Source organism: Pyrus communis, chromosome 5 (assembly GCF_041283825.1).
Source record: "Pyrus communis isolate YQ-2024b chromosome 5, ASM4128382v1, whole genome shotgun sequence".
Taxonomy (NCBI): Eukaryota; Viridiplantae; Streptophyta; class Magnoliopsida; order Rosales; family Rosaceae; genus Pyrus; species Pyrus communis.
The window spans coordinates 15,481,752-15,553,840 of record NC_142569.1 but is presented as its reverse complement, the minus strand read 5'-3'; the positions used below and the strand labels follow the sequence as shown (position 1 = coordinate 15,553,840).

Below are 72,089 nucleotides of genomic sequence, written 5' to 3'. Positions count from 1 at the left end.
AGATCATGGATATATATGATGAGGCGAAAGGACGAGGTTCTTGACATCTTCCTGGAATGGAAGAACATGGTAGAGAACAAGACTGGAAATAAGATTAAGATACTGAGAAGTGATAATGAAGGGGAATATACCTCTGATCCTTTCTTGAAAGTGTGTAAAAAGAAAGGGATTACTCGGCATTTTAGTGTTAGACATACTCCACAGCAGAATGGGATTGCAGAGATACTGAATAGGACCTTGCTCAAGAAAGTTCGTTGCATGCAATCTCAAGCTAAGCTACCAACGAGATTTTGAGCAGAAGCTTTGAGCTATGCATGTCATGTGCTTAATCAACTACCATCAACAGCATTGGAGGGTAGAACACCTATTAAAGTGTGGTCTAGATAACCAGTTCAAGACTACGATAAGCTACGAGTGTTTGGATGCAATGCCTACTTTCATGTGAAGGAAAACAAACTGGATCCATGAGGCAAGAAAGCTGTCTTTATGGGATTCAATAGTGGTGTGAAAGGCTTCAGACTTTAGTGTCCCGAGTTGAACAAGATTATAGTAAATCGAGATGTGACATTCAATGAAAGTCATATGAAATTGAAGGAAAATGTTCAGATGGTGGAGCTTGGGGAACAAGTAATTGTGAATTCACATCTAAGTAAGGAAGTTGTGGAAGAAGAAAGACAAGGTGATCAACTTGAACATGAAGAGAGTGATCACGAAGAAGAAATACCACCAGAAGAACTAAAGATACAAGATGATTGCATAGCCAAAAGGAAGGGAAAATGAGACATAACCTTACCTGCGATATATAAAGATTGCATGGCCTACATGGTATATGCATTGCCAATAATTAAGGCTGAAATTCCAACTAATTTTGAAGAAGTAGTAAATAGTGAAGAAGAAAGTAAATGGCATGATGCAATGGACGATGAGATGCTCTCCCTTCAAAAGAATAAGACATGGAATTGGTAGAGCTGCCTAGAAGAAGGAGAGCAATTGGTTGCAAATGGGTTTATGCAAAGAAGGATGAAGTGGATGATAAGAGATTGGTAAGATTTAAAGCTAGGCTAGTAGCTATAGGATATGCTCAGAATGAGGGAATTGATTACAATGAGATTTTTTCTCCTATGGTTAAGCACTCCTTCATTTGAATATTGCTTGCCCTAGTTGCACAATTCAACCTTGAATTGGTTAACTAGACATGAAGACTACATTCCTTCATGGTAATTTGGATGAAGAGCTTTATGTGAGACAACCCGAGGGTTATCAAATGAAGGGCAAAGAAAGATTGGTTTGTAAGCTTAGAAAATCTCTTTACGGCTTGAAGCAGTTGCCTATGCAGTGGTATTTAAGATTTGACAAGTTTATGAAGGGTCAAAGACTATACAAAAAGTCACTATGATCACTATGTTTATCATAAGAAGTTGAAAGATGGTTCGTTTGTGCACTTGTTAATCTATGTGGACGACATGCTCATAGCCTCAAGCAATATTTCAGAGATAGAAAAGTTGAAGGAGAAAATGAGAAGGGAGTTCGAAATGAGGGATCTTGGTGAAGCCAAGAAAATATTGGGAATAGAGATCACAAGGGATAGATAAAAAGGTTTGGTTTGTTTGTCTCAAAAGCAATATCTTGAGAAGTTGTTACAAATGTTTGGAGTAACAAAAGACACTAAGCCTGTAGAAACTCCATTAGGTGCTCACTTCAAGTTGAGCGGTCAACAATGTCCCAAAATTGATGAAGAAAAGATGAAGATGAATGGTATTCCATATACTAATTTGGTTGAAGGATTTGTATGCTATGGTGTGTACTCATCCTGATATAACACATGCAACTCGAGTTGTTTGTAGATTCATGCATAATCTTGGAAGCGAGCATTAGAATGCTGTTAAGTGGATACTAAAGGTATTTACATGGTACGAGGGACAAAGGTATTTGTTTTGAAAGATGTGATGAAGGAATTGATAAGTTCTCAGTTTGATATGTAGACTTAGACTTTGCTGGAGACTTATACAAGAGAAGATCAACGACTGGGTATGTGTTTACTATGGCAAAAAGGTCCTATATGCTGGAGATCAATATTACAACCAATGGTGGCACTATTAACCACAGAAGCAGAATACATGGCGATCATTGAAGCTATCAAAGAATCAATGTGGACTCTGGGGTTGTTAGGAGATTTAGGTGTAGAACAATACAAGTTGGATGTATATTGTGACAGCTAAAGTGCCATTTATTTGGCCATATATCAGGTACATCATGCTAGGACTAAGCACATTGTTGTACAATATCATTTTATGAGAGAAGTGGTAGCTGAAGGTGATACTCGTCTAAAAAAGGTTGCTACAGAAGATAATCCAGCTGACATGTTGACAAAGGTGGTTAATACAGCTAAGTTCGAGCACTGCTTGGATTTGGTGCAGTTGAAGCAAGATTGATCTGTGAACACGAAAGTTTCTTTGAAACAAGAAACCAGAATAACGTGTACAAAATAATATTTTTGTGTTTATGATTTTGGGGTTACGATCTCTCTCAAATTTGGTCCTCTGATTCTATCTTCGTAGGGTGTAGGTTTGTGGATGAGTTGTTGATCCAAAGGGCCGTCGGGGGTTGATCTAAGGATGAACAGTTGATGAACGGATCTTCAAGGGGCGTTGGGCTTGATCTTGAAGAATGGGTGTATGGATTTCTTCAAGGGGCTTTTGGGCTTGATCTTGAAGGTTGATGGATGAGCAGATCTTCAAGGGCTTTTGGGCTTAGTCTTGAAGAACGATTGGATGTGTGGATTTGTTTGTGCTGTTGATCCAAGGGGCCGTTGGGGCTTGATCTTAGGATGAACGATGAACACTTTCTTCAAGGGCCGTCGGGGCTTGATCTTGAATAATGGTTGTGTGGATTTCTTCAAGGGCTTTTGGGCTTGATCTTGAAGGTTGATGGATGAGCGGATCTTCAAGGGCTTTTGGGCTTAATCTTGAAGAACGATTGGATGTGTGGATTTGTTTGTGCTGTTGATCCAAGGGGCCGTTGGGGCTTGATCTTAGGATGAACGATGAACACTTTCTTCAAGGGCCGTCGGGGCTTGATCTTGAATAATGGTTGTGTGGATTTCTTCAAGGGGCTTTTGGGCTTGATCTTGAAGGTTGATGGATGAGCGGATCTTCAAGGGCTTTTTGGGCTTAATCTTGAAGAACGATTGGATGTGTGGATTTGTTGAGGTTGTTGATCCAAAGGGCCGTTGGGGGCTTATGCTTAGGATGAACGGATGAACGCTTTCTTCAAGGGCCGTCGGGGCTTGATCTTGAATAATGGTTTAACGAAGAACGAAGAGAGCTTTCTTGATCCTTCGGAATTCTTGGGAATTTGGATGGTTGGAAGCTTTGGAGTTTCAAAGCTTCAAGGATTTGGGGAATTCTCTTCTAATTTTGGAGTAGAGAAATGTATTTGTGAATTCCCTTATGCTTGATACCTTGATGGAGAAGCCTATTTATAGGCTTTGAGAATGAATCACCACCACAAAATATTTTTTTCCTTTCCAAGCACCATTGCCTAATTTTCCCACTTAATGCAATATTGAAATTGAAGTGGTGTAACTTATGGCCTAATTTCCCACTTAATACCATTTTAAACTTGAAGTGGTCTAACTTATGGCCTAATTTCCCACTTAATACCATTTTAAACTTGAAGTGGTCTAACTTATGGCCTAATTTCCCACTTAACACCATTTTAAACTTGAAATGTGTATGCTTTGTCGTTGCCCAAATGAGAAAAACTTGCTTTGATCCGTAATGGATTGAAGTGTGCTTGCCTTGTCATTGCCCAACATGAGAAGAAAAACTTGTTTTGATCCTCAATGGATTGAAATGTACTTGCCTTGTCATTGCCCAAAATGAGAAGAAAAACTTGTTTAATCCTTCAAGGGTATTTCTTCCTATTTTGTTGAGTCACATGCCATGTGTACAATTTGTACAACACGTGGCGTATGCCATGTATGCCTTGACACGTCAAAACTTTAATGCATTGGTGAACATTTGTTTTACTGAAATTTCGATGTCTACAAATACCCCCACTTCAAGGCGCGTCGTAGACATGTGCTTGTCACGTGTAGAAGATGCGTTTTGAAGTCCCTTAATGTAGATGTCAACCCAAGGGCCGTCGAGGCTTGATCTTGAATTGGGCTGGAAATTTCTTCAAGGGCCATTGAGGCTTGATCTTGAGTTCGACTGGAAGATTTTCTGGTTTCCTCCAATCGTTGATTGTCCACAGGCTTAGTCTTGAACTAGGCTGGAGGATTCTTTTGGTCTCCCCCGAAGGTCTGAACTTACTCCTTTTATCTGGAGTTGAATTTGATTCAAGGGTGGTGAACACTTGATTTTGAATCGGACTTGTGATTTCTTCAAGGGCCATTGAGGCTTGATCTTGAACTGGGCTGGAGGATTCTTCTAGTTTCCTCCGCTCGTTGATTTTCCTTTGTGCTACTCTTGAACTGGGCAGCAGGATTCTTTTGGTCTCCCCCCGAAGGTCTACGAGCGGTTTCAGGATATGGCAGGCAAGTACGAGGTGGAGTTGTTGACCTGTTTCTTTGTTCAATCTTTCCAATTCGTATTGAATACGAATTGGAAAGATTGAAGTTTCCTTGTCCCTTCTCTGGCAGTGTATCAACCGTTGAAGATGACTACTCGAGCAACGCTAGGTAAGCAACCAGGCAAAGGTTCCAGGTAGTCGGTTCCAGATCGGAAGACTGACTCCAAGTGTCGGCTGATTGCTCTCTTTCACTTTGCCATGCGAGTAATAACAAAGACAAAGGAAAAGACAGGGAAAAAGCATGATATGAAATACCTTTGCTTTCGAAGAAGCAGCGAATGAATCAGCACATATATTTGTTGTGCTTGTCTCCACATGCTTCGATGTATCATTTTCACTTGCCTTACTTGCTCCCTTTGCAGAAGTGGTATTTCCTTATGCAGGTTTAGCATCTTCTCTTGTAGTATTTGTCCTCTGATGCAGGAGTTGAATGCAAACCTTGCATTTGAATGGACCCTCACTTCTTGGTGGCAGGGCAAGTTTGAGTGGAGGTTCCGACATATTGCTTTCTCTGTCCTTGCCTTGGCAGGTGAGAACAAGGGCAAAGGAAAAGACAGGGAAAAAGTATGATATGAGATACCTTTGCTTTCGCCCTTGATGATATGAGATACTTTTGCTTTTGAAGAAGCAGCGAATGAATCAACACATATATTTGTTGTGCTTGTCTCCACATGCTTCGATTTACCGTTTCCTCCTGCCTCATCTGTATTCCAGGCGTCTGGTATCTTCTTTGGGGAAGAAGAAAAAAATTGAGTATTTCGAGATGCTTTGCTGGGAGTGCGCCCTCAGAGGTGAGGAAGAGTTGGGCATTTTTTTTTTCAGGTCTGCCTTGCCATAAAAGATGAAGGTCGACATATAGGGATTTCCCAATAGCAAGTGGTGGTTATGTTCTTTTACCCTTGTCGATAAACGTCTCTTCGATTTTTTAACAAGTGTCTCTTCGATTTCTGAGCGAGCGCCTCTTCGAAAAAGTAGTCACGGGTGCGGCTCTGTCACCACGCTTGTTGGCAAAGACGCGTAGTTGGGATGATAACCTTCATGTGTTTTCAACTTTGTCAGAGATCTTTTGACAAAGTTGAACGCGTTATCTGAAAAGCCGCGAAAGCGTCGCCGAACTTCACGCAGGAAAATCCGATTTTTTGAATCGGTGGTCGTGTCGCCTTGGCTTTTTATAGAGGTATCGATCACCTCCAACATGCACAATTTGAAGATCGCCCGTTTGTGAAAATCGTCTTCGGCCCTTTCTGATTTTACTCCATCCACCTTTCTCTTTTAACCTTTTGACAATGGCTAACCCGTCTAACATTTGCTTAGATTTGAGTCTCAGCAGTGATCCGAGTGCGCCGCGTCAGGTAAATGTATGGTGCCCTTCTTTCTTATCTTCTATTGGCCCTTTGACAGGTGAAGATTCTGTGATGAAGGACGCAACAACAACTACGATAGTAGCTAGGAACTTCCTCACTCCAAAAGATAGTAGGCTGCTTTTAGAACGGTCCGATGAGTTGGCCGTTCAAGAGTCCCTAACTCTCAGTGTTCAGTGCGCAGACTCTGTATCCAACATGGGCCAACGCCTACTTGCTCGATCCCGCCAAGTGGAATCATTGATGGCGGAGGTGGAAACTCTTAAGCAAGAGATCAAACAGCTTAAGCACGAGAATAGAAGTTTGCATGTGCTTGCAAATAACTATTCGACGGGCATGAAGAGGAAGCTTGATGAGCTGCAAGAATCCAGTGGTCGAATTCAAAGTGACCGTCAAAGGCTTGCTGCTTTCTTCCAGATGCATCTTTTTCCTGGCTCATCTAGCGTTCCACCAAGTATTAAGGCCTCTTCTTTGATGCCTCCCGCTTCTGTAGTTTTCCCAAGTAGTGGGGCTTCACGTGAACAACCTTTATGAAAGCTCCATCTCTTTTTTTTTTTTTTTTTTTTTTTTTTTTTTTTGTACGCACTTGTAATTTCTCGGAGATCAATGAACATGCTTTATTTTATTTTGTGTATTGTGCTAAATACAGATAAAACATATACATCACCAAGATGTGTTATTTCCTTTTTTTTTTTTTTTTTTTTTTTTGATGATGTGACTGTACTTGAAGTTTTGAAGTTTCAAGTTGCCTACATACCCTTGGTTGAGGAGGGATCAAGTCATGACGTAGTTCAAATGAGTGATGGTTTTTTTTTTTTTTTTTTTTTTTTTTTTTTTTTTTTTTTTTTGATGATTTTGCCGTACACAGTTTATGCTCTTGCGGGCCAGGAGCGTGGTGCGTTTGCTTTAGGGGTAGTAGCGCTTCAAAAATCTGCCGTTGATGGGGCCGATCTTCAACCCGTCTTCTGCCATGATTAAGTAAGCGCCATTGGTGTAGATCTCTTGTATTACGTAGGGTCCATCCCACTTTGATGTGAACTTGCTTTTTGTCTTATGAGTTGTAATGATAGGCCTACGCAATGCCAGCACGAGATCTCCGGCTTGGAAAGACCTTGGGCGGACTTTCTTGTTGAATGCCTTGGATAACCGTGCTTGGTAGCATTCCAAGTGTTGTTGAGCTTCGAGCCTTCTCTCATCCAGCGCTTCCAACTCCTGATGGCGCAACTTCACATTTTCTTCATCAGTCAAGCCTTCTTGTATAGCCATCCTTAGTGAGGGAATTTGACTTTTGAGCGGTAGAACAGCTTCTACGCCATATACGAGAGAATAAGGTGTAGCTTGGGTAGGAGTCCTATGTGTAGTCCTATATGCCCAAAGTGCTTCACTTATTCTTTCATGCCAATCTCTTTTTGTTCGGCCGATTACCTTTTTCAGGAGGTTGCACAGCGTCTTGTTGAATGCTTCCGCGAGGCCGTTGGCCGGAGCATGATACATGGAAGACTTGTGCTGCTTGAACTTGTATTTGTTGCAAAGCTCGTCCACGAGTCGGTTGGAGAACTGCTTTCCGTTGTCAGTGATAATGTAGCGAGGCACCCCATATCGGTGGATGATATGCTCCTTGATGAAACGAACAACAGTTTCCTTTTTTACTTCCCTTAAAGGGATGGCTTCAGCCCACTTGGAGAAGTAATCTGTTGCAGCTAGGATGTAAGCTTCCCCTGCAGATGACTTTGGCGTAATTGGTCCTACAACGTCTAATCCCCATGCGTCGAACGGCCATGAAGCAACTGTAGGGTGTAATGGTTCAGGCGGTTGATGTATGAAGTTGGCGTGGAATTGGCAGGCTTGGCACCTTTTGGCGTGTTCCAGGCAGTCCTTCACCATGCTCGGCCAGTAGTAACCCATTCTTTTAAGCCGGAAATGTAGCTTTGGTCCAGACTGATGTGCCCCACACACACCTGAATGTGCTTCTTCCATGGCTAGATTAACTTCTTCCTCACCTAGGCATCTCAGGAGCACTCCTTCAAAAGAGCGTCGATAGAGTGTTCCTTTGTAGTAAAGGAAGCGAGGTGCTCGTCGACGTATTTCGGAACGGTGTCTGAGATCATCTGGAAGCTTTCCGTGCTCTAAGTAGTCGATCAGCGGATGTCTCCACTCTTCAGCATCGATTGGAAGTACTGAGATGACATTTGTATCATCTAGTGACATTTCATTAACGAGCGGAATCACCCATCTTTGGCAAACTGGCACGTCTGCAACTTCATCTTTTCCTAGTGTCATACTCGAGGCTAGATTGACGAGAGCGTCTGCCATTTGATTTTCCTTTCTTGGCACATGTTCTAGTGTCACAACTTCTAACTTTTGTAGCAGTTGGGTCGCTAGCCGGAAGTATGGGACGAGATCATCTTTCCTCACCTCATATTCAGTTAAGAGTTGATTGATTATGAGCTTGGAATCGCCATATACCTCAAGAGCTGTGATTTCCATGTTGATCGCCATTTGGAGCCCGATGATCAATGCTTGGTACTCAGCAACATTGTTGGAGCATAGCTCATTCAGTTGGAAGGAGTAAGGTAGTATTTGCCTTTGTGGCGACATGAATACTACTCCTGCCCCCGCTCCGTCTGCTCGTGTGGATCCGTCGAAGAACATCGTCCATGTTGGGAAAATGTCGATGTAGAACACCTCCTCGTCAGGCAAGTAGTGTTTGGTGCTGTTTGCAGTTTCAGCTCGTGCAGGCAAGGAGCGTTTGGTGCCGTTTGCAGTTTCAGCTCGTGCAGGCAAAGAGCGTTTTGGTGCCGTTTGCAGTTTCAGCTCGTGCAGGCAAAGAGCGTTTTGGTGCCGTTTGCAGTTTCAGCTCGTGCAGGCAAGGAGCGTTTGGTGTCACCTTTTAGGCTCGTGCGAACGAGGAGTTTGTGGTGTCGTTTGCAGTTTCAACTCGTGCAGACAAGGAGCTTGTGGTGTCGTTTGCAGTTTCAACTCGTGCAGACAAGGAGCTTGTGGACAAGATGGTTGCTGCTTGTCCAATTTCTTCGAAGCGATCTTCGAAAAGCATTCCTCACAATCTTCATAGCAAGGAGCCTTGATCGAGAAATTGAATAAGTCTTCGATGAAGAAGAGATCGCGCATGAACGATCTTTGTGTTGAAATTTTCTTATCTTCAACATTTTCACATTGCTTTGGAGGTTGGCGAAAGCTGCTTTCCCTCCTTTCTGATTGGTGCACTTGTGGAGAATACATATGTTTTTCGTGCAGTTTCTTCGGAGTGACATGAGTCCATCCTTCAATTTCACTTGACTTGGAGCATGCCCCCAACAGTCGAGGTGAAGACTTTGAGTCGAAAGAGCCAGAAGTGACATCTTTCTTAGGGATTTCATCTTCAGTGCCGTCCTCTTGGGTTTGTTGGCATGAAGATTTGCCAGTGTGGACGATGATGCGCCTCCTTACTTTCAGTGGTCCTTTTGTGTCGACTTCTAGGATTGCTTGGCGCTTCATCCTTGAAAGAATCAAGCTTCGAACGTCGCCTTTTTCTGCTAACCCATCGAACTTTTCTTCCTTTGGTGTTGTCTTCCTCTTTCCAAAAGGCTTCTCATTATCTTCAAATCTTTCCGAAGCTGATCGTCGCAGAGGAGAGATAGCTGTGTTGCTTTGTTTCTTAGGCTTTAACAACCTTTCAAAAACAGAGCTTTGGGATGTTGGCGCGTTAAGCCTCTTGAAGACAGAGGTTCGACCTTGACTACCAATGCGATTAAGCACTGAAATTCTGGAGCTTGAATGGCTCATCCTATCGAAGACCGACGTCCGAAGGGCGGGTTTAGGCTCTTTTTGGTCTTGTTCAATGCTCACGCTGATGTGTTGAGCGCTAGCTTTCTTCACTTTGCTTGAAATCTTCACGGGTGTATTTGGTGTGAAGCCAAGTCCAGCTTTGTTGTTGTCAACTCCGTAATCATGCTCCTTCAACTTCTTTTGAGTCTCGGTGAGGTCACGATCTTTGTCATTGACGGTGTTTGAAACCTTCTTTCCAAGATTTGAAGAGGAAGCAAAGTCATGCCTAGCTTTTGACATGAGTTCGTAGGCATTTGGGTTAAAGCCTTCTTCGGTCTTCTTAGTTGGAAGAGAGCTTGGTTTCATTTTGAGGCCATGTTGTGCCTCCAGACGGTTGATGAGTCCGGCGGTTTGCAAGTTTTTCTCCTCTGCAGTTCGTGTGAGCTTTGCGATTGCTTCATTCATCTGAGCTAGCTGCTCCTTGATTGAAGTTACTCCAGTGGTCATGACTTGCATGGTTGTACTGCCGCTCGAATCAGCGTCGGAGAGTAGGGACTCTGAGTATTTCCTCAGGCTTTCCCCTCTTGATGCCCTTAGCGAGGCTAGGGTGATCACAGGCTCGTGCCTCAGGTGCTCTTGTTCCTTTGACAGAGTTAATGCAGGGGCGGAAGCCGCGGCAAAAAGAGCTCTTGCCTTACTTCGGGTTATGGTGCCCGAAATATCACCACTTGCGCGCGATGATGTTCTTATTCTTTGCTTTGATTGCAGGAACAGCTTGATCCTTTCTTGATGCCATTTGCGTTTTTCGATGATTTGAGGATAGAGATGAGAGGTAGAGATGTCCCACTGGGCGTGCCAAATTTGTGAACACGAAAGTTTCTTTGAAACAAGAAACCAGAATAACGTGTACAAAATAATATTTTTGTGTTTATGATTTTGGGGTTACGATCTCTCTCAAATTTGGTCCTCTGATTCTATCTTCGTAGGGTGTAGGTTTGTGGATGAGTTGTTGATCCAAAGGGCCGTCGGGGGTTGATCTAAGGATGAACAGTTGATGAACGGATCTTCAAGGGGCGTTGGGCTTGATCTTGAAGAATGGGTGTATGGATTTCTTCAAGGGGCTTTTGGGCTTGATCTTGAAGGTTGATGGATGAGCAGATCTTCAAGGGCTTTTGGGCTTAGTCTTGAAGAACGATTGGATGTGTGGATTTGTTTGTGCTGTTGATCCAAGGGGCCGTTGGGGCTTGATCTTAGGATGAACGATGAACACTTTCTTCAAGGGCCGTCGGGGCTTGATCTTGAATAATGGTTGTGTGGATTTCTTCAAGGGCTTTTGGGCTTGATCTTGAAGGTTGATGGATGAGCGGATCTTCAAGGGCTTTTGGGCTTAATCTTGAAGAACGATTGGATGTGTGGATTTGTTTGTGCTGTTGATCCAAGGGGCCGTTGGGGCTTGATCTTAGGATGAACGATGAACACTTTCTTCAAGGGCCGTCGGGGCTTGATCTTGAATAATGGTTGTGTGGATTTCTTCAAGGGGCTTTTGGGCTTGATCTTGAAGGTTGATGGATGAGCGGATCTTCAAGGGCTTTTTGGGCTTAATCTTGAAGAACGATTGGATGTGTGGATTTGTTGAGGTTGTTGATCCAAAGGGCCGTTGGGGGCTTATGCTTAGGATGAACGGATGAACGCTTTCTTCAAGGGTCGTCGGGGCTTGATCTCGAATAATGGTTTAACGAAGAACGAAGAGAGCTTTCTTGATCCTTCGGAATTCTTGGGAATTTGGATGGTTGGAAGCTTTGGAGTTTCAAAGCTTCAAGGATTTGGGGAATTCTCTTCTAATTTTGGAGTAGAGAAATGTATTTGTGAATTCCTTTATGCTTGATACCTTGATGGAGAAGCCTATTTATAGGCTTTGAGAATGAATCACCACCACAAAATATTTTTTTCCTTTCCAAGCACCATTGCCTAATTTTCCCACTTAATGAAATATTGAAATTGAAGTGGTGTAACTTATGGCCTAATTTCCCACTTAATACCATTTTAAACTTGAAGTGGTCTAACTTATGGCCTAATTTCCCACTTAACACCATTTTAAACTTGAAATGTGTATGCTTTGTCATTGCCCAAATGAGAAAAACTTGCTTTGATCCGTAATGGATTGAAGTGTGCTTGCCTTGTCATTGCCCAACATGAGAAGAAAAACTTGTTTTGATCCTCAATGGATTGAAATGTACTTGCCTTGTCATTGCCCAAAATGAGAAGAAAAACTTGTTTAATCCTTCAAGGGTATTTCTTCCTATTTTGTTGAGTCACACGCCATGTGTACAATTTGTACAACACGTGGCGTATGCCATGTATGCCTTGACACGTCAAAACTTTAATGCATTGGTGAACATTTGTTTTACTGAAATTTCGATGTCTACATGATCTTGCGATATGGTGGAGCAATGGAAGTTGTTTGATGCCTCGTTATGGATTTCATGCCAAGGTGGAGGTTGTTGGATATGGCATTAAATCAACATGCCTAAACTAAAATAACAATCAAACAAGGATTAGGATATATTGGATGCAAGACATTTAGATTTGTATTTCCTAGTTGGTTTGGGATTTGGTTTTAGTATAGGATTTGGTTTCCTATATTCTAGGGACTTTGTGTAAACCTATGACATCTATTAGCATAAATAGATGGATGTGGAATAGAGTTTTGTGTAGGAGAGTTTTTGAGAGGCATAAGTTTGTATACTTGAGAACACTTTGTGTTTGTGAGTTCTCTTTTATTTGTTGGTAATCAATAAAGCTTCCATTGTTAGAGGGCTACTCCTATATTGGACGAACTCTGAAATCGTTGGGTTTTGTTTATTGCTTGATTGGTTTTTGGTCTAGTTTACAACACATCTATGATCATCCTGCAGCACGAGGCAATGAAGTCATCATCACACTTGAGCATGTCGTAGTCCCCAATCTTTCTGTATTTCAGGATGAACCGTGCTTGCATATATAAATGTACCGTAACTGTATATGTATAATTGTATACGCTTATAACACTACGAAAAATATGTCTCGCACCTCATGCTAGGAAAAATGGAAAATAAATTCAGATTATGCACTTACCCTTATATAGTAGTCTTACATCAGGCGATTCTATTGCAGTGCCTTAAAACTGGAACTGATTCAAATCCTACTGGCATCTTCGTTACGGTAACGTTGTACAGCGTTGCCTCATTGAACTTATTCCGGAATTAATTTCATACATTCTTCTTCCTTCTCCAAAAGTAGAGCTCAACAAGCAATCCTGTCACATGCGCTGTTTGGGAATTGGAAGTTTTGTAGTTTCCAGCTGCATACTAGTTTCCATCCAAATTAAAGTATGACAATCTAAAAACAATAAGCATCCGTACAGCCAAGATTTCAGAGAGTTTATCCCAGCTGCACCAACAAAACGACCAAATGAAGATCCACAACAAAAGTACACTTTAACTCAGAATAAGTTAATAACTACATAATAATTAGTCATAAAAACAACATTACCAGTTAAAAGATATTGTGTGATTCACATATGAATTATAAACATCTTTTGATCAAGACAGATATAAGGAATGATAGAAAAACGAAAAAGGCTCTCCTCAAATTTCAATGAATAGTAAGAATCTTGGATAACTAAAACATAATCATCAGGAACTAAATCTGCGTCTCACAAAATGATACGCTGCCTGAGAAAATTATCAAGGGGAAAAACAAAACAAAATACAAACCAACATCGTCAAGTTATGTGTGTAATACATTGCCCACCAAATAAAAGTAATATGTAGCTAGAGATGTGGGCTGTTTCGTGAGATTGTTCACATGTGTGTGAAAAGCACAACGAATATAGATAAACCTCTAAGCATACGGTTTACTAAAACAAGTATGATAAGGGTTTACAGGTATAGTGCATCAGTGATTCAGTTAGTGTCCGTCCTTTGCCATATTATTGTGCTGCTGCTCTCGCAGACTTGCAGTCTCTGGTCGTCATCATCATCTGTCGTTTGCCAAAAACCTGAGTAGGATTCTCTCTCCTTCTATTCTCATCACATTCTCTCCACTTCCCTCCCATTCTCTCACACTTTGTTTTTTATTTTATTGTCTCTATAAAAAAAATCAATAAAAGACGTTGACCTGACTTAACCGTAACCGTTCAAGTACGAGGGAGAGAGATTAGGAGGGGAGAGAATCCTCCTCCAAGCCAAAGGCAGCAATGATGTCTGCAAATAATGATGCTTGCTCTTGTAAACACTTTTGACGTCTCAAGGCAGTCTGGAGAATATAGTACAGATGATATTCAACCGTAGCTAACGGCAACGGCAGGTGGTGGCTCTAACAGAAGGGCTCGCGGCGGGACCATTTCTGCTATTCACCACCAATATTAAGCATTGTGATTTTCATGTACTTGCAGATTACATGAATAAAAATGCAATATTACATTATTAACAATGCATGTGTACCTCGGTTTTGTCAATAACTGTTTGATTTTTCATAAAGTAGCAGATCACAGAGTCATACAATCAACGTGCGGCACAATATAGCCTGCTTCCCGAGTCCATGGTCGATAGTTTCGGTTTTTAACTATAACTAGAGAAGTTTATATGTTTCTACATGATGTGGTGCCCAACCTAGCATGCACACATCACTTACGACATCATGATTTAACTAACATTATTGTTTACATATATAGGATTAGTATTAGCTCTAAAAGTGAACTGTGAAAAGTAATTGAAAAATCGGCTTAAATGATTAATTTGACAATCCTAGTTGATGAAAATAATCAATTTTCAGTTTCATCGATATGTTATTATTAATTCATGAAAATGTCAACTTCTTTAAATTTGATCAGTTCAATAATTCGATTTATAAATAGAATGATTTCAGGCAAATTCCTTTCATAAGCAAGGGCCTGGGCCCTCTGCTCACTTGAAGGCTTCTTTATCGGGCTTGGACTTTAGGCCGATATACACACGCAGGCAACTTTTACTAATCAAGGTTGCTCTGGACCACTCTCATGAAAATGGCACTTACCAATTTCCATTACATGCCAAAGCAATTGGCCCTAAAGTTTCATTTTCTTTCCTTTTATTCAATTTTAAAAGGTCTTATGCGATGCCAGAAAATATTCCTGCTTCCCAATATCTCATTTAATTAATGATAAATCAAACCGAATGGTGTAACAAGATAAACAGTACTTTTTATGTATATTTGAATTTGGCCTAATTAAGTATTTATAGTCGGATTTTCATCATGAAAACTTGAAAAGAATACAATTCATGACTAGTAGATTGCGATGGTGCAATTAGTCCAACCGCATTTACGCCGGTACAATAGCTTCTACGTGTCAACATTTTGATGCAAGTGTGCTGCATTTTAACATCACAAATATCTTCAATATGTGATTTGGGACTTGACGCGTTTCAGTTAACATGACAACATCCCATTTTAAACTTGACTTAATCCCAAACCCAGGACTTCTCTGTGGGGTGGGGATGCTACTTTTTGGGGTCCTTGAAGCTGACATGCATAACTGATAGATCTAAGAGCAAATCCATCCCTTACACAAATGCAACAGCACTCAACGCATTTATCTACTCAGTGAACAGTAATAGACCCCAATAAACAGTAATAGACCAAATGCATATTCACCATTAGCAAAAAATAGCCTAGTCAATTTTATTAAAATATTATTTTTTTAATTATAAAATAATTAAAGATAATAATTTTATTTTTAATTTCTGACTTTATAAAAAAATATTATTAATTGTTTACTTTCTTAATTTCTTTGCATTTGCCCTTTTCTTTCTAACCCCCCACAATTTACAGGACCCTAGCGCTAGGGTTGGGTTCGGTTCAAAACGGTTCGGTTTTTTGCCAAAACCGAAACCGAACCGAAATTTTGATTCGGTTTGGTTCGGTTCATTTTTTTTCGGTTCGGTTTTTTTCTGTTTCTGTTTTTTTCGGTTCGATTTTGGTTTTTTTTCGGTTTTTTATTTTTATTTTTAAATGATGTAAATGGAAGGAACCTACCTATCAACCTCCCAGTTCTCATATATCAGAGAATTGAGAGCCTCAAAATCCTGAATATATTCAAGTAATTCAACTACTTGTGATCAAGCAAAACGAATTCAAATTTTCAAAAGTTAAGCAAATACATAAACATATATTCTTCAAGGAAATGTACATCGCCAGGATTCAAAATTCAAAAACTTTAAAGTTTACAAAATCATGAAATAACTCAACAAATTAACTGATCGATGCAAATTGAAAAAAACAAAAGCAATTGGGTTCTTCTAAATACCATAATCGGACTTCAATAGCGCATGCCTAGTGCCCACATTCAAATTCATAGTCAAGTCCACAATAGATCTAGAAAATTCCAAAACATATGTAGAGAAAAATACAAACTTTTTCACCTTAAATTACATAAATTTCAAATGGGTAACCATACAATTAAAAACCTATGAACTGACAAATAAATAAAACCACGACCTTTGTTGCAGCGATATCACCATGATCGTCGTAAGCTCTTTCAATTCCTCTTTTCGTCGGATCTCGAAAAGGGCGAGGGAAAATCATGGTTTGGAAGAAGGAATCCGCGAGGAGGACAGGAGAAGACTGGAGATAGAGTGATTTGGAGGAAGAGAGGAAGGAGAGGAAGAGGGAGGGAGGGAGAGAGAGAGAGAGAGAGGAAGCAAAGGCAAAGAGGAAGCAGCGGATGGAACAGAGAGGTGTTTGAGATCTGAAATGAAATGGGAGTGAGATGGCTAGGGTTTGTAAAGTTAAGAAATTTTATAAAGCATTAAACATAAGAAACCTATAAATAAATTACTGGTACAATTATAACAACACAAAGCCTACAGTCAAGTTGGCTTGCAACAACCAACCCCAACCCGCAGGGAAAGGGTTCAAACCCTGACGGCAACATGTATTTTTTAGTATTTATATATAATTTTTTTTTCGGTTCGGTTCAGTCCGGTTCGGTTTCCAAACCTCAAAAACCGAAATTAAACCAGCCAAATTCGGTTCGGTTCGGTTTTTTTTTGTTCGGGTTTTTCGACCTCGATTCGGTTTGGCTTTCGATTTTTTTCAGTTTTCGGTTTTTTGAACCCACCCCTACCTAGCGCTTTTTCTCTTTCTTCTCTTTCATGGCGTCGACCGTGCGGGAAGAGAAGCAGAAGCAGGCATACCAAGGGACATCGTACGATCAGCCAGTTTCGACGAACCACACAAGCGACGCTGAGCCGTCAACAAGCCCTTCGATCCGGCTCAACGCCTTATCTCCGCCAATGCCCACGCCCTCTTCTTTTCTATCTTTTGCAAACGTCTTCCTCCGCCTCAGTCGCTTTCGACAGGTCACAGGAGGCTTTGACGTCTGACGCAAACCTAATGTCAAATGACCCCGTTGTTGGGTCTGTCGATTCTGGGCCGGTTTCTTGCCTGGCTTGGGCTGGTTGCCAGCCTATCTGCTGAGCTGGAGTGGAATGGCTAGGTGCCGGGCTAATAATTTGGCTGGGTGCTGGCCTATTTGTTCCCCGGTGGAACTGCTCTAAATAAGAAAAAGAAAAATGAGATGAAATAACTCGATAATGTAGAGAAAATGAGTTTTAAAAAGGTTTTTCACATGCTCCTTTTAGTCTTTTACAAACCCTTATTTAATTTTAGTTGTTGATTCTATTTAAATTATTTAATTTGAAAACCGTAAATAAAGAGGGGTATGTGAGAAGTTAAAAAGGATGTGTGAAACTCACTTTTATTTTTTATTTTATTTTAATTTTATTATTTGTTTTAGGAAAACCTCAACAGTATGAGAGAAATTTATTAATATGAAAAAAGAAGTTACACCTAATCAGGAGAACATGAACTTTTCCCCTCATAGAGCAAGCAAAATGAAATACAAATACAAGTAAAAGGAGGGGGAACATAGACTTACCCCTCTTCAAAAAGAAAATACAAGAAAAAGATTGGGTGGACATAGGCCCAAACCCCTCTATAAACCTAAAAGGCAAGAACCTACAAGACAAGATTAGGTAAACAAGAAAATCACACATTAAGAAGAGGAGACAAATATGTACGCTAGCATGCCCAAGAAATCGGAGTGTAGACGAGGAAGAATCTCTATAGATGGAGCATGCTGTCAAACAAGTAAAGACAAGAGAAGCCCAAAATTGGCTAATTTGTCAGCAACTGCATTCCCTTCTCGAAATGTATGAGAACAACTGATTACCATGTTCTGCAATTGGAAAATACAATTTTTTTCAACATGTCTGGAGCAACCAATAAGGAGAGAAAAATCTAGAAGCAAAACAAGATATCACGCTAGAAGAGTCACTTTCAAGACATAAATTTTGCTAGCCCCGCGCGTGATCCAACTCCACAACAGGATGACAGCATGGAATTCCGCATAAAAAGAAGTACGATGCCCCAAGCTTAGGGAGAAACCACCAAGAAAATAACTCGTAGAAGCTTGAAAAACCCCACCATAAGCTGCATGACCCGGGTTACCTTTAGTAAAGCCATTAGTATTCACTTTGACCCAAGAACATGGAGGGGATGCCAAAGAACAGAGACTATAGAAGGAGCTAGACTCAGCTGAGATTCCAAGAGAGACTAAAAGTTGCCTATCCAAAATGCCCTATATGGCAAGCTCTGATATGCCTGCAATTTCTTGCACAATCTGTTAATCTAACACAAAAAAATACAAATGTAACAGGTTTCGAGTCAAACCATTAACATGTCAGGTCGTTATTAGGTCACCCGTTAAGATAACGGGTATGAACACATAAACAACACAAAGAAAACCTATTTTCCAAGTCTAGACACTATGTAGTACTTGAAAGACAAATGTATTTTTATGTTTTGAAGTAATATTTATGTGGCAGTGTGCTATACTACATGTTTAGTAATTTAAGATGATTTTTTTCCGTTTGATTATTTGTTGAAGTGAAATTTGACGAGACGAGTAACATTCCAACTATGCCTTAATTTACTAACCATATGTAGTGAACTTGGTATCTTTTATTTTCCCTATTTTTAGGATTTTGTTGTAATAAGTTTAAGTGGTTTTAATCCTAGATCTGAGAATTTTTTACACGACCTATTAACATAGCATTAAAACTAATCGGGTCGTTACCAGGTCACCTCTTAAGAACTTAATGGATTTACATGCAGGTAATACGTGGATAACTCGTTTCGACCCATTAAGAAAAAAATTATTTTGATGATTTTAAAGTTAAACTACTAAAAAAAACCTACTATAAAATACAACGGTCATAGGATATATATTGAATATTAAATATGTATTATTGTATTTGTAGACATCGAAATTTCAGTAAAATAAATGTTAACCAATGTATTAAAATTACAACATTTATTTACTTCACCAACCTCACACACTTACTTCACCTACAACATCCACTTACTTCACCTACAACCTCCACTCACTTCAGCTACAACCTCCACTCACTTCACCAAAAAAATGAATGGTGGTGATTCACTCTCAAAGCCTATAAATAGGCTTCTCCATCAAGAGGAATGGAGGGGGGACCAAAACCTTGAAGCCTTAAAGTTCTAAAGCTCTCAAGAAAATCCCGAAGGATCAAGAAAGCACTCTTCGTTCTTCGTCAAATCCTCCTTTAAGATCAAGCCCCAACGGCCCTTGAAGAACTCCCACCAACTCAAGATCAAGCCCCGACGGCCCCTTGAAGAAAGTGTTCATCATTCATCATCCGTTCATCCTAAGATCAAGCCCCAACGACCCTTTGGATCAACAACCTCAACAAATCCACACATCCAATCGTTCGATCAAGCCTCGATGGCCCTTGAAGAAATCACAAGTCCGATTCAAAATCAAGTGTTCACCACCCTTGAATCAAATTCAACTCCAGATAAAAGGAGTAAGTTCAGACCTTCGGGGGAGACCAAAAGAATCCTCCAGCCCAGTTCAAGATTAAGCCTGTGGAAAATCAACGATTGGAGGAAACCAGAAAATCTTCCGGTCGAACTCAAGATCAAGCCTCGATGGCCCTTGAAGAAATTTACAGCCCAATTCAAGATCAAGCCTCGACGGCCCTTGGGTTGACATCTACATTAAAGGACTTCAAAACGCATCTTCTACACATGACAAGCACATGTCTACGACGCGCCTTGAAGTGGGGGCATTTGTAGACATCGAAATTTCAGTAAAATAAATGTTAACCAATGTATTAAAATTACAACATTTATTTACTTCACCAACCTCACACACTTACTTCACCTACAACATCCACTTACTTCACCTACAACCTCCACTCACTTCACCTACAACCTCCACTCACTTCACCAAAAAAATGAATGGTGGTGATTCACTCTCAAAGCCTATAAATAGGCTTTTCCATCAAGAGGAATGGAGGGGGGACCAAAACCTTGAAGCCTTAAAGTTCTAAAGCTCTCAAGAAAATCCCGAAGGATCAAGAAAGCACTCTTCGTTCTTCGTCAAATCCTCCTTCAAGATCAAGCCCCAACGGCCCTTGAAGAACTCCCACCAACTCAAGATCAAGCCCCGACGGCCCCTTGAAGAAAGTGTTCATCATTCATCATCCGTTCATCCTAAGATCAAGCCCCAACGGCCTTTTGGATCAACAACCTCAACAAATCCACACATCCAATCGTTCTTCAAGACTAAGCCTAAAAGCCCTTGAAGATCTGCTCATCCATCAACCTTTAAGATCAAGCCCAAAAGCCCTTGAAGAAATCCATACACCCATTCTTCAAGATCAAGCCCAACGCCCCTTGAAGATCCATTCATCAACTGTTCATCCTAAGATCAAGCCCCAACGGCCCTTTGGATCAACAACCTTAACAAACCCATACACCCATTCTTCAAGATCAAGCCCAACGCCCCTTGAAGATTCGTTCATCAACTGTTCATCCTTAGATCAAGCCCCGACGGCCCTTTGGATCAACAACTCATCCACAAACCTACACCCTACGAACTGTTCATCCTTAGATCAAGCCCCGACGGCCCTTTGGATCAACAACTCATCCACAAACCTACACCCTACGAAGATAGAATCAGAGGACCAAATTTGAGAGAGATCGTAACCCCAAAATCATTAAACACAAAAATATTATTTTTGTACACGTATTCTTGTTTCTTGTTTCAGGAATTTTTCGTGTTCACAATATTATTATTCTATATAAGTTTTAAAAAAAATTATGTTTTTTATTTTTTATTTTTTATTTTTACTTTGATAGTTTCTTATTATCATTATTGGGATAAATTTTACTTGACCTGTTGTCTAAAATTCAAATCAATAAGTATAGTATTAGTATAACTTTCAATTTTAGAGTCAACGACCTAACAAATTTTTTTTTACTTTGTCTCATACGGTAATACTCATAAATGTTTTATCCTCTTAGAAGTGAGATTAAAATATTAAAAAAATAAAAATATTAAAGTAATTTAAAAATACCAAACACATTAAAAAAATTATAATAATTAATTTACAAGTGAGAAAAATGTGAAAAAAAATATTTAAACGCTCGTGACCACACATCCTTTACGCCTTAAGGATGGGTACATTGTCGTTAGAATTTTTAGAACCTTACAAACCCTCGTGAATAGTATTTTTAGGGGAGTTCAATACATTAGTCAGAACTATACTGGACATCGAGGGAAAAACAAAGGATACAATAAAAGCTTGGATCGATTTGGAAAAATGGGCATTAGGCCAGGTTTATGGATGACGAGGGACGAAGACATAGCCAGAAAGAAATTGGCATCGTTTTCGATGAAAACGGAAAAGAGGAAAAAGCTTTTGTAGTTTCTATCTTCTGTAAAGTTTCCATATGGGTATGCTTCAAACATCGGCCGTTGCGCAAATGTGGATGGAGGAAAATTTTTCGGCCTCAAGAGTCATGATTGTCATGTTATACTTCAACGTCTTTTCCCAGTGGGAATTCGACACCTCTTGCCCGAAGATGTGGTAAAGCCGATTATGTTGTTAACAGATATTTTTCTCAATTAACTACAAAAACTTTGTGGAAGTTCGATGTTAAACAGTTGTGTAATGATATTATTGAAGTGCCATGCAAGCTTGAACAAATATTTCCTCCAGCTTTCTTCACAAGCATGATCCGCGTGATGATTCACTTGCCGGATTAGGAACTTGTAGCCGGACTTGTCAACTATCGATGGATGTATCTGATTGAAAGGTATATACTCGCCATAAATACTTTAGTTCATGATGTATGTACAATTAGACTAATTTTATACGATAATCTGTTTATTGATGTAGACTATTGGGTGAATTAAAAAAGAGTGTATGGAACAAGGCAAAGCCTGAAAGATCAATCGTGGAGGCATGGGTCGGCTTTGAGTCGCTTACATTTTGTGCAATGTACCTGCAAGATGTTGAGACTACGTTCAACCAACAACAACGCCATAATAACGGTGGTGTGAGAAGTGAAAATTTTTCTGTTTTTGCCCAAATTGCACTACTATTTGGCAAACCAATCAGAGGGGAGGTGTTTGACAAAAAGGACATGGAGGTAGCACATTGGCTTGTACTTAACAATTGTGACAAGAAAATTACGTACCTAGATGAGCATGAAGAGTTGATGAAGCGGGAACATCTGTCACATTTTTATGCCAAAAAGCATCGTGAATTGTTTTCTCGATGGTTTTTGAAAATGTATGTTGTTCGTGTTTGGGTTTTTTGCATAATTGTAAATGTTAAACTAACACAACATCTTTTTCTCTTTTATTTAGGTGAAGAAATTGAAGGAAATTAATTTGCTCGCTTACAATGAAGAATTATACAACTTGGCGATTGGGCCCGTAAGTGCAGAATTGTACTCCGGTTGTCAAGTAAATGGCATCAAGTTTTTGGCAATTGATCGTGATGACAAGCTTTGTACGCAAAATAGTGGGGTACATGTACTGGGTGCGAGCGACATTGCAAACATTGATTTTTATGAAAAACTGACAAGTGTTGTGCAATTGCTTTAGAAAGACTGGTGTTAAGTTATCCTCTTTAAGTGTGCTGGTTTGATACAAACCCACTTCGAGTTGGAGGTGTTAAGCGAGACGATGGTTTGCTATCGGTCAACACTAACAGATGTTGGTATAACAACGACCCTTACATTTTGGCAACAATGGCTAAACAAATTTTCTATATAGATGATCTAAGGCGGGGAAATGATGGAAAATAGTTTAGAAGATTGAGCACAGAGAGGTGTATGATATTGCGGATCGAGATCTTGTTGTCGATGACGATTATGGTGATGTTGCTGACCAACAATTGTCGACTTCAATGACACTTGGAGTAGATACATTGTGGGATATGACTATTGTACAAGAACCGTATTAGGTAGCTAGAGGTCCTGAAATCAAAATACCGATCGATTCCATTATGATTGACCTCCGGGATCTACCACGATACAACGCACCCGAGCACGCAAACGACGATGTTGGTGTGCCTACAGACGAGGAGGAATGGGAGTCTGAATCTGACGATATGATGATCTTTATTCTAGTTCAGATGAGGATTAATGAAAAATTGTGATGTATATTAATTAAATGTATTGAATGGTATTTAAAAATGTTGTATACAAAGAAAAGTTTCCTTTCAAATTTGTAACAAAATTAAATTAAAAAAATTATTTATTTATTTAAACCAAAATATAAATTAAATTTACAGTTATGCGCGACGACGTTTTATAAATATTTGTCGCGCAAATATTAAAAAATTCAATTTTTTTTTTTAAAACTGGTTGCGCGACGAAAGTTTAAACATTTTCGTTGCGCAAACATGTAAAAATTTGATTTTTTTTTTCCCAAAATTGGGCACATTTGTATTTTGGTGCCTTCAATTCATTTCACTCTCTCTCTGTCTATCTCATACTCAAGCTCCTCTCTCTTGTTTGTAATTCGAACTCCTCTTAGACCCAAGCTCATCTTTCTCTCTCTCTCTCTCTCTCTCCATTAAGTCAACCTCCTTACTCTACCTCTCTCAATCTTAGACTCAATCTCAGTGTCTCTCTCATTCCCCCTCTCGCACTACCTTCGTTTCTCTGTCTCTCTGTCACTCTCTGTCTCAAAACCACAACACTCCGATGCCACACCGCACACAACTTTACTAGGTAAGGACCCATTCTCCCTTAATTCAATTATTTATAAGTGCAATTTTCTGAATTTTAATCTTCAATTGTTTTAGTTACAACATTTAGGGATTTAGCGTTGGAATTGGGAATCCTGGGTTAGGGATTTAGGGTTGGAATTGGGAATTGTAGTTGCTCACGGTGCAGGGTTTTTGAATTAGGGTTCGAATTACAGATTTACAAGTTGGGGATTTTTTATTTATTTAATTAGGGTTTTAATTATGAGAAATTAGTAAGGAAGGGAATTTAAATGTTCAATCATAGTTGAAATAGCCTTGTGTTGGATTGGTGAATGTTCTGAATATTTTCTTATAACAAGCTAACAACTAATACTGCTATTTTTCTATTGGACTGGTGAATGTTGGATTGTTGAATCGTACTATATATAGCCCTGTGTTGTCATTGTCCTGCGAAAAAGAACCCTAGTTGTGAACATCTTTAATGTGATTCAATAGAAAGGAAAATTAAAGTGAGTTTGGTTGTGTTCAATTCCCCAATTTAGTTGATAGGACTCCAGGGAATTTCCTAATGGTTCAAATTGATCTTACCATTCGTTGTATATATACTAGTAATGTTTTCACAAAACGTTCAACCCTATGTAAAACCAGAAACGAGGCAGCTTTGAATTGTTTAGCTAAGAAGGGAAAAGAAAGTTGTTTAGTTCATAGATGATAACCTCTGCAATACCACTTTAGATGTAAGTATTGCTTAACATATACATATACATATATGTGTGTGTGTGTGTGTAAATATTGCTTATAACATATACATATATATATATATATATATATATATGTGTGTGTGTGTGTGTGTGGGTGTGTGTGTATAACTATTGCTTAACATATACATATATATATATATGTGTGTGTGTGTGTGTGTATAACTATTGCTTAACATATACATATACAAAATAAAAAATTAGTTGCATGATCAATGATATTGAATACTAATCTTCTATTGATATTGCACAGTGATACGCTGAGAAAAGGAGTAGTACTAAAGTATGATTAGGACATTCCCAATTGCATTATATTAGCTGGTCTAAAGGGAAAAAGCTAGGTTCAATTGTTTAAGGATGTCCCGTTTTATTTGCTGAACAAGGCTCTCATTCACTTCGTCACAATGTCCCTGTCTGTTTGTCCTTTTTCCAGCCATATTTCGCAAGGAGCTGTCCAAACATTAGTAGTGGGATATGAGCATCATTAACTTAGGATAATAAAAAAATATTCAAAAAGCATCGCCTGCATGCATAGATTCCAAAATAAAAGCCTCCTAAGCCTTGCTGCTCCAAAAGTATGAAACCTACATTACAAAATAAAAAATTGAAATGAATTACATCTATATAAGTTCATGTCCTCATACTATTTTCATTTATTTTTATTCGAATTCGCACCAAGGTATTGAGTGATTTGAATGGTTTTAGATGATGACATGGGCCATTGATTGATGTATTACATGTGTCATAAGCTAGTGAATTGGGTAGTTATAAGGATTGTGTAGTCATTAAGCTTTGTATCTAGTATAAATAGTGGTGAGAATATTCTTCATTGCATCTATAAGTGATCTTCTTCAATGCATAAAAATGTTGTATACCCAAAAGTGTTTGAAGATTATTGATTTGATAATATGTTGGCTTTAACTTTGTAATGGCATGCAAATATTATAAATGGGTAAACTTGTTTGTTTGTTTTCATGAAAAAACATGTTCCTTGCAATACTCAATTTTATTCCTATCTCATGTTTTCATTCACCTTATATATGTGAAATGAAATGCATATAACAAGAAGATATCTGAATAGATTCATGATTGTTTTTGTAGATGTCGAACTTAATATCAAACCGGCGGGCAGCTAGTAAGGGCAATTAGACACCTTCTCAAGGACGTAATGTTGCTGCCACCTCCACACCTGACATGGCCACGCCGGGTGTCTCTCCGGTTGCGCCATTGGGGCCAACGGTGTCTATGGCTGCTGCGTCATCAACTTCTTCAATGACGCATCCTGTCCTAAGCGCCCAATGGACTTATAGACGGCCTCATACTTCTGAGGAGGCTCAGCCATCTGGTGATGCTTCCTCTATCCATAGAGAGGGATCCCAAACAGGTAAGCTTGCTCCATCCCTCCTTCCTGCCTTTTCCTCCTCTTTTGGTGTATATTAGTGTAGAATCTCGCTTATATGCAAACACATTTAACCAAAAAAATTAAGGAACATATAATTATGGAGATGCTCATTTAAAATGATTCTATATCCTTGACTGTATACACCAGTTGAAGTACTTCAAGCACAATAATCGTTTTGATCTTGTTTTCAAAGAGCATCTAATTAAATAGTATTCTTGATTTTTGAAGAAACTTGTATGATTAGATGAATTCTATTTTTCTACCATTACGTGGGATCTTCGACATCGTGCAGCTGCAACAAAGGAGCAGCACAATGCGTTGGCCACCGACATTGGCTGCGTTATCAAGAACCATTGCCCCCTCAGGTGGGAGTCATGGAGAGCTGTGCCACAAGAAACCAAGGACGCCGTGCTTTATGAATTATCGGTAAGTATTTTCAACCTGAAATACTAAATTTTTATTAAAGTATACAAATATTATAAATTTTAACTACTATTTATTTGTTGAGTTTTGCAGCATCACTATAAGCTCTCCAACCTCAATTCCAACCAAATGGAGTACATCAATGACCTTTGCTCCAGTAGGTTCACTCAATGGAAGAGCGACCTCCACAAGCATTATGAGCTATATGACGGTCCGAAGGTCGCTCTAAAAGTTGGGTGCCCTATAGAGTTGTTGGATTATCGGGATGAATGGGAGTGGCTCTGCGGCCATTTTCAAGACGAGAAATACTTGGTATGTATAATTTATATTTAATAATATATTAATAAAAAAGTTTACAATTTTCAAAAACACATTTTTTTTCATTCATTTGTTATAAATATCTAAACTAATATGTTTTTTTTTTTTTTTTTTTTTTTTTTTTTTTTAATTCAACAGAAAAAAGTGAAGGCAAACTCAATCAATCGGTCGAAGAAGAAACTTCATCGATCCGGGTCACAACGCTTCTCTTATAGGTTGGAGGGGCGACGTAAGGTAACCGTATATTTATTTTAAGTTTTCAATCTTTTTACTCTTTATTACACAATTGGTAATCTATGTTAAGACTTTCTAAATTTTTTTAGGGGGTCAAAGTTTCCTGAAATTGACATGTTCAAGGAGGTCTACGTTTGACCGGGGGATAAGCCGACGAAGCAGCATCATGTAAGTTCTTTCAAATTTATAATATTCAATTTTTATTAATATTAATTACATGTATATTCAAATTAATTTGTTTTTTTTTTCATTTTTCTAGTCCACCATGGTGGAGAAGGGCCAGATAGTTCTAGAGGAGGTGGCTTCCCAGCTTCCCCTCAAGACCCTGATCGAGGAGGTGTTTCCCCCTGAGGATGCTGGGTTTTAGATCATGATTGACACACTTGATCAGACCCTCAATCGTTGGCATGAGAATATTCACCAAGGGCTTGGGAAAGCCCGTTTTCGGGACCCATTTGCTTCATCCTCTAGGCAGAGAGATGAACAGGTCGAAATGCTGACATCTGAAGTGGTGGGCTTGAAGGAGCAGATTGTGACCCAACAGTCTCAGATTGCGGCCCAAAACAATTTGATGTACCAAATAGGTCGTGCACTTCAGATCTCTGGCATTCAATTCCCCGATGTTGAACTACCTCCAAAAATGACCTCCCATCCCCCCGACACAGCAACTACACCACCAGCCGATGAATGTGACGTCACAGATTTCTTTTTTTAGTTTTGTTTTAAATTGTTTTTGAATTTAAAAATACTTTTTTCCATTGTATGTACATTTACAATAAATTTTCAATTCAATATTCTTCTTTACATTTTCTATTTTTATTTTCATTAAATTCATTTTTACATAAGCGAAAAAATAAAAATAATTTATTTATAAAACTAATTTTAAAATAAATAATAAATTATTTAAAAAACTGATTTTAAAATCTTACTGTGATGACCTCTATATCCGTTGTGCAAGAGTTTGTGGGTTGAACCTACATGTCCGTCGTGCAAGACTTTGTGGGTCGAACTTGAATGTCCGTCGCGCAAGACTTTGTGGGTCGAACCCATGTGACCGTTGTGAAAGAGTTTGGGGGGTTGAAACCCAGTTTCGTCGCTCGGTACGTGAAACAACCACGACTTTCGTCGCACAATCTTCATTTTGGGCGATAGACCTTTCCTTCGTCCCGCAATGCCTGACGTCATGAGCTTTGCGCGGTGGAGTCTTCACCGCCCAATGTTTCCGACGACGGTTTTTTTCTTTGCGCGACAATTTTCCCTTCGTCGCCCAAGAAGTTATTCCTAGTAGTGTACTTGTTCATTTTAACGGGTGTTACACGACACGGCCTATTAAAATATCGAATATGACATGAAAACAACACAAATATGAGAACGAGAAGGCCGATTGGAATAAAAGGGAAGGCTGGAGTTCTTTTGATTACTCTTCTGGCCTCGTCATGAGTAAGTTGGTGTAAAACACGACACGAAAAATGGCAGGTCTATTTAATCCTCTTTATTTCACGTTCATTCATATGTTGTAAATAGGTGTCCATCCTTGTAATTAAATAGAGTGGAATACACTGATCAATAATAGTCAAGACTTTTTTTTTTTTGGGTGAACTAATAGTCAAGACTTTTGAACCTAGAACTGAATTCTTCTCCTGCAACCTTCACTTTTACAAGGCCTGGTGCGAATTAAATATATTTTCCTTGACAAGTTTGATACGATACGATATGTTGAGATAACAAATATTACACGAAAATGACACAAACACGACCAATTTTCTAGACCTATCTAATCGTGTATTAAAATGCAAACATCCAATTAAAACTGATTAGTAATAATATAAGTGCAGAAGTGAAAAATCGGTTATACTATCAGACAAGGTTTTAATCTTTAGGTGTGAAGTTCACACACTCATCAATTACACACATCTGTTATATTCCGTCACTTGAGACATGATGCTCCAGAATTTGGATTTTATTTTATATATGGAACATGGTTGGATTTCATTACAAATTACATCTCAAACTAAATCTTAATTTATATTATAACCAGATTCTTCCATCAATTATTACTCCTCCAAAGCTTGAGAAAGTTCGAGGAAATAGCAGAAAAATCAAAGGGCAATGAACAGGTAATTAAATTTGTAACAGTTTTCTTTTTTCTTTCAACTTAAAGGCAGAAAAGAAAACAAGGCCTCAACACCCAACAGCATGTAATAGGGTAGAATGATGAGAGGACATATATAGATATGGTGGGTGAGCAGGCTTGTCGTTTAATTAGAAAGATAGAAAGACTTGTTGAAGTCTTTAGAAGACTTCCAAGTCAAATTTTCCATCAGAATGAAGCCATGAAAAATGAAATACAAATTAATTGTTCTTTCTATTCTAAAGAAGCCATTCTTTATGTATTTTGGTGAAAGAAGGCTGCAATCAACGCGGAGTTGCTTTGAATAATTAACCACAGAATTTGGAAAATCTTGTGTTTTGTTTTTGTTCGTGGTCAGTCCCTCTCAGTCTGGTCACCTTTTGTCTAAACTTTTTGAGATTAAAGATTGAAACACACTAATTGTAATTAAAGAATTATTAATCGCAAAATATTGCATAAAATAATGCAAGCACTATGTGCCTATTGATAGACCTGGCATTCGTGTTGTGTTTCTTGTGATCGTGTTGTTTTCATGTCATAACAGATAGCTTAACGGGTTGTGTCGTGTCATACCTGTTAAAGTAAACAGGTAATATGATCCGACCCGAAATCAACCCGTTAATATTATTAGGTAATATGACCCTACCCGTTACCCATTAAGAAAAATATATTTTAAATCAATAAAAATGAAAATGAAAAACATAATATGACCCAAAAAAATGTAAAACATAATACTAAATTAGTATATAAATACTAAATTTCGGAGTTGACCCCTTCATGAAAGTTGTAAAGTTTTTCATTACGAGTGACTACATTTTTCACACTTCTACAATAGTTATTATTAATTTTGCACTCAAATAAAAGACAATGTTCATGAGATTTGGAGGGTTTTAAAAATCTAAACGACCATGTAACCATCGTCTAAGCATTGAGGATGCAATTATGAACGTTTATTATGCTTTCACATCTTTCAGACTCATACATTAATGAGTATGAATTTTGTTTATTTTGAACTCCCTTAAAAATACTATTCATGAGAGTTTGTATGGTTTTAAAAATTCAAACGATCATATACCCATTCTCAAAAAGTAGAGGATGCGACTACAAGCGTTTGCATTTTTTTTCATATTTTTCGCACATGTAAATTAGTTATTATAATTTTTTTAATGTGTTTGGTATTTTTAAATTACTTGATATTTTTATTTTTAAAGTGTTTTATGATTTTTAATCTCAATCTTTGTCTATAATATAATATAAAAATAAATAAATAAACAAAAATTAAATTTTAAATTTTATATAGAATAATAATAGTATAATAATTAATAAACAATATATACTTATTCATTATATATATATTGTATTTTATAGTAATTTTTTTTTTAGTAGTTTAAAAAATTAAAATCATCAAAATAATTTTTTTCTTATCGTGTCGAAATAGGTTACCCACATGTCACTCTCGTGTAAACCTCTTAAGGACCTGTTATTAATGGGTTATTATCGTGACCCAATAATGACCCAATTAGTTATCATGTTGACTTGAAACCTGTTATTTTCGTATCGTTTACGTGTTGTGTTAACGGGTTATGTAAGAAATTGCCAGACCTACCTATTAATGAAACACTTGGCCACAAAAGAGAGGAATTTCTTTGTTAATGATTAACATCTAAATCATTTTCCCCTGGACTTCTCAAGTCAACCCACCTTGGCTACCTCTTTTTTTTATTTTTTGTTCATCTATCTTAATTTAAAGTATAAGATTTCAGCAACAATCCCAAAGTTTAACTATGGACTTCCAACTTCCGAGCTAATTTTTATTAGAAATAGAGTGAAGGTTGTATCAGAAATTATGGACTATCTTTTAATAAAGTTTGTAATTTATGGTTAATTCCCAATATTCTAACTTTAAAAATTAAGTCTTAACTTTAATCCTTTTAAAATCGAAATGTATATGTCTTCGGAGGCAGGGAGAGTGTATATGACCAAGTCTACAAGAAATATTTGAGCTTACTCTATCTTGGTAAGTTATGAAAAATTCAAGAAAATCCTGTGAAGCGGCATGCCAAGCAATATTTTACGTGTCTTGATTTTAGGTCTATTACGAAGGATCTATTCTTTTGGTTGGATCATAAGTGTTAGGACACAAATGTGCAAAGTTGGAGAAAACACGTTTTGGAATATATACAATATGAGCTTAATTATGGGCACTTTTCTTTCACAAGATGGTTTCGTAAGTGTAAATTCTACTTACATAAATAAGCTCTATTTTTTCAAACAAATGATAGGATAATTACACTGAATTACGGAAATGAGAGATTCAAACTTGAGTGCAGAGAATAAAACAAATTACTTTAGTCAACTTAACTAAATCCATGTCTGCCATATATAACCATATAAGACCTATAGATATCAAGAGTTTGGTTCCACCAAATAACTTATTCATATGTACACTTCACAAACGAGGTGGCTTGTACACTCAATTAAGATTGTCTCTATTACGTAAGAATGAAATGATGACTATCATACTCTTAATTAAGACAATTTTATAAAGGAAAGCTCGGTATACCCATGAACTCTTATGAATAAGTAATTTTTTTTGTGGTTAGAAAATATGATGAACTATTATGATTTTATTATAATTTGGATGTTCTTGTTCTACACTGCATGATATGAGTGCTTGATGTTGGTATTAAATAAATTAAATAAATTATAATTCTTATTATTTGGTTGTTACTGAGAAAGTAAGTTTATTTGTCATTATTTGTGGTTAGTGGAAAATTAAGATGGAGTCTTTAGTTTTTCAACTTTTGTAACTCTTGTAATAATTTTTTTTGTTTGTTAAATTGTGTTTATTATCCTGTTCACTAAGGGTGAGAATAAACAATAATTATTAGCATTTTCCCATTGTCTTTTTATTTATGATCCCACTACCACTTTCCTAATAAATACAATCTTTATTCCTTCATACTTTGCATCTTTTACTTATATTGGCTAAATAAGGGTGTTCTAGTGGTGAAGCTTTAGACTCTTCTCTTTTTGTGCACAGAGGTCTGAGTCAAACACAATTTAATTGGACTGTTATATCCTGAAGGGGACAAGTTAAGAAATATACTGCTACACTGGTTTGTGAATTTTTGTCAAACCTTAGTGGGCTTGAATCTTCTTAAGAAAAGTGAGATACCCGCGCCTCAGCCTAATTGTCTATGTACTTCTTAGAAGAATATTACAATTTTTTTTTTGTAATTTTCCCAACACTTGACATATACTAGCATTAGTTTTCGAGGTCCTAAATTTTGTGTTTCCAGTTTTGCATGCAAACACTGCATGTGAGTTTCAACTCAAAGGACTAATAAGCCTTTTATTCCTCATTTTCCTTTGTGCATGTGAAAGGAAAGGAGGAGGAAGCTCAACATGTGTTGCTGAACTATGCAAATTAGCTAGAAGATGGTGATAATACTTTTTTCCTACTTGGTATTGGATTCCAAGTATCAAGCAATTAGACTTGCTCAAAGTCTAAACTAAAACATTGAACGGACCATGGGACTAGCTGACTCCGTACAGTTTGAACCTTTGCATCTATTTATTCTTCATCATTTCATTTGCTTCAAAAAAATTAAAAAAAAAAAAAAAAAAAAAAAAAAAAAAAAAAAAAAAAACAAAAATCAAACATTTTGTGGTAGATATTTAATTACTTGGAAAATAGCACTGATCGAACTGCATACATTCCTGAAATTTCCAGGTAAAAGTCCAAAACCCATAGAAAATACAAGTCAAGCAATTGGCAAAGACTTAGCATGTCCATGTCACCATTCTCTCATGACTTTAAGCCAAAACCGCGTGGGCCCATTTCGTTTGTGGGGTCCGGTTCCCCACATAACTCTAATTTCTAAAGACTGATAATTGGAGACTTGGTCAAGTGGGTCCCACACCCCGAAGGCTTCTCCATCAACCAACATACGAAATCATTTTTGTGGGGGGGGGGGGGGGGGGGTGGCACCTCCCATCCCTTATAAATATTCTGTAAAAGTGTGTATGTCTTCAGTGCACTAAACATTCATTCTCTGAATTACAGTCTCTAATTCACACTAGTTGCATCTCCAATGGCAGCCAACACCATAAATCCTGATCATGAAATGACTCCGGAATTCGAACTTCCGGGATTTCGGTTCCATCCAACAGAAGAAGAACTTCTTGAATTCTACCTTAAAAACATGGTTTTTGGCAAAAGGTTGCGTTTTGACATAATTGGATTCCTCAATATCTACCATCATGACCCTTGGGACTTGCCTGGTACGTACAAACATTTTTGCTCATGCATATATACTGTCTGAATTTTATTGATCAGGGCATGGTTGTGATGTGTAATTAATTAATGGGTGCTAATTATCTTATACAGGGTTGTCAAAGATCGGAGAAAGGGAGTGGTATTTTTTTGTGCCAAGGGACAGGAAGCATGGCAGTGGAGGAAGGCCTAACAGAACCACTGAAACTGGGTTTTGGAAAGCCACCGGCTCTGACCGCAAGATCGTGAGCCTCTCGGAGCCAAAGAGGATCATAGGGTTGAGAAAGACACTTGTTTTTTACAAAGGGAGAGCCCCAAGAGGAAGCAAGACTGATTGGGTCATGAATGAGTATCGTTTGCCTGATAACTGCCAGTATCTCAAGGTAATTACTTGTTAATGCCACTTAATTTTTTTAATCGAGTATCTAATACCTGTTAATTTTCTCGCTATCTTTTCCGAAGTTTGAACATGCTTTAGGGGGAGTTAGAAAGTCTTCTAACTAAGTCTTGTAATTCCTTGTTCATTGGTGTTTATCAAGGAGTCTCCAAGCATAGAAGTGTCTTAATCCTTCTATCTCCATTCACTTAAATTTGGAAAAAAAAAAAAAGAAAAAAAAAAGTCCTTTTGTAGTTTTCATGCAAACTACAAAAAAAGTTTATATGTATTTATTTTCTCAATCATTGAGTGTTTTTGCTCAGCGAATATTTTGTGAGTCTGTATTTTATGAAAAATTACAATTGTGGTAAAAGTGACGCAACAAATAATATGCACTTAAGAAATTTGGCCACTTTTAACTGAGTGAAACTTGCAACCTCATATATAATCCGAGTCTCAATTACTAATCATTTACAGTGCTCAAAACCAAATTGATAATTTCACCTTCACATTTAAGGAATCTTGATTACGTAGTTTCATAGGTCAATTCTTGGATAGCAATCTAATGAAACTCTCTCTTTTTCTATTTGTAAACTCAGGATATTGTACTATGCAAGATATATAGAAAGGCAACATCCTTGAAAGTGCTAGAGCAAAGGGCAGCAATGGAGGAAAATCAGATAAAGGAATTTCATGCTTCCCCTAACTCATCATCTCCTCCAACATCCATGGAGACCATCTCATTTGGCAGCCAAGCAATACAGGAAGCTCTGACGCCACAAATTCCCACAAAGCATGTAGTATTCAAGCAAGAAGTGGAAGATGCAACTCTAGTGGTAGCACAAGAGCAAAAGGGTGAGAATGCAATGGAGATTAAAGGGTCTCCTCATCCCATATACAATTTACCAGAACTCCAAGTGCCTAAATTTAGCATGGACTGGACCCAAGACACAGTTTGGACCCAAATGAGTAGCCCTTGGCTTCAAAACTTGACCCCTTTGGCCAACATTCTCAACTTCTAGTTGCTTCAATGTGTTAGGATAAAATAAAGTTTGAGCTTTGTTAACCTAGACGAAAAGCCATTAGCCCTCATTTAGTCTTTAATTGGTCATCTAAACCTAAATGCGGCAAGACATAAAATTCGGATCCAAACATTCTTGTAGATAAATTTTGTTCACATTTTAGGACGTCTGGTCATGCCTCACCTTGTAAGTGATCAAGTGTCTGCTGTTCTAGTTAAGGAACAGCTTCTTCTCTAGTTTATATATATATATATATATATATATATATATATATATATATATATTTTTTTTTTTTTTATTTTTTTTTCTTTTTTTTTTTGAGTTAGGGATCAAGTATATGCTGTTCTAGTTGAGGAACAGCTTCTTCTCTAGTTTTTCTTTTTCCATTCTTGTTTTTTTTTTTTTTTTTTTTTTTTCTTTTGAGGGAGGGAGAGATGGTATGTATCTTTTTTTTTTTTTTTTTTTTTGATCCAGTATGTTATCTAGTATCCATACACACATAATGTAATGGACCCTAATGGTAGGTAGGAGAGGTTTCATGGACAAATGGGCCGGCACATAAGGCAATAAATAAATTTTATTTTGTTTCACTTTGAGCTTTTCTGTTTTTCTTTTGGGAAATGAGCAATAATGACACCCATACAATGTTACTCTTACAAAAATTACACCAAGTGATAATAGCTACAAAAATGACCCCCTTTGAATAGTTTTGGACGCAGAAAGAAGAGATTATCCGTTAATTTTTATTCTTATTTTTAGAGAGGTAGTTAAATCTTTTTTGTTTTTTTTACTGACGACACAACATTGACATAATAAGAAAATAACGACGATACAATGACAACATAATAAACCTATTTTGCACATTTTGTTGTAGGTTTCCAACTCTCTTTCTTGAGATGATTATTTTTAATAGAGTAATGATGGGCAGACCAATTTTTTAAACCAAATAGTGTCACTAATAAGAAATAAACACATTAATCAACACTTAAGTAATAATCATATAATGTTGACATAACCAGAAAGCAACGATGATATAATGGCATAATGAGAAAACAACGATGATATAATGACGATGTAATAAACATATTTTCACATTTTGTTGTAGGTTTCCACCTCTCTTTCTTGAGATGATTATTTTTAATAGGGTATTGCTAGGCAGATCAAATTTTTAAACCAAATTTGTAAACCAAATAATACGTCACCAATAAGAAATAAACACATTAATCAACCCAACACTTAAGTAATAATCCAATCATCAACAATCACATCATTTGGTTTACAAAATTGGGTCTCCGTAGCATTACCCTTTTTAATATTTGTAACTACATTGATGACTAGTGTGTCCCAATATTATTTTTTCAACAGAGAAAATTATTACTTATTATTAACTTAGAAAATTCAATCGAGTTTAATTGGTGCTATCCAGAAAGCCCCCGAAATTATCATCAAAGAATATCACTGCTCGGCAATTTAAGTAGGAGAAGGTAAAAATTTACTCAATAAACTGTATCAATTTGATATCAGATGATGTACATCTACATGTATACTTTTCATGTGAAAAATTTAATATCTAATTCTAGTGGTTAAGGATGTTGGGGAATGAGACTCTGGTTTTGATCAACTGCCTAAATAGGCTTTCAAGTCGTTCTTTGTGATCTTGAATGCATGACTCCAGATTTTCAAGCTTTGTTTTGGGGATCAAATTTGCTTGTCTTGAGTGCAGCATCCACTTCTGCAAATTCATTTACTTCTGTTTCTTCCTTACAAGCTACTTTTGTCAAGTGCATCATCATGGAGACCAATGACCAGCTGCTTGGCTTTGACTTTGGCCCGGAGATGAAGGACAGTACTGATTCAAGCACCATGATGGTGACTGTTTCGACATCTCTCAACTTAATAACAATGTCAATAGTCTCTTGGTCCTTGTTGAGGGAAGATAAGGTGGATCGGTTTTTAATGCCCTTTAGATTCTTCAAAGCCTTTTGAATTGCCCTATTCAAAATCTTCCTGGAGCTTAAGTATTTGTTAACGTCACTTGTGAGGGCTCCAGATTCACCTCCTCGTGTTCTTCGTATAATTGATTGAAGATCCAATATGCATTCCTTGGTTTGCAAGACGGCATCCTTGGCAATGGCACAAACATCCAACAGTATGATAGAGCCATCTAATAGATCATTAGTATATTTCTCATTCTGCTCTTGGGCTAAGGCTTGTTGATTGAGGGGCAACTGAAGCAGCCTATCAACACAATCTTGCAAATCTTGTAAACCATTTAGCTTTTGGCTGATGGATGATGAAGATGTAGAGGTGGCCTCAGAAGACCTCAATCTGCACAAAAGTTCATCAACTTCTTGAGCGATCGGGTGTGGCCTTGAGGGGAAGCTGTTAGAGCGAGTGTGGAAAGCCATTTCTTCTGTGTGATTTGAGAAATTGAGAGAAAATAGAAGAGAAGACCTTGTAGTTAATGTACAATTGTGATGGATGAGTTTCTTTGCATGTGCATATGCTTCACATATAGTGTTGGTTGAAGAAGGGGACAAGGAATCTCATCCGCTACAATCACCAGCCAAAAGGGTAACATGATCTAGATTGGATCTATATGTTTCGCTATGAAATGCCTATGCAATGTCTCTTCCTACTCCAGCATTCCAACTCATGAAGTGATTTATTTAACATGTATAATCTTAGAGTATCAATATTATAATGTAATTAAGCATTCATTAATTAACATCTAACACATGGAACGTTCTAGCTAGCCATCCTGCTTATATGCTTAATTTAAATAAAAAATAATTTATGGTGATCAATGAATGTGATTAGTGGTTCATCTTATTTTAGAGGTCCCTGATATGATTGCTGCACACAGAGCAGGCAAGATCTGCAATCTGTATTAATTTTTTACGCTGCATTGTGTTTCTATAATGTAGGAAAATGGTTATTGCCAGATTAGTTAGGCGATGTCCATGCTATGTCTCCCCATCATTTGTCTATCAACTCATTTTAAATCACTAAGCATCTGAACCTTAGGATGACGCTGCATGGTATTTATATTCAGGTTGCACCTTTTCCTCACACAAGAAAAAGCAATACCTATTATTATTTTTTTTTTCTCCTGTTACATGCAATAGCAATAATGGGATGAGGGATTTGGGTTATTTAAGTCACAAAGTGAACCAATTATAATAATTAGGTATTGAAATGTCATTCACGTGAATTGAATATGTGACCTTGCAAGAACTTTTAAAAAAATCGTGCTATTTTCTATGTTGGCAATTAGTTTTATGGTGAAACCTCAACTTCCTCAACCTCTCACTTATAAGTGAAGAAGAATATCCAGAATTTTAAAGTTAGATAATGCTGAAATTGGGGATCCTCCACTATAAAATCAATTGACAATATGAGAAGTAGCCCAAAACCATCTAAGCCCTTAGCTAAGTCAATTCCTCACTGATGTGGGACAAATGTCCACATATCAACTCTCAACACACCCCGCATGTGTGGTCGATTTTCAAGCCTACACGTGGACAACAACTGGGTGATGCATGTGTGGCCCCTTGGGCTTTTACACGAGGGACAACTTGCTATGATACCATGATCATAAAGAAAGTTGATGTTCCACCACAAAACCAATTGGCAATATGGAGAGTAGCCCAACTACTTATAAGCACATGCAAGATCCCTCATCTCATTAATGTGAGATTCACTCTCAACATGCTAATGAACTTTCAAACATAACACGTGGATAATACAACGAGGGTGACGTGGAGCGCGTATGGCTATTGGGCTTCACATGCGGGACAACCTACTTTGATACAATAAAGAAAGTTGAGGTTCCACCATAAAACCAATTGACAATATGGAGAGTAGTCCAACCATACTTATAAGCACATGCAAGGTCGATCATCTCATCAATGTGGGATTTACTCTTAATAGATGAAAATAGATTCCACTATAAAACCAATTGCCTTTATAAGAAATAGCCCAGGACTATATATATAAGCCCATAGCTAAGTCAATCCCTTAGTGATATGGGATAAATTGTCCACACATCATCAACTCTCAACAGAAAACGAAGCATCAGTTGGTTTTTCATCTCCTCCCTAAATTTTAGCTAAATAGCTTATTTAAAGAGCCCATTAAAAATGTTCTAAGGTAGCCATAACTATTATTGTTACTTAAACGTGTTTGTTGTGACTATTTAGGGTATAAATCTTTCAGTTTAGTATTATAGGAGCTGTAGGGATCATTTTCTCTAGACAACAGGAATCGGATTCCGAGTCTTTGCAGTTAGATTTTATGCATTTATTCGCATATCACTATATCTCCACATTATAATATTATAATGACTTAGGACACGACACGTAGGCTAAAATTTAATTTGTTCAACTTCAAGTACAATTAAGTTTTTCAAACTGACGTTAACATTCTTGCTGTACGGTATTTTAATGGTAAATGGACGTACTTTCTTGCCATTATAATTGTGGAGACGTAACGAAATGCAAATAAATGTACAAAGCCTAAAAGTATGTATTTGGGATCCCAACTTGGTGATCAAATCACTTGTGGCGCGTCCAGAGCGTTTATTTTAATGACTAATGTTCGATCTTCAAATTGTGCTAGTTAAGTTGCTTAATACTGTTCACGTAAGAAAATTTAAAACCTAATTCTAGTGATGTAGGATGTTGAGGAGGGAAAATTTTGTTTTTTTGTTTTTTTTTATTTTTTATCAATAAAAATTTGGTGAACGAATATGATAATTCTTTTTGGACAACAAGAATCTTGATAGCTGTGAAATCTAATATTTACTCTGCTTGCTGCTCAAAATCACATGCCGTGTCCAGCTCTCTCTTAGATGTTTTTTTTCTTTAATTTTTAATTTTTGTTACCGCTTGATGATACTGTGGTCAAATTTCCAGTCTTGAAATCATATAGGGTTCTAGTTCACTCATGGATAAACAGAGAAAATTAATAATCATTGTTAAATCAGAAAATTCTATTGGATTTGATTAGTGCAATTCTGAAAATCCCATAAAATTATCATCAAAGATTGTTGTTCTGTAATAGTTTCTTAAATAGCGAGAAAGTAGATATTTACTCAATAGACTCTCAATTTCATATCAAATGATGTGATGCATATAAGTATACTTTTCATGTACAAAATTTAGGATCTAAATCTAGTGGTTTAGGATGTTAAGGAGGGAGACTCTTATTTTGATCAACTGTCTAAATAGGCACTCAAGCCCTTCTTCCTGATCTTGAATGCACGACTCTAGCTTCTCAAGCTGGTTTTGCGCGTTATCGGCACTTTTGTGTAGTGCAGCATCCAACTGTGAAAATTCATTCACTTCTGTTTCTGTCTCGCAAGCCGCTCTTTTTGACTGCATCATCTTTGAGACCAATGACCGTGATTTTGGCCCTGAGATGAATGACATTAGCGATTCAAATACTTCGCGAGTGACTGCTTCAACGTCTCTCAACTTGCTAACGATGGCAATTGTCTCCTCGTCCTTGTTGGGGGAAGAGAATGCTGATCTATTTTTCATCCCCTTCAGATTTACCATAGCCTTGTGGATTGCCTTCTTCACCATCTTCCTGGAGGTCAAGTATTTTGTGACCTCACTTGTAAGTGCAGATTCACCTCCCCGCCTTCTGATGATGGATTGAAGATCCTGCACGCATTCCTTGGTTTGCGACAGGGTATCCTTGACAGTGGCACAAACATCCAAGAGTCTGATAGAGCCATCTAATAACTCATTAGTCCATTTCTCATTCTGCTCTTGGGCTAATGATTGTAAGGTGAGGGGCAACTGAAGCAACTTCTCAACACAATCATGCAAGTCTTTGAGGTTACTTAGCTTGTGGCTGATTGATGATGATGTGGAGGTGGATTCAGAAGACCTCAATCTGCACAAAAGTTCATAAACTTCTTCAACGATCGGGTGTGGCCTTGACGGGAAGCTGTTAGATCGAGTGTGGAATGCCATTTCGTCTTTGTGATTTGAGAAAAGATAGAAGAGAAGACCTTCTAGCTAATTTACAATTGTGATTGATGAGTTCCTTTCCATATGCATATGCGTAATATATAGTATTGGTTGAGGATGGAGACATGGAATCCCATCCACTTCAATCAACAGCCAAAGGTAACATGATTTCGATTGGATCTATATGCTTCCCTAGGAGCTGTCCATGCAATGTCCCCTCCCACTGCAGCATCCCAACTCATGAAGTGATTTATATAGCATGTATAATCATAGAGTATCAATATTATAGTGTAAGCCTTCAGTAATTGTAAAGGGCAAAAACCATCCACACCCACCCTTCTTTATATGCTTAATCCCGTACCTAATACAAATTAATCATCTATGTGATTAGTCAGCTCACCTTACTTTGCAGGTACCTCACATCATTGTTGCGTCCGAGCAGACAACATAATTTGTGACCTTGCATTTTGTTTCCATAATGTAGCAAAATGGTAAGTGTCGGAATAGGCGACTTCAATGCAATTTCTCCCCATCAGTGATTTCTCAACCCATATAAAATTAATCCGCATTAATGTATACTAGTCATAGTGCCCGCGCGTTGCTGCGGGTGTTATAAGTGTATAAAACATGTAAAAAGTAGGACATTAAACTACAAAATAAGGAGCAAAATTAGTGTCTTCAATATCTAAGTCTCTGCCAAAATGATCTTGGATCTTCAGCTCAAGCTGTAAACCTACGTACTAAAACAATGTAAATTATTTAAAAAATGACAATAAATAATGTCACCTGAATTTCATCTAGGTTTGATCTAGATTTGAACTACATGCTGATGATCTGAATGAAAGAAGGTAATGGTAACAGTAGAAATTGGTTTGAATTTCTGATGTCATGTGTCAGTGGGTTTTAATTTTTTAGACCACTATGCCTATTATATTTGTAGTAAGGAATGAACATTCACATATAACAAAAGGTTCAGGTTTTATCAAGACATTTTAACACAGTTAACTATCTATGCAGAGCTGTTAACTTAGTTTCCAAAAAGAAAAGTAACGCCTCGTTTCAAATTTTATTATCAAAATCTTACCCTCAAGCAATTTTATAGTGATCCCCTGCAAAAGAAACCGGCAAACAAAGAAAAAGGAACAAACGATGAGCAATAAAACTCAGACCATAATACACAAAATTCCCTATAACGTAACTTGATAAAGCATTTTATCCAATCCAATTGAATTCCTGATCACAACACATTAGACAAACTAATAAACCATTTTCTCAAAATAACCATTTAATTTTAAACACTTAAAACCGAAGAGAACCAAACGCGCATATTTGGAAAAAAATGGAGTGTTTTGAGTATCTAAACCTCACCCTCATCACTTATAAAATGTAGTGGTCCCAAATGGAAACAGAACTTGCAAAACGGTGTCCCAGCATAAACACAACATATTAAACAAACATATGAAGACAAAAAAAGTTTTAAAAACCGACAATGAACGATAAAATTCAGAAATCCCAGGACACAAAATCGCAAATGACATAAAAATTAGTAATAAAAGTTATGAAAAAACAGACACCACTTGACATCAAATGGCTTGACGCCAATGACAACCCCAAAGGCAAGCAAAATCCCAAACTAGTCAAGAAAAAATTAAGAGTCCATTCCTTTGTCATATTCTTTTCCCCTATTTTGCTACCCCTAATCCCAAATGTGTCTTCGATGCTCTTTGTCCCGTTTTTCTCTCACCCTAATATCTCACCTGCAAAATCTTAATGCTACTACTTTCCCCCGCCAGCAAACCCTCAACACCCTGTAATGCTATGTTCTTCCAAATCTATAACAAAAAAATGCACACATAAACACGATAGAAATTTGCGAAAACCCACAACACAACCTAACTAAAAATCTCACGGACCAAAAGTTTCACCCAAAAGAACCCCCCCTCCCCATCTCTCTTATCAAATGAATACTCCAAAAGCAATTCAATGCTTGATAACAACCCATTTAAAATTGAACCCTAAAAAAAAAAAAAATTAAAAGCTTCTAAGATTTAAAATTGAACAAAACACAATCCATACATTATAACAAAAACTGCACGCTTAAACATGCTAGAAATTCACCAATACCCACAACACTGACCAAGATCCACAAAATCAGCCAAAAGATACAAAATAGGGAAAAAAAGCTAAATCTGGAAAAGGAATAAAAAGAAGGGGGCTGCAAATCGAAGAAGCTGAAAAGAAAAGGAAAAAGGGCATTAAGGGAGTAGCCAAACAGCTTCGAAAGCAATTCAATAGTTGATAACAACACATTTAAATTGAACCCAAGAAGCTTCTACCATTTAAAATTCAACAAAACACAATCTATACAGTCGGAAAAAAAAATACAGTACCAGATGCGAGATTAGAAGAACTCACCAAAAACAAAAAACGATTACATCCAACAAAAGATTCAGCAAAAAGAATAAAAATGATATACCTTGTTGATAAAGAGCTTGCAAAGCCGCAGATAAAAACTAGAAAATTCGAGCAACAACTTTTGCTGCAACTAAAAATCAAAGCAGATCAAAAAAGTACACCCAAAGCTTGAAAAAAATTAAATCACACACAATCAGAAAAATAGAAAATTCATCAGTAAACGTTTGATCGTATCCTTAACTTTTCCTGAAATTAAAAATAAAAACACGTCAGAGAACCACACACAAACCACGAAAAAAAAATATTAAAATCCCATGTGGCAAGAAAACCAAATAACTCACCAAAGAACTTTAGATCGCATATCATTCAATGTTATTGTTAACATCCTCTTCGGTTCTATAAAATCAGAAAGAAAATTTGCACAGAAAACCCATTTTGATATTCATATTTAATTATAAACTCACATCATGTGGCATTTTTCAGATGCAGGAAAAAAGAAGACCAAATGAATTCCCACGAATGTAACTCTTAAAAAATAAAAAAATAAAAAAAATAATTCTACAACAAAACCCAAAAGCAAGCAACCAAAGTTTCTCACCTTAAGCACAAATGTCTTCCAAAGCTGCAGACAAAAGTTCTAGAAAAATAAAAACCTGAATCCCCTGAAATTCAAAAGAAAACCTGATTATACACCCACATGCAAAACCCGATGGCACAAAAAAAAAAAAAAAAAAAAAAAAAAAAACCAAAAATGAGAAGAGAAACAATTTCAACAGAAAATCCATTTACAAAGAAAATCCATTTGTCAAGACCCACAACACAACCTAACTAAAAAACTCATGGATGAAAAGTTTCTCCCCAGAAACCCCATCTCTGTCATCAAACGAAAACTCCGAAAGCAACAACTCATTTAAAATTGAACCCAAAAAAAAATTAAAAGCTTCTAACATCTAAAATTGCACAGAACACAATCCATACAGTTGCATAAAAAAAGTTGTGGATGCAAGATTAGACAAACTCACCACAAAACTATCCACTTTGAGACCAACAGAGGCGAAGAGAGGAGAGAGCAGACGGCTACGAAAGAAGAGAAGCAAAAGAAATCGGAAAAAAAATGGACCAAAAGCAGTGAAAAGGAATCACTGTAAAAACAGGAAAGAAAAGGAACCGGACAAAAATGTTGAAGGGCAAAGTTGAAATAACAAAAAAGAAGTAGGGGTAAAAAGGGAAGTACACTGCTCTAGAACAGTGCCACCCGAGTTTGGGTTTTAGTATATATTAATTTAGGCATATTTAGGTTGGCACCTTAATTTTCTCACACAAGAAAGTCAATACCTACTATTTAGCGTGTTTCCCATTTGTATCTATATACAGTTTTTCTCTTCTATTTCATGTGATATAATAATGAGATGGGATGACATGTTTGCAATCTTTGAGCTCACTTCCACTGTAGAACTGGGTTTCAACAAACAAGCAGGCAAAGATGAAGCCAACCGTGAATGTTTACTAAGTTTACAAGGACTAGTAAAATATACTCGGAAATCATATTTAGACTCCATGGTTTAAAAGACACAATAAGAAAACTACTAGCGAACTACTTGACACTAAGAAAATACAACTAAAAAACTAGAAGTGCACTACAGAGGTAATAACACAAGACTTTCAAAATGATACCATAAAATGTGTCATTTAAAGATTTTCACAAATGTATTGTATTTGGTCATTTTCAAGTCTGTTTGTCTAATTTTTATATAGTAGATTGCTGAACCTTAAACTTTGAATTCCATGGAACTTTATTTTCCCTCGTCCAATCACAGGGTTCAGTTTTTTCACCATCATAGTGGACGTGCTACAAGACTTGGAGAAAATAAAAATCGAGATTTTAAAACATCCTTGTTCTTGAGTTATTAGCAATTATTCAAATGCATAACATAAAAGTTGGCAGAACTATTCAATGTAGATAACTTGAAATCCCATATTTTGCTAGTTTACTCATAGAAAAGCAGAGAAAACTACTAATTTATTTTTAAAACAGAAAATTCATTTGGGTAAATAGTTCATTCCTGAATGTCTCATAAAATAGTTCATTCCTGAATGTCTCGTAAATACTTTATTCAACGGACTCTATGAAATTATAGCAAAGGATGCATTATGTTTCATGTAGAAAATATAAGATCCAATGCTAGCGTTTTAGGATGTTAAGGAGTGAAAGTCATGTTTTGATCAATTGACTAAATAGGCTCTCAAGTCCTTCTTATTGGTCCTGAATGCATGACACTAGATTTTCAAGCTGGTTTTGGGAATGAGATTTACTTGTCTTGAATGCAGCATCCACTTCTGCAAATTCATTTACTTCTGTTTCTTCGTCACAAGCTACTTTTTTACATTGCATCCTCTTAGAGACCGATAACCAGTTGCTTGGTTTTCACTTTGGCCCGGAGATGGATAGTATTGATTCAAGCATTGTGGCAGTGAGGGAAGAGTAGGTGGACGGGTTTTTGATTCCGTTTGGATTCTTCAGTCTTTTGTAATGCCTTTTTCACCATCTTCCTGGAGCTTAAGTATTTGTTCACTTCCCTTGTGAGAGCTCCAGATTCACCTCCTTGCATTCTTCGTATCATTAATTAAGGACCCAGTGCACATTCCTTAGTTTGCAAGACGACATCCTTGGTAGTGTTGCAAACATCCAACAGCCTAAGAGAGCCATCTAAATAGCTCATTAGTCCATTTTTTGTTCTGCTCTTATGCCAGGGCTTCTTGTGTGAGCAGCAACTGAAGCAACTTCTCGACACAGTCATGCAGGTCATGGAGGCCACAAAGCCTTAGGTTTATTGATGATGATGGTGATGTGGAGGTAGGCCTCGGAAGGCCTCAATCTACACAAATGCTCGTCAATTTCTTGAACAATTCTTCGGGTATGGCCTATAGTGGAAGCTGTTAGAACGAGTGTAGAAGCCATTTCTTCTCTGTGTTTTGTGAGAAGATAGAATAGAAAACGTTGAAAGTTTTGCTTGATGTATACTTCAAACTTGATGTGTTCTTTTCCATCTGCATCTGCTTAATAGGTAGTGTTGGTTGAGGCAAGTGGACATGGAATTTCATCCACTTCAATCACCACCGGTAAGAGAACACTATTTTGATTTGGATCTATATATACGTCCCCTAGGCCTTTTTTTTGCAATGTCTCTTCTCCCACCAGCGTACGAACTCCATTTTGCATATAAAATCTCATAGTATGATTTCTCAGAGTTTTGAAATAATAGCGATTGCACATTTTCTTGGCATGGGAGTTATGTAAATTGAGACAAGTATCTTCATTAGGTTTCATCCCTGCTCAAGAAATTTGGCCTACAACATAGCAAATTAGTAAGCATACCACTTGTTCCTAGTGAAAAGTTGAAAAAGGAAGATGGAAGTGGTGCTGCAGATGAAGCTGAGTACAGAAAAATTGTTGGCAGTCTATTGTATCTTACAACAACAAGACCAAACATTATGTATGCAACAAGTTTTTTGGCTAGATTCATACATTGTCCCTCTAACAAGCATTTCGGAACTGCCAAGAGAGTTTTAAGGTATATCCAAGGCACCTTGGACTTTGGCCTGGAGTATGTGAAAGGAAAAAAGCCTTGTTAGTTGGGTTCTATGACAATAATTGGAGAGGGTCTGAAGATGACATGAAAAGCACTTCAAGTTATGCTTTCACATCTGGAAGAAGAGTGTTTTCTTGGGCTTCTGTCAATCAACATTGTGTAGCTCCATCAATTGTAGAGGTAGAGTACACCAGTACATCAGAAGCAACTTTATAGGCCACTTGGCTTAGGTTTGTTTTGGAGGATTTTGGTGACTTTCAAAATGTGGAAATTCCATTGAATTGAGACAATACATCAGCAATTGCCATCACCAAAAACTGTTACACCTGCCCCTACTTATATCCTATATTTCACCAAAAACTGTTACACCCGCCCCTACTTATAAGTGTAATTCTGTAATTCTCCCTAAAAATTTATAGAATTATCACTTTAGTCCTTAATTTTTTACCCAATCAAGATCTGGAAATTTAGATTTGACCCTATCCCTAAGCTGCCACGTGGCAGTACCCCAACTCACCTTTCTTTTCTCTTTTTGTCCCCCCACTTGCCGTGACTTTCCTTTCTTTCTTTTTTCTTCTTTTTCTTTTTCTTTTTTTTTTGTCTGCACTCTTTCTTCCCTCTTTCGAAACCCTCCCATTTCTCTCCCTCTCCTACACCATGACAGTGCACACGCACCCATAGTTGCACCAGCTCAGGGAGACAGTCACCATCATCGCCATCAAACTTCATCTCTCTCTTTCCCTTGCTCTCGTCGCCCGGAGGACGTAGGAACTGAGCACCTCCGGCGAGTTTTATTGTTTTTCCGGTTGGGTAAGCTTTGTCTCTTCCCTTTTATTCATGTTAGTTGTTGCCTGGATGTGTTTTACTGAGTGTGGGCTTATTATTTCCAAGGTTTTGGAGTGAATTTGGCACGGGTGAAGGCACACCCATCTCCGGCGAGTTTCATGGTTGCCGAGGGATTTTCCGACCACCACATGCCGTTTTACAGCGAACCAAAGGTATAAAAATACTCCTCTCGTCTAGTGCTTCATTTTGGTACCTAGATCGGGGTCTCGTTTGCACGTTTGAAGTTGGCCGGAGCTGTGGAAGCTCCGGCATCCTCCACCGGTTCACACCAGGCCTTCAGGCCGTCTCCCCCACCACGGGCCTTAGGCCTGTTTCGGCTTTCAGCCCAAAACCCTAACCCTTTCCATTTTTATTTATTTATTTATTTTTATTTTTATTTTTCTTTTTTCGTTAAGACCCAAAGGCCTTAGGGCCGTGTTTAGCAAACCCAAAACCCTTTCTATTTGGGCCTTTGGGCCGTGTGGTTTAAAACCAAACCCAGCCCACCTAAAACCTAAACCCATTTTTCCTAACCCAAACTCGGATCCAATACCCAAACCCTAAACCGGGTTGACCCATGACCTGTTGACCTTGACCCGTTGATCGTTGACCGTTGACTGGGTCAAAGGTCAGCATTGACTTTTGACTTTGACCAGTCAACGGTCAACGTTAACTTTGACCTCGGGGTTGACTTTTTGGGTTTTCATGCGGGATCCCTCCTAGACTAATTTTGACGTTCTAAACCCGTTTCCGATGTCTGTTTTCCTAAATTCGATCGTTTGAGTAGAGTTTGACTGAAAGTACCAATTGTGTGTTTATGTGCGATTCTTAGCAGTGATTCCGTTATTCCTGTTTGGTACGGCAACGGTGTACGGTGAGTGGACCCCTTCTAAAAATGCATGTTTTGATGGTAGAAATGCATACATAGAAAAACATTATTTCACAATTATGTTTTACGAAACGTTTTGAGATAACATGCTTACTGAGGCTAGTTTGAATTACTACTATTTTTCTTATAACCCATGTTCTTATAGAATATCTGATGGATGACGATATGATATGTAGAACATGTTTATAACACTTCTTTATAGTATAGATGATGGATGCCTTTATACTATGAAGTTGATTTTCAATATATGTATGTTAACTGGTTTTGTACTTACCTAGTGGTCCTTTCGGCTACGGGACGTAGGGATAGATCCGGTCCGTCCCGGGTGACAGTTTGGTGTTGGCATAGGGCCTGAAGTGTGTTTCCTCTGGCTATTTAGCACAGGGACGGGGAGCCGGCATGGGGCCTAAAGTGTATTTTCCTCTGACTGTCTGCTCAGAGATGGGAAGCCGGCATGGGGCCTGAAGAGTTATCGGACATTCACTAGTGTTTATTATTTTATGCAAATTATGATTTGAGGCATTGCACAGCATGCCAGGTTTCGGAAAACCTATATTTATCATTATATTTATGTTTTCATAAAACCTGGGGGTTAGTACGTTGATAACTGTTTTATTATATTTTATATATATATATACTTGGTCCACTCATGTTTGTTTTGCGCCCCTTCAAGACCTATGAACGAGGAATACGATCTGAGCTACGAGGCATTCCCCTACCAGTGATATTGTGTTATATTCGCTCCGTTTTGCCATCTATTGTAATAGCACTTCTCTATCTTAGTTTCTGCTTGTACTCTGTGATAGACTTATGCTCTGGACGTGTTGTGTAATTACCTAATTTCAATACTTAGAATTTGAACGTTTATTTGTATAATTAGCCCTATTGCGTATTTTAGCTTATTTCTCAGTTTCGTTTAAATTAAATGGCTTTCGTCACCCTTCGGGTGTCGGCTAGCATGTGATCATCTCGATGTCCCTAGGACCTTGGGGTCGGGGCGTGTCAAAAACTAAGCACATTAACATGAGGTATCATTAATTGATCAAGGAATCATTGTAGAAAGGTGTAATTGATCTGGTCTACTATCCAACAAATGAGCAACAAGCAGACATCTTTTGTGACGCCCCAATCCCGATATACGTCCAGAATTGACACGTGACGTCACCAAAAACCCGTATCTATCATACCCCACCTCTGGGACATGGGCAAAGCACAACCCAATAATTGAATCGCATAGTAATTTTTCGTATGCTTTATGGTTGCATCTAACCTCCCCATTAGACTGCCTACGTACCCTAAACAGGGATCAAGCCATTCGTAGTTCGTCATGCATAATAATTGACATATATCACAGTCCGATTAAGTCGAAATGCATAACATTTCTCAATCAATCAATAGAACTTGACAAGCATGAAATTACTAGACTCAGGGTTACATAACAAACCCACCTGAAAATCATGATTTCCCCTCCATCTATATATAGGTCATTATGTCATAACATGATACCTCAATTCACAACATGTAACATTTCAAAGAACCAATGAAGCGGAAGACCATTCTCTAGCCACATTTATCAACAAGTCTAATCATAACAATAACAATGATATCCAACATAACAATCCCACATGACGATTAACATTTCCATTTCATCCATCACATAAATTATCACGTTTCCCACATAAAATCGCATTTCATAGCGTGTAACATATTTAAGAATTAACAAAGTACATTTTATTCTCTAGAAATATTAATCAACCAAAATACTTATAATAACCACACTCATATCCAACGTCATTCCACAATCCCGTCAATTAATCAATTCATGAATCTAAGATGCACGATCTTAGCATTTAATTACGTTAATCAAACAGTGCGATAACATAACATTTCACGAATTAACCAACAAACTCTATATAATTCCCCACTTGGATTATGAGTAATAAACATGGTAATTCTAATTTATTTTCACAATATCTATTGTGGGTAATTCCCATCTACTCGAATTTAGGATTCTAAGATCACCTCAAGAGCAAGGATTTTGGATCACTCAACGGAATCCAACAACATCGGGTTTCGGACAACTCAATGGAACCAAAAAAATCAAGCGGTTTCGCATAATCTACCCAGACCTGTCATATGTAAAGTCAATGCCAATATTATGGAATTGGTGCATTGGCAAATGAGGCATTCAGATAAGCTAGAGGCTCGGGTGGGTGACAATTATATAAGCATGTGATACAATAATAAAACCAGCCATCAATCACAGTTTATAAACCTTGAATATAAATCATTCATAAGAAATCAACACCAAACTTTTGAAAACTCTGAGGGAGTCACCCAGACATCCAACGGTTTGCCTGAAACAATCACAACATCTCACAACCATATTCTCATACACATAATGAAAAGTAAGGTTAGAGCGATACAGTTTGACCGAAGCCTGAAGCCTACATCTTTGAAGCTATCTTAATCCAAACTCAATGAAACCCAATGTGGATACGATCCTGGACCATCACTCAATAGAATCGCGGAGTAAGAGGGATTCTAGACCATCACTCAACGGAACCCAAACCAAGATACGATTCCGGACCATCACTCAACGGAATCCAAACCAAGATACGATTCTGGACCCTCACTCAACGGAATCGCGGAGTACATTGCATAACCACCAATCAATGAAACAACACATGAATCAAGTTACTCAAGTTATAAACGCTTAACAAAGCAAGAAATGAAATAATGAAACGAGGGATGAAACACGTTTCGAAGCAACAAACCCCACGACAATGGATTAACGGTCCACCACTAGCCCTCACCTTTCATCAAATCAAGCCAATCATACAAATCAAACCATATTTCCATTATGCACGTCAATTCCCACTTCATATAACTACATCGATGGCTAAATATAAAAATTAACAATTTATAGGAAACATAATTATAAAACCATTTTCACATATATTAAAGTCACTCACATTTCATCATATCATACCCTTTATGCAAATCAACCACCTTTCGAATATGCACGTCAAATCACATATCACGATCATCATCAGTACACAAGCCAAATCATGTTTAATAAACATAGGTCTATGGCTAAATATATATATATATAATCATATTTCAGTAGAATCACATTATAAAACCAAATCAAATTCACAGATGATACCCATATAAGAAATCAAGGTAATAACCATATCACATATGTTCAAGTCACTCTCTAACCAATGTAGGCCCACTAGACTTCACATAAGTCTCCCATAGTACTAATTTTATTATTTAGAACGTATCGAGACATGTTGACTACCATTCAACTCTCGGTCAACGATAGGGTCCACCACTCTACGTAATTCGATCTTGAAGATCCGCACATCCAATATCTGATCCATAACTCCCCAAAGTCCACATTAAGCTTCTAGAATAACATACTAAAATTTCCTTATGATCCAATGGTCGGATTGCCGTCAATCACACAAACAAGTGGCGGTCGAAATTGATCACCACACCAAACAATAGAATTTTGGGAAACCAAGCTAGACATAGGTTCACAGGATCACTAGAAGGTATTTGGAACCTAGAAAACACTCGTGAATGATCCCACGCACCGCCACACGCGGTGGTAGCCAAGATGGATGGTTTAGAAACCCCGAATTTTCAACATTAACTAGATGAGCTCAAATTTACGTGGTAGCTAGAGCTCAACAAGGGAAACACTTTTCACAACTAGGCCTATGATAAATTCTAACCGGAAACCGTCCAAATTCACCGGAGAAAACTGGATTTCTAGGGTTCTAAACACCCAACTCTAAAATGAATACGAAAGCACAAACTAAGTATACCAACTTGAAGATTACGAAGAGTAGATGAAGTTTCATACCTCATTCGAAGGAAATGGTTGCTGAAATCACCGGAAAAATGATAAAACTGCCGGAAAAGTCGTGGGCTTTGTGGTTTCGAACTGCAAAGATGGAAAAGAAATTGGAAAATCTAACACCATAGAGATGTAGGATTCATCAAGAGCTTTCCATGGACACTAAGATCACCCAAAACGGCTCGGATGAAGAAGATACAAGCGGGTCAAGTTTTGTAGGTTTATGGGTCCAATTCTCCCCTAAAACGGGTTAATAGCAGCCTTCTTCCCATTTTTCAGAAACCTCCCTCTTTTTCTGGAGGTTTCACCAAAATGCCACCAACTTCAAACAACTCCAACTTCTTCGTTCTGACTTGGAAATAAGATCCGTTTACGCCTACGCGTTCATGGAAACGAACTCTACCTAACCAATTCAAGAGTTGACCAAAAAGGTCGAGAAAATTGGAAATGACTAAAGCACCCCTCACTTTGTTTTTTCTCAAATTTGGAGAATTAACGAACTAGTTCCAAGTAAAACTTCGAAATATGTCAAGAATAAAATAAAATAATAATTTTGGGGACGGGATATCACATCTTTACAAAAGCAAAGACCAATTCTATTGTCTGAGGAAAGTTCTTGGAGTGAAATCAGTGCACAATTTAAAGGGGAGTATTGAAATATAAATTGAGAGGAACCGTTCCCTATATCATTTGAGATTTTTGTACTCTAATTTCTTTAAGTACAAGTTGTTGTATTGGAGAGTAACTTCGAATGACTTATAAGCCTTAGTGGAGCCTTGTTTCTCAAGCTCATAGGCTATGAGAATAGAATGTTGAGATTGTTTTGAATTGTAATGGTTATTTTTTGTACTGGCATGCGGTCATATGCTTTGCGTGAAAATGGAATGAAAGACTACTCAGACTCATATTCTCTGAGCTAGATTTGCTCACTCTTCAGCTCCCTCGTCCATCCAAATTCTCTGTTTTTCTTCCGTTGTTGTTCATTGTTTCAATACCTTTGCTTTCCAAAAGCTAGTAAATCTCTTGGGCCCGATAACATGCCTCATCTATTTTTCAAAAAATATTGGCCTATTGTTGGTACTGATGTGTCTAATGTAGTAATATTGATCCTCTCATCTGGACAAATGTTGAGGAAAATCAACTTTACGAATGTGGCTCTAATTCTGAAGCAGCCCCACCCTCGGGATGACGCAACTGCGCCCTATAAGTCTCTGTATGTGGTGTATAAAATTATCTCAAAAGTACTTGCTACAGGTTGAAGGTCTTGCTGCCCAAAATTATTTCACCTTTCCAAAGTGCCTTTGTACCAGGTAGAGCCATTTCAGATAATACAATACTGGCTTCGAAATGGCTGTACGTGGTACAAAGGCACTTTGGCAAGGTGAAATAATTTTGGGCAGCAAGACCTTCAACCTGTTAGCAAGTACTTGGAATGTGTTATGCTGAAGCTGGGATTTAATACAAGGTGGGTGAATTTGATCATGATGTGCATCTCCTCAGTGTCATACTCGATTATTTCAACGGTTCTCGAAGGGGTTACGTGCTACCATCCTGTGGTCTGAGACAAGGTGACCCTATTTCACCCTTTATCTTCTTATTGTGTGCCGAGGGTTTCTTGGCTATGATTGCAAAGTATGTATGCTCGGGTGCTATCCAAGGAATTTCAAACTGCCAGAATGCCCCGTCAATCCATCATATTCTCTTTGCCGATGATTGCTCTGTGTTCGAGCGAGCTCATCGGGAAGATTGCCTGCTGGTGAAGTCGATTCTTAACTCTTATGAAGACCCATAGGGTCAACAAGTGAATTTATTGAAAGTGCAGTGAGCTTTAGTAGAAACATTAGAAGGGGAAATCAGATATTGCTGGCTGACTTGCTTGGGGTGGAATGGGTGTATAGACATGAGAAGTACCTTGGGCTTCCTACCTTTGTGGGTCAAAACCAAGGGGCTTGCTTTAATCATATAAAGGAGCGTCTCTGGAAAAAAACTCCGCAGGTGGAAAGGGAAATTTCTGAATGCAACTGGGAAAGAGTTATTGGTGAAGGTGGTTGCCCAAGCAATCCCACTATACTAGATGTACTGTCACCTATTACCCAAATACTTATGCGACAACCTGCATCAAATTATGGTTTCCTTTTAGTGGAATGATACAAGTAACTTTGAACGGATTCATTGGTTGGCTTGGGACAAACTTTGCGGACCAAAATCGAAGGGTGGCCTTGGGTTTCGTAACCTCTACGCCTTTAATCTTGGGCTGTTAGCAAAGCAAGGGTGGAAATTACTTGTGGAACCTCAATCTCTGGTTGCCAGGCTACTGAAAACTTGGTATTTCCCGCATTCCTCCTTTATGGATACGGTGGTGCGGCCGAATGCGTCGTTGTATGGCGTAACATCTGTGTGGGCTGAGAGATTATTAAACTAGGATCAAGATTGCCAAATTGGAGACCGAAGACGCATGCGAGTCTGGGGTGATAGGTGGCTGCCCTATCCCTCCACCTTCCAGGTTTCTTCACCAAGGCTTGTGAACAATCCCATATCTGTTATTCGCGACTTCATCACGGTTGATTTTTGGTGGAATGTGGACCTCCTGTCGTCGGTTCTTTTGAAGGAGGAAGTAGACCTTGTGCCGTTTATTCCTTTGAGCAAGCGCCCAATGGAAGATAGAATCATCTGGCATTGTGACAATAAAGGGAAATTCACCGTCAAAAGTGCTTATCATGTTTCTAAGAACTGAATTCTTCCACCTTCTCTGGCTGCTTCCTTCTCGACACCAAGTTGTCCCTTCGATGGTCTTTGGGAAAAACTTTGGAAGGCCGACATTCCACCTAAAGTTAAAATGATAGCCTGGAGACTTGTATCTAATATCGTTCCAATGACAGCCAATCTTATTCGCAAACATATTCCGGTTGATCCTCGTTGTACTTTATGTGGGTCAGAGGGTGAGACTACGCATCATTTTCTGCTAGAGTGTCTGTTTGCCTGAGCAGTTTGGATTTCCTCTCCTATGGGTGCTTTCCAATTTCCTTTGGTCGATGAATTTGCAGTGGATTGGGTGCTCCGAATGGCACAAACTTTGAATCAGGCCGACTTCGATGGGATTCTGATGATGATTTGGGCTATTGGGTCAGCTAGGAACTTGAAGTTCTGGGTGGAGATTTTGAATCTTATGCCTAATATCGTGGCTTGCCGTGCTTTTAACTGGTGATAGGAATTTTTAAAAATCACGTCCAAACCTCCAGCTCCTACTTGCCTGATTATCTGTTCGCGATGGTCCAGGCCACCTCCGGGATATCACAAGGTTAATGTGGATGGTGCGTAGAGCTATAACTCTGAGGTTAGGGGGTGTGGGAATTGTGATTAGGGACTGTAATGGGTGGAGCTGCAACGAGGAATTTTGCTGATGTTTTTTTCACCCGTCCAAGTGGAGGCATTGGCCATCCGTGTTGGGCTTGAGCTGGTGGTTGAAAGGGGAATTCATAATGTTGTCTTTGAGAGTGATTCTCTCCGGCTCATTTTGGCCTTGAATGTGTCTTCAATGAATTTGTCTCAAGCTGGGCCAATCATCGAGGATGCAAAGTCACTGCTTCTTTTGATCGCTGGAGCTACTGCTTCCCATCTCCACCGCCAAGGCAACTATGTTGCTCATAGGTTAGCTCGCTTTGCCATCCATTCGGATGGTGAGTGTACTTGGTTTGTTCACCCTCCAATCATTGTGTATGATCTTCTGGAGGAGGATTGTCTCCATTGTAATTGTTAGTCTGTTGGCTTCTGAATGGAATACAAAATGCCGTCTTTTACTCAAAAAAAAAAAAAAAAAAAAAAAAAAAACACCTCATCACAATTATGGTGATCAACGATTCATTAAGCAGGGAGCAGACAAGCTATGCAATATGCATGAACTTAAAAAATGGTAAAGTGGCAGACTAGATGAACTGGATTGCTCCCCAAACAGAGAGAACACGAGCACTATAAATAGAAGTGTTGCCATGTGATTTTAGTTATTTAGTACGTCCTGTTGATTTGCTAGTTTCTACCTGCATTAGACAGCGCGAGCATTGCAATTGTAATTTGTGCCATCCTTCTTTTTGATCCAGAGAGAAGTTAATTTAGTTGAATCTACATTTCGTTCTACTGATTCAGCTTCTTCCACTGTTCCGCGGCTTGCCCGCATCTGCATAATCTACAGAGAAGACTCCCGGGGGAACAAAGAGAATCTCTCAAACCTTCTCCCATACAATATGGTTTTGATTTGAAATTGTTATCTCAGCAATGTCTCCCCATCCCTAGCATCTTAACTCATAACCAATTATTTTTACATGTAAAATCATATCGCTAAGCATCTGAGTCGTCCATACCATATTATATTTTAAACAATGCTGATAAAATAAACAAGGGCACGAGTGGATTAAAACCGTTTCCTCATATCCACGAAAGGCGATACGTATTCTTTAGCGCCTTCCCCCATGTATATATTTATACATTTTCTTTTGTCTCTTCTATTTCATGCAGCAGAAATAACAGTGTGTTACTCGTCTGCACGTGTAAAAAAACATGTTTCAGTGTTATTTGCGCTGCAATCCAAGATATTAGATCTATAAATACGGCTGAGGTGAACTTTCGTGTCGATAATCGATTAATTTATATTAAGATGTCATTATTCACTACTTGTCACAGAAAACTTCCTAGAGCGTCGATGTGAAGTTCCTGCAATCTTCATATCTGGTTGTGTTTACTGTATGCACCAACTAGCCAAAGAACCCCACAACTTGGGCAAATTTTATTCACATTTCACCAACAAGCAATTTAAATAAGTTCCACATTCAACCAAGAATACATGCAAGAAAAACTTTGACTGATGAAAAAATCACGTGGATTTTATGGATTTCAAAATGATTGCATTTCAAGAAGGAAGCAACATCATATCTTGACACCTCTTTTTAATTAGTCACTATTATTTTTCTTGAAACGTTTTTTAAGTTTCTATTTTGTTAATAAAAAAAACGTTTAGAGGCAGGAAAAAAACTTACATGATGCACTGACACCAAAGTTTTGGTGTCCCAAATTATCATGCGACGACGCTATTTGAAAAAGTTCAAATGCACAGTGACACTTGATATGTTTGCCTGCATCGGCGTCTCTAATTTCATGCAAGTCTCTCTTTAGATGCTGAGATAGCATGCCAAATTATCCTGTTGTCCTTCTAACTGAAAGACAGCTAGGATACGCTTGGTGCTTAAATTATGTGAGATGAATAATAGCATTAGTTGACTGTTTAATTATTACCTATTATCTCCCTTGAGACAAGTTTGGAATCTTGACAGCCTTGCAACTTCATATAATTTGCTTAAAGAAATCCCATATGATCTCAATCGAAATCTCGAAATCTCCTAAAACTCTACCTCTCTCATAAGCTAAATGAAAGAACATAATTGACTTAATTGTAGTTACGAGAGCTTCTGCTGCAGGGGATAATGATAGCATTAGTTAACAAAGCTTTTGATAGACCTACAGTTAATTATTTTCATCTTTTAATTGGACTAAAAGGACGTTCTTTTCTAAATCAATTTTACTACATGGATACCATGCACAGCACCGTAATTGAAAAATTGAGAAGGCAAACCGAAGATTAATGTTAATTTTAGAGCTTGCATGAACTCATGATCCAAAAAATAATGCTTTTAAAGAGAGAACAAGAGCAGTGGAAATTTAAGCAAAAGAGTATATCATTTTGTATTAGAAATGACAATACATGTATATTTCATTCATGTACAAAGACCTAGCTTCTAGGGCAACAAAAATCTGGATATTCATGATAGTGCAGCCAAAGTTTTACAATTAGTTGCTGAGAGTATTAAGAAGGGAAACTCTATTCTTGATTAATCGCCTGAACAGACCTTCGAGTCCGTCTTCAAGATCCTGACTGCACAGTTCCAATTGTTGCAGCTCTCTTTGCACATTCTCACTGTCGACCGCGTTGTCAGATTTGCCTGCCTCTTGACATAAAAGGGAGTTCAGTGCAGCATCTACATCAGCAAACTCATTTAAATCGGCTTGATCTTCTTCATCACAAGCAACCTTTTTGGTAAGCATAAGCTTTGAAACGAAAGACCAGCCACTCATCTTTGATTGTGACTTTGCTCCGGAGATGAAGGACAAAAGGGACTCAAACACTGTGAGAGTGACTGCTTCAACCTCTCTCAACGCGCTAATTAAAGCCACGGCTACATTGTCTTTGTTCGTGGAAGAGAAGGTGCCTTTCTTCTGAGAACTCCTCAAAGTCCCCAGGGCCTTGCAGATAGCCTTCTTGACCACCTTCCTTGAGGCTGAGTATTTCCTAACCTCGTTAGTGAACCCGCTTATGCCTCCCCTTCTTCTGCGCATGATCGATTGAATTTCACGTACGCATTCCTTTGTGTGTATCAAGGCATCTTTGGCTGCTGTACACACATCCAAGAGCCTAAGAGAACCATCCAAAAGCTCATCCACCCATTTCTCATTTCGCTCCCGGACAAAAGCTTCTTGGGTGAGGGGCAACTGAAACAACTCATTCACACAGTTGTGCAAATCCAAAAGGCTACTCAATCTGTGGCTTATCGATGATGATGAAAACGAAGAGGAGACATCAGAAGCTGCTATTCTCAACAAATGATCTTCACATTGTTGAAATAGCGGGTGTGGTTTCGAAGGCAAGCTGATCGAACGAATATGGTAGTTGGATTTAGAGTTTAAAGATGAGGCTGAAGCCATTTTTTTTTTTCCTTTGCTAGCGAGAGAGAGAGAGAGAGAGAGAGAGAGAGAGAGAGAGAGAGAGATGGCTTTGAAAGCTTGAAGTTCAGTTTAGCAGTTTGAAATTTGCTTATGCTTTCCTTCGACACCTACTATACATATATAATGGGGCATACAAAGACTCAAAAGGGTAGGGAGACATAAAGCATCTTATCCTATCACATATCAACGAGCTATAGCATGATTTCGATTTCGATCTACGACACTATCAGCGGTGTTCATGCAATGTTCCCCAACACCAACACAAGCTCCAACTCATTACCCAATTAATTTAACTCGATCATAACTTATATCTCCAAGTCATTAGCCAGTGAGACTTGCTTCATGTGCAAAACTAGTAGTTAGTGATGGGGCCGCACGAGGGGCCATGGTTTAAATATTCATGCAAAATTCATATTTGCATTGTGTAATGTGAATTATTTAGAGAGGAACGCAAAGATAAAGCCTCTCAGTTAGGCATGCCTACCTCTCCAGAAGACAAAAGGAGGCCGCTTCACGCTTGTGCACACGTGAGTACCTTTTGGAGCCGGCCCACTGTACACATTTACGCCATTGATTACGATTACCTGTCAATCCTCATCATCACGTGTAGTTTCTTGGTTATACAGCAATGCTTGTTTTATCTTTTCCTGCTCCCAAATTTTTAATATTTCATGCATGGGGTCAAGTTAAAATTTCATTTTTTGATGATTGGGTTATGATAGATATTTTGTAAATAAGACAAATGACTGCTTTTTGTAATCAACTTGATAAATGGATTGCCGAAGAGAAGTTCTAAATTTTGGGTGTACTTTTGCTACTCACTCTTTTAGACTTTTGTCTGTTAAATATAACCATAGTTAACTCTTTTATTATTTTGCCCTCCCTGAGTTAAGAAAAGTAGAAAGGGTATAATAATTAAACCCAGAAGCATGTTAGAGTATATACTCAAGTCATTAGGATTATGACATCTGTCAATGTGTGAAAAGCTAGATTACAAGAGTTGGTTAGTTAGTTAGTCCAAGTTGTATGGAGTTAGAAGATAAGGATAAGATTGTAACAGAATCTTACACTAGATATATGTGTGATTGTATTGATCTGATTTATTAAGGGAAATATATGCAAGGATTTCTCTCTCTCTCTCTCTCTCTCTCTCTCTCTCTCTATCTATCTATCTTCTTCTTCGATTTTCTTCTTCATAATTCTATCTAATCTTCTCTGTTCTATATTAAGCTTTGTAGTACTACGGTTAACATGGTATCAATCGCCCGAGTAGCTTAGACAGCTTCTTCGATTCTGGTTTTCTGTGCTTCTGCTTAATCTTTCATCTCTCTGTGATTTTCTAGGTGTTTCTCTTCCTTCCTCAGTTCTTCGCTTCAGTTGGGTGGTTCTTGCACACCAAGAGTTTGGTTTGATTCCTTAGCGAAAATTCTTCACAATGGTTACTGCTTCTCAATTGCAAATCTTGTAGTCTCCGATTAATAGGTTGATTTCTTTTGTATCATCCTCTGTGTCGGTTAAGTTGGATGATTCCAACTATCTTCAATGGCATTTTCAGATGCAATTGTTGGTTGAAGGTTATGGGATCATGGGCTTTGTTGATGGTTCGACTTGCTGCCTTCCTCAATTTTCGTCTATTTCTTCCAGTGATTTTGAAGTTTCATCAATGGGTATTGGTTCAAGAATTGAGTCAGATGATTACAAAGTGTGGAAGATGCATGATAGGGCTCTTATGTAGCTTATTACTGCAACCTTATCGTCTGTAGCCATTTCTTATGCAATTAGGAGTACCAGTGCTAGAGATTTATGGGTTCGTCTTCAAGAACATTTTTCCATTGTTAGCAAGACTTCAATCTTTCAACTCAAGTTTGATCTTCAGACTATCAAGAAAGGGCCATATTCTGTCACTCAGTATCTTCAACGGATTAAAGAAACAAGGGACTATCTTGCAGCTGCAGGGGTTAATTTTGAAGATGAGGACATTGTTATCTTGGCTTTGAATGGTTTGCCTGCGGAGTATAACACATTTCAATGTGTAATTCGTGGCAGAGAGAATGTGATTCCTCTTAAAGAATTTCGTGCTCAATTACTTGCAGATGACTGTTATCCAAGCTACTTTTCCTGGATATATACAGCCTTTGTATATGCCCTCTATGATGAATGCTTCTAATATGCCTTCTATGATGCATATGGTCTCTCCTAATATGTCCTCTTCAATTGGTACACCAAATCTTAACTCTTCTGCACATATGGCAAGTTCTCAGGCATATGCCCCTACTTATATAAATGCTTCTACTTCCTATGCTCCTGCCATGTCCAATTCTGCCTCCCCACAAGTTTGTTTGATGGATTCCAGTGCAACCAATCACATGAAAAATGATCTAAGCAATTTGTCTCTGGCCTCTCCATATCCACATAATGAGACTGCTCAAATTGCGAATGGGGAAGGTTTGCAAGTTTCTCATATTGGGAATTCACTAATTCGACCATCTTCACAATCTTTCAAATTGAATTATGTTCTTTACATTCCCAAATTGTCTCATGATTTGTTGTCAGTTCATAGAATATGTCTTGACAACAATTGTTGGTTAATATTCGATGCTTATTGTTTTTGGATTCAAGATAAAATCACAAGGAGAATCTTGTATAAAGGGCTATGCAACAATGGACTGTAACTAATTCCTTCTTTTCCTGGCTTATCAGTAGGTTCTTCACCTCACCTACAAGCTAATCAAGCTATTTCTCTTCTTGGACATATTGTGAATTCAACCTTATGGCATTGCAGACTAGGTCACCCTTCGAATCCCATAGTCTCTCTTATACTTAGAAAGTCTAAAGTTGCTATTAAACCAGATGTGTCACCTATTGTTTGTCAGAGTTGTTTAGAAGGCAAATTTAGTAAACTTCCTTTTTCTTCTTGTAAACACGAATTTTCCTGACAACGAACGAGACAAGAACACATGTACAAAGTAATATTTTGTATTAATGATTTTGGGGTTACAATCTCTTTGTAATTTGGTCATCTGATTCGATCTCCGTAAGATGTTGGTTTGTTGACGTGTTGTTGATCCAAGGGCTGTCGAGGCTTGATCTTGGATGAACAATTGGAAGTTTCTTCAAGGGCCGTCGGGGTTTGATCTTGAAGTTGTTGATCCAAAGGGCCGTTGGGGCTTGATCTCATGATGAACAAGTGGGAGCTTCTTCAAGGGCCGTTGGGGCTTGATCTTTGAATAATGGTTGTGTGGATTTCTTTAATGGCCGTCAGGGCTTGATCTTGAAGGAGGATTTGACGAAGAATGAAGAAGGCTTTCTTGATCTTTTGGAATTTGCTTGAGAGCTTTAGAGTTTCAAAGCTTCAAGGTTTTGGTGTCATGTGAATTGGTGAAATGAAATGAATAAAATTGGCTTCTATTTATAGAAATTTTCAAGGCCTAATTTTGAATATAATATTCAGATGAAATAAATCATTTCTGCCAGGTGTTGCCACATGTCCTATTTGATGACTTTTTCGATTCATTTCGATTTTTCGTTGAGTCACACGCTACGTGTAAAATTTATGTGACACGTGAGCATTGAAATTTTATTTTTGGTTAACATTCATTTCACTGAAATTTAGATGTCTACAAATGCCCCCACTTCAAGGCGCGTCCCATACATGTGCTTGTCACGTGTTGGAGATGCATTTTGAAGTCCCTTAATGTAGATGTCGATCCAAGGGTCGTCGAAGCTTGATCTTGAAATGTACTGGAAATTTCTTCAAGGGCTTTTGAAGCTTGATCTTGAATTGGGCTGAAAGTTTTTTTTCAAGGGCCGTTGAGGCTTGTTCTTGAACTTTGTTTGAAATTTCTTCAAGGGCCGTCGAGGCTTGATCTTGAATGAAATTGGACCACAAGGAGCTTCACGTGGTAGATCTTTGCACTTGTTGACTTTCCACAGCTTTGATCTTGAACTGGGTTGGAGGATTTTCTGGTTTCCTCTAATCGTTGACTTTCCACATGCTCATTCTTGAACTGGGATGGGGGGTTTCTTCTGCTAGAGTTGCACCAAATGTCTAAATTTACTTCTTTTATCTGGAGCTGAAATTGATTTAAGGGTAGTGGACATTTGATCTTAAACAGGACTTGTGATTTCTTTAAGGGCCGTCGAGGCTTGATCTTGAATGAAATTGGACCACGAGCGTTCTCACGATTCGGACATATGGCAGGCAAGTGCGAGGTGATGATGGCCTGTTTATTTGTTCAATCTTTCCAATTCATATTGAAGAGGGTTAGGAGATGAATCAGCACGTGTTTTGTTGTGCTTGTCTCCACATGCTTCAATGTATCATTTTTGTTTGCCTCATTTGTTCTCCAGGCAAATGTGGTATCTTTTGCTGCCTTGTCTATTTCCCCAGCAGAGCGATGCTAGGTAAGCAATCAGGGAAGGGTTCCAGGCAGTCGGTTCCTGACTGGAAGTTTGACTTCAAGTTCCGAATTATTGCTTTCTTTCTCTTTATCCTGCAGGTAAGAACAAGGACAAAGAAAAGGACAGGGAAAAAGCACGATATGAGAAACTCTTGCTTTCGAAGAAGTGGTGGTGATTTGACAGCGTTGCACATCGAGGCTTTGCTCTTCGGCGATGGTGCCAGTGAAAGGTTGTTGAAGCTTTTTGAGCTCTTTGATTAGAGCAACGATGCTAAGCTTTGTTTTAACTTAAACTCCTCTATCTGGATTATGCCATTTTGCAGGGAAGGGCGTCGTGCTATAATGATTTGTTTCAGCTCATCATTGATCCTTATGCTTCAATCTCTTGCCATATTTGTTCCTAATGTAGGAGTTGAATACACCCTTTGCATTTAAATGGTTCTTCAGAACATTACTTCTCAGTGATGATGAGTACTCGAGAGCAATGCAAGGTAAGCAACCAGGCAAAGGTTCCAGGCAATCAGTTCCAGGTCGGAAGTTTGATTTCAGGTTCTGACTGATCACTCTCTTTCCCCTTTTCCTACAGGTAAGAGCAAAGGCAAAGGAAAAGACAGGGAAAAAGCATGATATGAGATACTTTTGCTTTCAACCCTGATGATACGTGATACTTTTTCTTTGGTGTCATTTGTTTGCAAGGGTATTCCCAGAAAGGAAGAAAACTGAGCATTTTGAGAGGCTTTGTTGGGAGTGTACTCTCAAAGGTGAGGAAGGGTTGGGCATTTTTTTTGCAGGTCTGCCTTGCTCTGGAGGACGAAGGTCGATATATATAGGAATTTCCCAATAGCCAGTAGTGGCGCTATTCCTTTACTCTTGTCAGCAATCGTTGGGTAATTGAAATAGTAAGATTCACGTGTTTTCAACTTTGTCAGAAATCTTTGACAAAGTTGCCCGTGATTTCTGCAAAGCTGAGGTTGCGTGTGGAAGGTGATGACAAATCCAGAAAAGTCGGTTTTTTGAAATTCGAAGAGCGGTGCCTCTTCGATTTCTGAACAAGTGGCCTTGTTGCCTCTTCGATTTCTGAACAAGTGGCCTTATTGCCTCTTTGATTTCTGAACAAGCGGCCCGACTTTTAGAGAGGTGCCTCTTTGATTTCTGAACGACTATGCTGCCTCCTCGATTTCTAAATAGGCCCTGTTACCTCTTCTTTTTTTATAGAGGCATTAATCGTGTTCCAAAAACACACTTAGAGAGTTGCTGCCTGTAGGAATTTCCCTCCTTTTGTATTTTTAAGAACTCTATTTACACGACCTCTTCTTCCTTCATCATTCCTGCAAATAGCTTGCCCATTTGACCATTATCTTGATTTGAATGTTGAGGAAGACGCTGACACGTCTTCTCAAGACAACATATGGCACCCATCTTTCTTATCCTCTAGTAGTCCTCTAACAGTTAGGGACTTTGTGATGAAGAACGACATAACCGCCACGGTGGTTGCTAGAAATCTTCTCACCCCAAAAGATAACAGGATCTTTTCCAAGCGGTCTGATGAGCTAGCTGTTCAAGACTCTTTGGCTTTTAGTGTTCAGTGTGCGAGCTCTATATCAAACATGGGCTAACGTCTTCTTGCTCGAACTCGCCAGGTTGAATCCTTGATGGTTGAGGTGGCGAGCCTTAAGCAAGAGATTAGAGGACTCCAGCACGAGAATAGAGAGTTGCACATGCTTGCCAATAGTTACTCAACGAGCATGAAGAGAAAGCTTGACCAGCTTCAGGAATCCGAAAGTCGGATTCAGAGTGACCATCAGATGTTTGTTGCTTTACTCCAGAGGCACCTATTGCCTTCAATCTCTAGAGTCTTATCGAGTGTTAAGACTCCAAACAATCAACCTCCGGCGCCTCTTCTTCCTGGAGTTCCTTCGAGTGATGAGGCTCCACCTGATCAATGAAGGCTCTTTTCTTCTTTTTTTATTTTTTTTTATTTTTTATTTATAATTATGTTTTTAATTATTTTATTTTTTATTTTATTTTTTAACTCATGTACATCCACATTTCTATAATTTTTTTTCAGAGATATCAATAAATGAGCTTTTATTTGACTCAATGTACATTTTTTTTTTCTTTATTTATTTATTTTTATTTTTATTTTTATTTTTTATTTTTATTTTTTTGGTTATGTAAATTCTAGATTTGTTGTGAAAATGGATGGTGAATGGATGGTAAATGAATGCCCACTATGTAGCGGATGTTGTAGGTGAAGTAAGTGGATGATGTAGGTGAAATGAGTGGGGATTGTACGTGAAGTAAGTGGATGTTGTGGGTGAAATGAGTGGAGATTGTAGGTGAAGTAAGTGGATGTTGTGGGTGAAATGAATGGAGATTGTAGGTGAAGTAAGTGGATGTTGTAGGTGAAATGAGTGGAGGTTGTAGGTGAAGTAAGTGGATGATATAGGTGAAATAAGTGGAGATTGTAGGTGAAGTAAGTGGATGATGTAGGTGAAATGAGTGGATGTTGTGGGTGAAATGAGTGATGATTGTAGGTGAAGTAAGTGGATGATGTAGGTGAAATGAGTGGATGTTGTAGGTGAAATGAGTGGAGGTTGTAGGTGAAGTAAGTGGAGGTTTTTGATTTGTCATTTTGCATCTTCATTTTCCTATATAAGAAAGACCAAATGTATGAGGAATTGTACATCTTCTACATATATCTCTCTCTTGTCGTGCACATTGCCCTTGCTGCCGTCGCCTTGAGTCTTGGTGCTAGGAGCTTGTTACAGTACGTCACTTTTACCGTGTGGGGTTGTGCAAAAGACTGCAGCGAGTTTATGCTGCGTAGTGCTTTTTGGTCATAACTTTCCTCGGTGGTGATGTTGCCGTGCCTCTTGCCGCTGCTTGAAGCTTGTTGCACTGTGTCACTTTTACCGTGTGGGGTTGTACAAAAGACTGCAGCGAGTTTATGCTGTGTGGTGCATTTTGGTCACAACTTTCCTCAATGGTGACGTTGCCGTGCCTCTTGCCGCTTGCCATGGTCTCTTTGTCACTGCTACTTGGAGCTCATTCCAATGCGTCACTTCTACCGTGTGAGGTTGTGCAAAAGACTGCAGCGAGTTTATGCTGTGTAGCGCCTTATGGTCATAACTTTCCTCGGTGGTGACGTTGTCGTGCACACTGACCTTCCTACTTGCCGTGGGCTCTTTGCCGTTGTTGCTTGGAGCTCGTTCCAGCGCGTCACTTTTACTGTGTAGGGTTATGCAAAAGACTGCAGCGAGTTTATGCTGTGTAGTGCCTTTTGGTCACAACTTTCCTTGGTGGTGACGTTGCCATGCACACTGACCTTGCTACTTGCCGTGAGCTTTTTGCTGTTGTTGCTTGGAGCTCGTTCCAGTATGTCACTTTTACCGTGTGGGGTTGTACAAAAGACTGCAACGAGTTTATGCTGTGTAGTGCATTTTGGTCACAACTTTCCTCGGTGGTGACGTTGTCTTGCACACTGGCTTTGCTACTTGCCGTGGGTTCTTTGCCGCTGCTGCCATGGTATTTTTCAAGTGTTTTAAGAGCAACACCATCACCATTCTTGCGAAAGAAGGTTATTCGCAAGATAGGGGAACGACATTGAAGCTTTGTGCGTCATTGTCAGGCTCTAAGGCACTTACCTTTCCTGCAAAAGACAACTCGATGCATATAAAGTCGTGGTTTTCTGAAGTGTCTTGGGAGGTGACAGTTTTTTGTCGACCAAATACAAAGGAGAATGTGTGTACATCGAGAATTCTCATCTTGAACCCTTCGCATCATGCGTGATAATTCTCCGGCTTTGTTTGAGCTTCTTGGCGATCGTATCCGTAATGGAGTTGTGACTTGGAGTAGCACTTTGTCGACTATTGGAGAAGCTGCCTTTGCTGAGTTTTACTGGGAATGGCTTGAAGATGTCTTGAGCCACTCCAAAGATGTACTTACCAACGTAGGCCTTTATCATGTTTTCTATGCGTCTTTGTTCAGTTATGATCGCCATCCTTCCGTCCTTCGTGCATTCTTTGAGCATTGGTGTTCAGTGACCAATACACTTCACACGTCTCAAGGGGAGATGTCGATTTCACTTTGGGATCTTCACAAGATAGGAGGCTTGCCGATCCAAGGAAAGTTTTATGATAAGGTTGTTCCTAGCGCGAAGGAGTTTTCTCATCGCAACAGTCGAGGATTGCCTGCGAGCTGCCGCTATTTGTTCTGGGCGTACCATAAGCTCAAAGTAAGTCAGGTGTGAAGATTTCTTCATGGATCCGATTTTGGTATTATGATCCCATGAAGTACAAGAGGCATTCGAAGAAAAGTGGCCGCAACAAGACAACCATGCCTAAGGGAAACTTGGATCCGTCCAGTGTCATTGGTTCAGCTGGGCGCCGTAGCCCTGCCGAGTTGAGGGCATTTGAGGATTCTAGCATAGTGTTAGAGTATTTGGAAGAATATTACCTAGCCGCTTTCTTAGCTTGTTGGCTCTGTAAGTTTGTTTTCCCCAAAAACGATGTTAACTTTATCCGTCCCGAAGTCTTTAAAGTTGCTAGCAAGATGGCGGTAGGCGAATCTTTTAGCCTTGCAATTCCGGTTTTAGCTAACATTTACCAGGGCTTGAGTATTGTTTCAAACTCGGCAAATACTGAAGATCGTGCTGCAGTGCTTCCCTACCACTTTGTGTACGGTTGGTTGGGTGAGTACTTTGACACTCATTTTTCTATGTCATCTTTAGGCAAACCAGGGCCTTCTTCATTAACTTCAGTCAAGTTGGGGCCTTTGATGGTGAAGTATTCTGGCGTGCTTTCCATGAAGAGCCTTGATGATTCACAGGCATAAGCGTTGTACAGAAGTTGTGAAGGCTTGAAGATGGACCACCTAGCGAAAGTTGCCTCGGCGTGGCGAGGAATCAAAGACGATTTGCATCTTTACTTCTCAGACTTGTTTTATCTTATAAGTCTTCGCCCGGGGTATGTTTCTTTGCGACAAGGAGACCGATGCATTGGTCAGCCGTATAGTCCCCATCGTCTCAGCAGGCAATTTGGTTTTGTCTAACATGTGCCAGGCAAGTTGAAGGAAAATGCCCAATCGGAATTTCTGCAAGCCGCGTATATGCATTGGGAGTTTTGTTCCCGTTCATGTACAAATGCTTCTATCATCCTGCCGGCCAAGGATGAGTTTAAGAACAACCCAGTGACCCGCTCTTACATAAATTGGTGGTCAAAGTTACATTATGAAAACTTGGGGATGGCAAGCGGTACTAATTCTTCTCATTCTCGTAATTATGCGCCGATAGAAGGTTGTTTTGTGATTCCTGCATAGCTAGTACCTCTTTATTGTGCCACTGCAGCTTTTTTGCAAGATAGACCTCTGGTTTTAGCTCTTCAGCGCCGGTGCTTGTCTCCTCAACATCTGGATGCTTATGAAGAGTCAGGTGATGAAGTTGATTCGTGCGAAGGTGGACTTGTTTTGCAGCAGCGTCAACAAATTATAAACAAGCGACCACTTGAAGGTGCTCATGCTGACAGCGACGTCAATTTTCGTTATAAGAAGAAAGAAGTGTTTAGGCTTCCTCAATTTGATGGTTGTGTGTCACTTGAGAAAGATGTACATATTTCCTTCTTTCTTATGATTTCTTTTGCTTTCACTGTTTTAGCTTTGATTTCTAACATCTTTCTTTGTCTTGTTTAGGCTGGGCCCTCTTGTTCTTTTGATCTAGTGAACGGAGGCGTTCATTCCTATATGGAGATGCTACTTGGACGTAATTTACCTATAAACGAGGAGGTTGGGGATCCGTCTGATGCACAACTTATTCCGAATCCGCAAAGTTGCCTTAATTTGCAGTGTGCAGGTGAGGGTATGCAAGGGCCCATCATGCGTCCAACATCTTTTCCAGCTAGCTCTGAGATCTCTTTAAGAGGGTCGAACCTTCATGGTACTGAGCAGCTTATCCATCGCATTAGACTTAATGCAACCATAGATGTCAAAAACCATATTAAGGAGAAGAACTCAAAGTGCCCATAGGAAGACCTTGGGTTGCTCAAGGAGGACTTGTCGAAACTTGTTTCTGGGATTGACAACCTTAACGTTGATTCCTCGCCTTTAAGGGTTTAGATTGCTGAACTTATGGCCGCCTCGACTGAGTATTCTTCCTTCCGTGATATTTCCTCGAAGAAGTTGAGTCCAGATGTTAGAGCTCAACAACTTGTGGCAATGGATTTATCAATTGTCCAAGTTCGATCTTCGTAGCAAGCTCTTTCGAAAGATTATCAAGTCACAGGGACCTCCTTAGCTTCTGTCCAAGTGCGTCGAGAAACGTTGGAGCGAGAGGGAGAGCAGTTGGGAATCGAAGCATCACAACTTGAAGGTGTTCTCTCGTAGCAGGAAGCTACGATTTCTCAGTACCAAAAGGAGATGTCAAGCCTAGAGCAAGAGAAAGGCATGGCTATGGAGTTGCCTACCTTGTCTCCCACCGATGTGGAGACTTTGAAGACTTTGGAATGCCTGCTTGAGGATTGTTTTTGTAGTTTTAGGAACATAGTTCTCTAGTAATGTCTTCATTAAGCTTTATTTGCTTTTAATCTTTGTAGCCAAATCCTTTATTTTAAAGAAATAGAGTATTCACATTTTGAATTTGCTCTTTATTCTTCAAAGTGTTTGCGTTTTTTTTTTTTTTTTTTAATGATGTAATTGTACTTGAAGTTTTGAAATTTCAAGTTGCCTACATACCCTCGGTTGAGGAGGGATCAAGTCATGACGTAGTTCAAATGAGTGATGGTTTTGATGATGATTTTGTCGTACACAGTTTATGCTCTTGCGGGCCATGAGCGTGGTGCGTTTGCTTTAAGGGTAGTAACGCTTCAAGAATCTGCCATTGATGGGGCCGATCTTCAGGCCATCTTCTGTCGTGATTAAATAGGCATCGTTGGTGTAGACCTCTTGCATTACGTATGGTCCATCCCACTTTTATGTGAACTTTCTTTTTGTCTTGTGAGTTGTGATGATAGGCCTACACAATTCGAGGACGAGATCTTCAGTTTGGAAGGACCTTGGGCGGACTTTCTTGTTGAATGCCTTGGATAGCCGTGCTTGGTAGCATTCCAAGTGTTGTTGAGCTTTGTGCCTTCTTTCATCCAGCGCTTCCAGCTCTTGAAGGCGCAACTTTGTATTTTCTTCATCAGTCAAGCCTTCTTGTATAGCCATCCTTAGTGAGGGGATTTAACTTTCAAGCGGTAGAACAGTTTCTATGCCGTATACGAGAGAATATGGCGTAGCTTGGGTGGGAGTCCTATGTGTAGTCCTATATGCCCAAAGTGCTTTACTTATTCTTTCATGCCAATCTCTCTTTGTTTGGCTGATTACCTTCTTCAAGAGGTTGCATAGCGTCTTGTTAAATATTTCTGCAAGACCGTTGGCCGGAGCATGATACATGGAAGACTTGTACTGTTTGAACTTGTATTTCTCGCAGAGCTCGTCTACGAGTCGGTTGGAGAACTGTTTTCCGTTGTCAGTGATAATGTAGTGAGGTACACCATATCGGTGGATGAAATGTTTTTTGATGAAACGGACGACAGTTTCCTTCTTGACTTTCCTCAGGGGTATGGCTTCAGCCCACTTGGAGAAGTAATCAGTTGCAGCTAGGATGTAAGCTTCTCCTACATATAACTTTGGCGTAATTGGTCTTACAACGTCCAATCCCCATACGTCGAATGGCCATGAAGAAGCTGTAGAGTGTAATGGTTCATGCGGTTGATGTATGAAGTTGGTGTGGAATTGGCAGGCTTGGCACCTTTTGGCATGTTCCAAGTAATCCTTCACCATGCTTGTCTAGTAGTAACCCATTCTTTTAAGCTGGAAATGCAGCTTTGGTCTAGCCTGATGCACTTTGCACACACTTGAGTGTGCCGCTTCCATGGCTTGATTGGCTTTTTCCTTGCCTAGACATCTTAACAGTATCCCTTCAAAAGAGCGTCGGTAGAGTGTTCATTTGTAGTAAAGGAAGCGGGGTGTTCGTTGACATATTTCGGAGCGGTGTTTATGATCATCTGGAAGCTTTTCGTGCTCCAAGTAGTCGATCAGCGGCTGTCTCCACTCTTCAGCGTCGACTGGAAGTACTGAGATGACATTTGTATCATCCAGTAGCATTTCAGTAATGAGCAGGATCACCCATCTTTGGTAAACTGGCACGTCTGCAGCTTTATCTTTTTCTAGTGTCATACTCGAGGCTAGATTGGCGAGAGTGTCTACCATTTGATTTTCCTTTCTTGGCATATGTTCTAGTGTCACGGCCTCAAACTTTTGTAGCAGTTGAGTTGCCAGTCGAAAGTATGGGACAAGATCATCTTTCCTCACCTCATATTCAGTTAAGAGTTGATTGATTATGATCTTGGAATAGCTATATACCTCAAGAGTTGTGATTTCCATGTTGATCGCCATTTGGAGCCCGATGATCAGCGCTTGGTACTCAGGGAAATTGTTGGAGCATAACTCACTCAATTGGAAGGAGTAAGGTAGTATTTACCTTTGCGATGACATGAATACTACTTCTGCCCCCTCTTTTTGCTCGTGCAGATCCGTCGAAGA

At 38.7% G+C, this 72,089-nt stretch overlaps 3 protein-coding genes, 1 long non-coding RNA gene and 2 pseudogenes across 15 annotated transcripts; 2 read left to right on the top strand and 4 right to left on the bottom strand.

Moving 5' to 3' along the window:
* The first annotated feature begins 25,684 nt into the window (after nt 1–25,684).
* On the top strand, nt 25,685–26,722 carry LOC137724552 (uncharacterized). Its single transcript, XR_011067456.2, has 2 exons — nt 25,685–26,413; nt 26,504–26,722. It is a non-coding gene; the product is annotated as an uncharacterized LOC137724552 (long non-coding RNA).
* A 6,398-nt stretch (nt 26,723–33,120) lies between these two features.
* LOC137726682 (NAC domain-containing protein 6-like) lies at nt 33,121–35,006 on the top strand. The gene is made up of 3 exons (XM_068465622.2): nt 33,121–33,380; nt 33,487–33,755; nt 34,348–35,006. Exons 1-3 carry the CDS (start codon nt 33,191–33,193, stop codon nt 34,768–34,770), a joined length of 882 nt encoding a protein of 293 aa, XP_068321723.1. The 5' UTR covers nt 33,121–33,190; the 3' UTR covers nt 34,771–35,006.
* A 1,210-nt stretch (nt 35,007–36,216) lies between these two features.
* Nucleotides 36,217–37,178, bottom strand: LOC137724861 (uncharacterized; annotated as a pseudogene).
* A 2,673-nt stretch (nt 37,179–39,851) lies between these two features.
* Nucleotides 39,852–44,425, bottom strand: LOC137726954 (uncharacterized). 12 transcript variants are annotated; one of them, XM_088694550.1, is made up of 5 exons: nt 44,189–44,425; nt 43,765–43,828; nt 43,228–43,412; nt 41,836–41,860; nt 39,852–41,491 (listed from the first exon to the last, which is right to left on the bottom strand). In XM_088694550.1, the coding sequence occupies exon 5, from the start codon at nt 40,752–40,754 to the stop codon at nt 39,945–39,947; it is 810 nt and encodes a 269-aa protein (XP_088550676.1). In that variant the 5' UTR covers nt 40,755–41,491; nt 41,836–41,860; nt 43,228–43,412; nt 43,765–43,828; nt 44,189–44,425; the 3' UTR covers nt 39,852–39,944. The 12 variants fall into 12 exon arrangements, with proteins under 12 accessions (XP_088550676.1, XP_088550675.1, XP_088550678.1 ...); XM_088694549.1 differs by having other exon boundaries at nt 39,852–41,484; XM_088694552.1 differs by lacking the exon at nt 41,836–41,860 and having other exon boundaries at nt 39,852–41,484.
* Nucleotides 44,426–45,348: 923 nt separating this feature from the next.
* Nucleotides 45,349–47,485, bottom strand: LOC148696862 (uncharacterized; annotated as a pseudogene).
* A 10,557-nt stretch (nt 47,486–58,042) lies between these two features.
* On the bottom strand, nt 58,043–59,151 carry LOC137724860 (uncharacterized). The gene has a single exon (XM_068463523.2). It carries the CDS (start codon nt 59,086–59,088, stop codon nt 58,177–58,179), a length of 912 nt encoding a protein of 303 aa, XP_068319624.1. The 5' UTR covers nt 59,089–59,151; the 3' UTR covers nt 58,043–58,176.
* Between the last annotated feature and the right edge of the window lie 12,938 nt (nt 59,152–72,089).

What these genes read in the sequence shown, in the direction of transcription:
- LOC137726682 (XM_068465622.2), top strand. Translation starts at nt 33,191, where the DNA reads ATGGCAGCCAACACCATAAATCCTGATCATGAAATGACTCCGGAATTC. An exon ending in TGACCCTTGGGACTTGCCTG is followed by an intron (nt 33,381 to 33,486) that starts GTACGTACAAAC and finishes TATCTTATACAG; the next exon opens with GGTTGTCAAAGATCGGAGAA. An exon ending in ATAACTGCCAGTATCTCAAG is followed by an intron (nt 33,756 to 34,347) that starts GTAATTACTTGT and finishes TTGTAAACTCAG; the next exon opens with GATATTGTACTATGCAAGAT.
- LOC137726954 (XM_088694550.1), bottom strand. Translation starts at nt 40,754, where the DNA reads ATGGCATTCCACACTCGATCTAACAGCTTCCCGTCAAGGCCACACCCG.
- LOC137724860 (XM_068463523.2), bottom strand. Translation starts at nt 59,088, where the DNA reads ATGGCTTCAGCCTCATCTTTAAACTCTAAATCCAACTACCATATTCGT.